The following is a 72,089-nucleotide window of genomic DNA, read 5'->3' as shown; positions in this document are numbered from 1 at the left end:
AAGTGTAGAGGGAGAAGGGGGATTAAGGAGAGCTGGAAGTTGGAGAGGTAGATAATCTCAGATAATGGAAGGCCTTATAAGTTATTTCAAGGAATTAGGGAAGGGACTACGTCAAAAAAATTATGGAAGCATTCTTGCCTTGAAGCTAATCGAAAGCAGCTGAAGGGTTTTAAGTGGAACTGGGGATGGCCTGATCATGTTTTGCCTTTTAGGAACATCACTCTGTATACAATGTGGAGAACAGGCTGATGGGGAGGCTGTTGGATCACTGAGACCACAGTGATAGGCAGTAGTGGGAGGATGGAAGACAGAGGGGACTCATGGGGTTCAGTGGCAGAGCATATGTGGGAGACTGGGGCAGCCAGAGGAGTTAACGATATCTCATAGGTTTCTAGCTTCACCAAATATGAGTTTACAGGTTTATTAAATGGTCTTTATCTCCATTTAATCAATGGGGACGTTTAAGACTAGCCCAGGGCTACTCAGGTTTGAGTGTTGGAAACAAAACCCATTCTATCTTTTTAGTTCCATTGGTGTTATTGATAGTGATATATTTTTTCTTATTCCCTTCTAAACAATTTATTATTGAAAATTTAATACACAATTGAGAGCCAGTACTGTTTCATCTATACCCTTTCCTACACCCCCATGGCTCCTACTGCGTTATTGTGAAGCAAATCCTAGATATACAATTATTTCATTTGTAAGTATTTCAGTATATCTCTAAAAGATATGAGTCCAGAAAAATCATAACCCCACACAGCATTATCTCACCTGTAAAAATGAACATCATCAAATAAGCAGAAAAATTCAAATTTTCCCAAGTTGGTTTTTTTTTTTTTCCTTTTTTTAAGTAAGCTGTGTACCCAATGTGGTGCTTGAACTCATGACCCCAAGATCAAGAGTCGCATTCTCTAGGGACTGGGCCAGCCAGGTGTCCCCCTAAATTGTTTTTAAATAAGTGGGTTGTTTGGTTTGGGATCCAAACACAATCAGACATTACATTTGGTTGGTATGTATTTTAATCTGCAGTTTTCCCCCTTTCTCATTTTCCTTCTAATTTATTTGCTAAAGGAACCAGGTTATTCTTCTTGAAGTTTTCTTCATTCTGGATTTAGGTGAACCTGTCTCTCTGGAATAGTTAAAAACAATTTTTTTTATTTTTTATTTTTAATGTTTATTTATTTTTGAGAGAGAGAGAGAGTGCCAGCAGGGGAGGAGCAGAGAGAGGGAGACACAGAATCTAAAGCAGGCTCTAGGCTCTGAGCTGTCAGCGTGAAGCCCAATGCAAGGCTTGAACTCAAGGACTACGAGATCATGACCTGAGCTGAAGTTGGATGCTTAACCAGCTGAGCCACCCAGGTGCCCCTGAAATAGTTTTAATATGTTCTAGTTCAACATGTCTCTTGATTCACTGTATTACCTGTAAGTTGGTAGCTAGATTGAAGACTTTGAGCATGGTTAAATATGTTCAGGTTTGATGTCGTTTTTTTTCTTTAAATTTTTAATATTTGTTTATTTTTGAGAGAGACAGAGACAGAGGGTGAGTGGGGGAGGGACAGAAAAAGAGGAAGACAGAATCTGAAGCAGGCTCCAGGCTCTGAGGTGTCAGCACAGAGCCCAGCGCAGGGCTTGAACTCAGCGAACCAGGAGATCCTGACCTGAGCCAAAGTCAGATGCTTAATCACTTAATCAACTGAGCCACCCAGATGCCCCTGTTGATGTTTGATTTCTGAGAGTAGGGACAGTGTGGGGGAGAGGGCAGGTATAATCTGTAGATGATGATGTATGTTTCCATCAGGAGGTCTGTGTTTGGTTGTCACCGGTTCTGCTATATTAATAGCATGGTTCCATTATTTCATTAGAGATTTGCAAGTGCCCTCTAATTCTAACATTCCTTCTCGATCAACTAGAATACCTCTATAAAGAGAAGTAGGGCTTCCCCTCCCTTCCCCCCAGTTTTAGTGGGATATAATTGACATACATCATTGTATAAGTTTAAGGTGTACAATATAATAGCTTGACTAACATATATTGTGAAGTGATTACCACAGTAAGTTCAGTTAGCATCCATCGGCTCATTAGATACAATAAAAAAAAAGCAAAAAAAATTTTTTTTGTCCTAGAGAGAATTCAGAATTTATTCTCTTATCATTCGTATGTATATTAGTGTTATAACTGGAAATTTGTACCTTTTGACCATCTTCCTCCAAGTGGTTTTTGAATGGTAAGGGTAAGTTAAAGTTTGTGTTTTAATACAATATTCTATATGAATGAGACACTATCTTTTTGGAGAGGTGTATTTAAATGTATCAAGGTACATCCTCTTTAAAAGCCAGTATCTTCGGGGCGCCTGGGTGGCTCAGTCAGTTAAGCGTCCGACTTTGGCTCAGGTCATGATCTCATGGTTCGTGGGTTCGAGCCCTGCATCGGGCTCTGTGTTGACAGCTAGCTCAGAGCCTGGTGCCTGCTTCTGATTCTGTGTCTCCCTCTCCCTTTGACCCTCCCCTGCTCACACTGTCTCTCTCTCTCTCTCTCTCTCTCTCTCTCAGAAATAAATAAATATTTAAAATTTTTTGAAAAGAACAATAGTATGAACTGTGATTAGCAACAAAGTAGTGTGGACAAACAACACAGCTGGACCCTATTACTTCTGTCACGTATTGCTCAGTGGTACTCCTAAATAGCTCAGCCCTTTTGCAGGCAGTCTCACTGATGGTAGATGTGAACTCATGCTGTCACTGTGTGTGCTGTGACCTCAGAAGAGAAATCACCATTTCCTTTTGGTCGTTATTGCTGTTTTATCACTTCTTTACAGGACACAAGGGTTCAAATATATCACCTATACTGATCTTGGCATAATGATCCATTATAAAATGGATCCCATGACCAGGGAAAGAGAAAACAAAATTACAGGGGAAAAAAGCATGGAGAAAAATTTCAGTTTGTTAGTGCAAGTTAAAGGATGAGTAACACACAACTAAGAAGGGTAGTTTGGAGTTATATATTATAGAAGACTTAAATCTCTATAGGCAAATACTAATTTGGTAGGCACTAGAAAGCCATGAGAAGGTTTTAATTAGAGAGATGACATGATCAGAACTGGCAGCACACTATAGAGTAGATGAGAGAAGGGGGATAGCAATGATAGAAGGTAGACAGCCATGCTTCGAATCATGGCAGCAGCCTTAACTAGGGAGCAGTAATAAAAATGAAAAGTACGTTGGCGGAAGAGAATGGGTACAAGAGGTAACAAAGGAAAGAAGGTTTGGCATTTAATTGCACTTGGTAGGGCAGGGGATCTACTAGAGAAGTATTAAGATGACTCAGAGGTTTTAAGCCTGACTACCTGAAAGAATGGTAATCAGAAGAAAACACTAGCTTGGAAGGGGGGGGGGGGCCTGCGGAATGATGGGATGTTAAGAATAGGCAGAGATAATGAACTTTAAGCAACATTTTAAGTTTGAAATGCCCAAGAATTAGAAAAGCAGATCATTGATAAGAGTAATCAATCTCTGTCCTCAAGGAATTTAAAATCTAATGTGATTACAGTTAGAGATTTAGATTTGGTAGTGATACCAGAAATACTCAAAAGCTATGGGAACAGATAAGCTCTTCAAAGAAATAGCAGAGAAGACCAAAAGAAACCCTATCAATTTAAGAACAGAAATTCTAAATATTCCAAATACTAAAAACCATTTGAAATATTAACATCAAGTGCTAAAAACATGTTAGTAAAATACTGGCTTTTATCTTTTTTTTAATTTTTCTTATTTATTTCTGAGAGAGAAAGAGAGAGAGACAGGGTGAGCAGGGAAGGGTCAGAGGGAGAGGGAGATACAGAATCTGAAACAAGGCTCCAGGCTCTGAGCTGGCTGTCAGCACAGAGCCCAACACAGAGCCAAAAGTCAGACGCTCAACCGACTGAGCCACCCAGGTGCCCCCATAATATTGTTAAATCTAATCTGATTTGATTACAATGACTTAGCCTTCATGTAAAGGAGAAATTCCTCAAAACGTACAAGCATTGTAAACTGCATATTTGATCATTGGTTGAAAAGTACTTTTTCTTGGGGCTCTTCGGTTAGGCATCCAACTCTTTTTTTCTTTTTTTAAATTTTTAAAAAAAATTTTTTTTTTTTTTTGAGAGTCAGAGCACATGCAGGGGAAGGTCAGAGAGAGAAGGAGACATAGAATCCGAAGACAGGCTCCAGGCTCTGAGCTAGCTGTCAGCACAGAGTCTGACGTGGGGCTCGAACCCACAAACCAAGAGATCATGACCTGAGCCAAAGTCAGATGCTTAACCTACTGAGCCACCCAGCCACCCCCGGCATCCAAGTCCTGATATCTGTTCAGGTCATGATCTCACAGGTCGTGAGATCTAGCCCCTCATTGGGCTCTTATGCTGACACCATGGAACCTGCTTGGGATATTATCTCTCTCTCTCTCTCTCTCTCTCCTCTCTCTCTCTCTCTCTCTCTCCTCCCCTCCCCTGTGCTCTCTCTTTCTCAAAATAAATAAACACTTAAAAAGAAAACAAAGGGGCATCTGGGTGGCTCAGTCGGTTTAGCAGTTTAGCGTCTGACTGGTCAGGTCATGATCTCGCAGTTACTGAGTTCAAGCCCTGCATTGAGCTCGGTGCTGACAGTGTGGAGCCTGGAGCCTGCTTCAGATTCTGTTACTCCCTCCCTCTGCCCTTCTGCTCCCTGCTCTCAAAAATATACTATAAAAATTTTTTAAAGAAAAGAAAAATACTTTTTTCTCTTTGATTTTGCTCTTCCTATATAAATCACCAAAGATTATTGAGTAAATGAAAGCCTGATGATACTGCTCTAGTATGTTACTATTTTGGATAGTAATAAGACTTTTTTTTAATTAAATTTTTTATTTTAATGCAAATATAGTTAATATACAGTGTTATGTCAGTTTCAGGTGTGCAATATGGTATCTCTTTTTTTTTTAATTTTGAGAGGGAGAGAGTGCACACGGGGATGAGAGAGAGGGAGAGAAATTCCCAAGCAGGCTCCGTGCTCTCAGCACGGATCCTGAACCTGGGCTTGATCTCACAAACTGTGAGATCATGACCTGAGCCGAAATCAAGAGTCAAACACCCAACCCAATTGAGCTACCCAGGCGCCCTGGAAGTGATAATTATCTTAAAGACAATATAGTCTAAGATTTATGATATGAGCAATTAAAAAGGCTATTTCAGTTTAATTATAGTACATTTTGAGGTAATAATGCTGACTGTTTGCTACATCCTTAGTGTCTATGAATGTCTCCTAAAAAAGCTTTACAAATACACACTTGAGAATGGTAATGATTTAATTCCAAACAAACAATACTCAATTTTAATACTCTTCTGTAGTTTGTCTGTTATTGGTAAAACAAACAAGAAAAGAAAACAACTTAGTTTTTTGAGATAATGAGGGTCAAATGTAGCATAATAATGAAGTTCAAACTCATTCAAGGCCTGTTTATTAAATAATCACTATGTGTACAAGAAATTACTAGAAAGAGATGAAAGAATATCTATTTTAAAATGTGGTTTGAGGAGCCAGTCAGTTGAGCGTCCATCTCTTGGTTTTGGCTCAGGCCATGACCTCCCGGTTTTGTGGATTGAGGCCCCAGGCTGGTCTCTGGGCTGGTAGCCCTCTTTCTCTCTGCCCCTCCCCCACTCGTGCTATCTCTCTCAAAATAAATAGATAAAATTTTAAAAAGTAAGATAAAATGTGGTTTGAGAACATTTAGAATGAAAATAAAGCTTTGAAATGAAATGTTAGTATACTACTATGTTGTTTCTAGTCCTCAAAACTTAAGATATTTTTATGTGAAAATAAGTATAGTGTTAATTATTTCTGCCAGTGAGTAGTTCAAATCTGCTTTTTGCAGGAAAAGGAAAAGATTTCTTTGTTTATCTTTTAATGAATTGTAATCTGCTTATATTCCCTATTAGGCTTCAGAATACTGGAAGTGAAATAGGTTCTAGCAGAAATGTCACCTATTATATTCAAATACTCATTTATATTCAAAGTGATAGAAATGACAACTCTGACAACATATCTGTATGTAATTTTTTTTTTTCAATTTCAGAAACAAGGTAGGTCTTATATTAAGAAATTGAAATCCCACTTAGATCTTGATTTGGTGAATATGTTTTTGGATTGCTGAAGAAAAACAACATATACAGGTGTTCCAGAATATAATGTGCCAAGGATATAGCCTCCAACTTCCCCTTCTTTGCTACTACTCACATTCTTTGTTTTATATAATGTGAAATGGGTCTATATTTGGAAACTTTTGCCAAAGCAAGAAATAAATTAGCATGTGAAAGGGAACAGGACTTGGCCTCAACATGGAAAATAACCAATTTTTCAGTCTGAGAACCAGGCAAAAATGAAGCATTAAAGAAGGCAAGATCTGCTGGTGTAATAATTAAGAAAGTGAGACTGATTAGATAAATTATTTTTTGTTGTTGTCATTAAGTTTATTTATTTTGAAAGAGTGTGAACAGGGAAGGGTTAGAGAGAAAGAGAGAGAATCTCAAGCAGGCCGTGCACTGTCAGTGGGGACCCGACACGGGGCTCGAACCCACAAACTGTGAGATCATGACCTGGGCTGAAATCAAGAGTTGGATGCTTAACTGACTGAGCCATCCAGGTACCCCTGATCAGCCATCCAGGTGCCCCTGCCAAAAGTTGTATTCAGTAAATTTTTTCTCTTTATTTAAAAACAAACAAAAACCTTTTCTGCCTCTTTGTAGAGGGCACTGCTCCAGAAAGCATACATCACATCACTGGAGGGTTTTTCCTCATTTCATATTTTTCTCTACTTCTCAAAAACAGGAGAAGTCAGAGTCCTTGAAGTCCACCTAATGCTAACTTATGGGGGAGGAGGTTAAATTTTTTAAAGTAGGAAGAATGGCCTCTGTTCTTAATTCATGATCTAAAAGCACACATCTAAACTCATGAGGGAAATAATTATTTATATAGAAAGAAATAGATATATAACTTAGTATCTTAGAGTTTTCAGAGTGCTATCCAAGAAGCACTAAGATATCATGGAGGAAATTCACTTCATGTGGCATGGTGTATTCTGAAAAATAGTAAGGATATTGGTGGGCCAGAGTAGATTTTTAGTATTAGGTAAAATTAGAATTATGGAAATTGTAAGTGAAAATTAATTTCATTTTTACAAGTTACTAAATGTTTTTATCACCTCAATATGTGAATATGGAATAAAGTGATACTATCTTTTTGCCTTTGTTTCAGATTTGGTCTTTAAGACTAAGGTGTCCTGAAGCAGTGGTACCTCTTGATGGCCTGTTGTCCTTTTCTCCCTGGAGAATCATATGGTTGATTTTCTTTCTTTCTTTCTTTTTAACGTTTATTTTTGAGAGAGCACAAGTAGGGGAGGAGCAGAGAGAGAGGAGCAGAGGATCTGAAGCAGGCTCTACACTGGTAGGCTGACAGCAGCGAGTCTGATGTGGGGCTTGAACTCACTAACCCAACGGTGAGATCGTGACCTGAGCTCAAGTTGGACGCTCAGTCGATAGAGCCAGCCAGGTGCCGCTAGCTGATTTTCTTTTTCCTTCTTTTCTCTTTCACAACTGAGATTGCTTGAAGCATGATTCCATCATGAATTGTAAATACATACTTTAAGAGTCCCTTACCTTTCCTTCCTCTGCTTCCAACTTTTATACAGTAGCATTACCAGAATATCTCTTCATTTTCCCTTTCCTTCTTTCCTCTCTGGTTTATGAGACAAAAAGCCTCAATCTTTGTCAATGAGTGTGAGAAGTACTAATGATATAACAGTATCAAGGAAAAGGAAACTTCTAAGTATACATTTTAATCATGGCTGATGTAATAAAGAATTGGTTCTACTAACTTCTCTTAAAGCTTTGAAATATCCATAGAAATTATTTACCAGTTTCTGGACACCCTTATGTGCCTCCTTATCCCCACAAGTGAACCCCAATATTAAAATACCTTGATCTCATGGGTTTTGTCTTAGTTAGTTATACTATTGTTTTCTAATATATGTTACAGACTTACTATATAACTTCAGCTTCTCTGAATGTGACTTTCTCTGTGGTGTGACTTTGAGAGGTAGCCTAGGTGGCTAACCACAGTGAAGTTGGGAAGGTTCTCTAAAGTTAGGGGTTTGCAGTGAAAAGTAAAAATGAGTTTGCCGCTTTGTTTAACTAGGTGTCCAACTTTGGCTCAGGAATCTTAATTAATGCTGAGCCCTAAATAACTACCCCAGGCCCGTTATATTGAAGAGTTACCTATTTTTTTTAATTCATCTGATGTTAAATAATCCATGAACTTTAAATATAGAAAAAATGAAGATGGTGGTTATTGTCTTAAAATAAATCTTACCATAAAATAGAATACCACTATTCAGAAATAATACCATTGATCTGGGTACATATCCAAAGATGTTTCTGATATTGAACGGGAAAAAGCAGACTATAAAGCAGCATAAAACACAATCCCATGTTTATATGACATTTATGCTTATGCATGCTATCCTAGAAAGAAATTTAAGAGAATTTTCATTAATATGTAGAATAACTGATATAAGGATGATAGCAAGGATATTTTATTTTCAATTTATATATGTATATCCTAGGGATGCCTGGGTGGCTCATTTGGTTAAGCATGTGACTTCCGCTCAGATCATGGTCTCATGGCTTGTGAGTTCAAGCCTCATGTCAGGCTCTATGCTGATAACCCAGAGCCTGGAGCCTGCTTCAGGTTCTGTGTCTCCCTCTCTTTCTGCCCTTCCCCAGCTTGTGCTCTGTCTCTCTCTGTCTCTCAAAAATAAATATTAAAAAATTTACATATGTATATCCTTTAATTTTTCTATAATGAGTATAACTTGTCATCTTTGAAAACTTTGCTACTTTGTGTTTTTCATTATAAGGTAAAATATGTTCACTGTAACAAGTCAAAACAACACAGGCATATGAAAAGAGGATTATTATATACTCCTCACAACCTCCAACCAGTGTAAAGTTTCAGATACATTTATCAGAGCATATTTATTGAGTTCACTTAATTTACATTTTTTCCCCTTTCTTCCCTGTAATCTAAACTCCATGAAGGCAGGGACCATGTCTGTTTAGTTTATAGCTTTTGCTGTAAGCACTCAAATTTTATTCAATGAGTGGCAAAAAAGTTTGGTGTATCTCTTGATATAATTTTTAAAAATGATTATATAGTTCTATCCTGTGTAGCTTTAAAAATCTGAATTACAGGGGCACCTGGGTGGGTCAGTTGGTTGAGCATACAACTCTTGATTTCGATTTTGGCTCAGATTGTTATCTCACAGTTGATGGGTTTGAGCCCCCCTTCAGGCTCTGTACTTACAGTGTGGAGCCTGCTTGGGATTCTCTCTCTCCCTCTCTCTCCCTCTCTCTGTTCCTCCTCCACGAGAGCTCTCCCCTCCCGCTCAAAATAAATAAACTTTAAAAATTTTTAAAAATCTGAATTGCAAAAACATTAATGAAATTTAGGACATTTATCATTGATCTCATGACTATAAAATCCTGCCTTTATATGAATCTTTATTGTTAACAAGGTATGCCCCTTTCTTGATTGCACAAATAAAAACTAACCCTTGTTCTTTGGGGTCTTAGTGTTCGTAAAGAAAGTCACACAGCAGTTTGTGTTTGGGTAGTAAGTAGGAAGGGTGAAATAGCCAAGGGATGCAGTGCGTCACTTAGGAGGTGATTCTGTACAAGAATAAAAGAATCTGCTACTGTAAGACTATTACCTTTTTTCAGTTTTTTTTAAAGTTTATTTATTTTTCAGAGAGAAAGTGTGTGAGGAAGGCAGGGCAAGAGAAGGAGAAAAAGGGAGAGAGAGAGAAAACACTTTCATACATCACTGTATGCTCATCACCATAAGTGCATTTCTCAGTTCCCAGCACCTGTTTAACCCATCCTCACACCTGACTCCCCTCTGGTAACCATCCGTTTTTTCTCTCTGTTCTCTTGATTTGTCTCTCTCTCTCTTAACTTTTTAACCCTTGTTTGTTTTGTTAAACAAACATACAAGTGAAATCATATGCTATTTGTTTTTCTCTGACTTCTTTCACTAAGCATTATACTCTCTAGCTCCAAACGTGTCATTGCAAACAGGATAATTTCATTCTTTTTTATGGCTGAATAATATTCCTGTGTGTGTGTGTGTGTGTGTGTGTGTGTGTGTGTGTGTGTCTCTGCCACTTCTTTATCCATCCATCAATTGATAGGACACTTGGGCTGATTCTGTATCTTGGCTGTTGTAAATAATGCTGTAGTGAACAAAGGGGTACATGTATCCCTTTGAATTAAGGTTCTTGTAATTTTTGGGTAAATACCTAGTAGTGCATTTGCTGGATCAAAAGGTTTTTTTAACTTTTTGAGGGACCTCCATACTGTTTTCCACAGTAGCTGCACCAGTTTCCATTCCTACCAACAGTGCCAAGAGAGTTCCTTTTTCTCCACATTCTTACCAACACCTGTTGTTTCTGGTGTTGTTGATTTTAGCCATTCTGCCAGGTATGAGCATTTTCCTGATGATGAGTGATGTTGAACATCTTTGCATGTGTCTGTTAGCTACTGGATGTCTTCTTTGGAGAAATGTCTGTTCATGTCTTCTACCGATTTTTAATTGTATTGTTTTTGGATGTTGAGTTTTATAAGTTTTTTGTATATTTTGGATGCTAACCCTTTATTGGTTATGTCATTTTTAAATATCTTCTCCCATTCTGTAGATTGCCTTTTAGTTTTGTTGATTGTTTCTTTCATTATGCAGAAGCTTTTTATTTTGATGTAGTCCCAGTAGTTTATTTTGGCTTTTGTTTCCCTTACATCAGAGACCTACCTAGAAAGAAGTTACGGCTAATGTTAAAGAAGTTACTGCCTGTTTCCTCGGTTTTATGGTTTTAGGTCTTTAATTCATTTTTAATTTATTTTTGTGTATAATGTAAGAAAGTGGTCCAGGTTCATTCTTTTGCAAGTAAGTGTCCAGTTTTCCCAACACTGTTTGTTGGAGAGACTGTGTTTTTGCCATTGGATATTCTTTCCTGCTTTGTTGAAGATTATTTGGCCATGTAATTGCGGGTTTATTTCTGGGCTTTCTATTCTGTTCCATTCATCTATATTTGTGCCAATACCGTACTATTTTGATTTCTACAGCTTTGTGATATAACTTGAAATCTGGAATGCTGATGCCTTCAGCTTTGCTTTGCTTTTTCAAAATTGCTTTGGCTATTAGTGGATTCATACAGATTTTCGGATTGTTCTAGTTCTGTGAAAAATGCTATTGGTATTTTGATAGGAATTCTTCCAATCCATGAGCATGGGCTATCTTTCCTTTTTTTTTTTAAGTTTATTTTGAGAGAGAGAGGGAGGGAGAACACATGTGCATGCGTGTAGAGGGAGAAGCAGAGAAAGAGGGAGAGAGAGCATCCCAAATAGTCTGTGCATTGACAGCACTCATCTTCCCATTTCTTTTGTTGTAAGATTATTACTTTTCATCCTGGATAGTATTTAATAGCTAACAGCTTCACTTTTTTTTTTTTTCCTTTTTGAAATACTAATTCACTAGGAGCAATGTTAAACTAGAGATTTATGTTTTTCATGCTATGTCCCCTTAGAAGAAGTCTACTTAGTTTTAGAATTGGGAGCCATAACACTAGTAGTACAAGATCCTAAGTTGGGTCTTAACTGTTTTATTCTCTTGTCATATTTTGCTGTTATCAGCTAGAGTGGAAATAGTTGCTAGTTTCTGGATAACTTTTTATAATTTTTAAATTTCACAATTTTTCATGAAGTCTTGAGTTTAACATTAAATTATTAAAGGGAGAGGGGCACCTAGGTGGCGCTTGTCAGTGAAGCATCTGACTCTTGATCTTGGCTCAGGTCATTACCTCACAGTGAGTTTGAGCTCCACATCAGGCTCTGCACTGATGGCATGGAGCCTACATGGGATTCTGTCTCTCCTTCTCTCTGCCCCTCCCCTGCTTGTGCTCTCTCGCTCTCGCTCTCGCTCTCTCTCTCTCTCTCTCACACACACACACACACACACAAAATAAATAAACTTACATTTTTTTTAATTGCTAAAGGGAGAAATATTTTTATTGGCATTAGTTTGATTATGCCAATAGTTGGCAAAACAGACTTTAAAAGTAAGTAGAAGTTTCTCTTTTTTATTTTGAAAACTTTTGTTCTCAGTTTAAATTGCATGTTAATTGGGGTGCCTGGGTGGCTAGTCATTTGAGTGTCTGACTCTTGATTTCAGCTTAAGTCATGATCTCACAGTTTTGTGAGCCTGAGCCCAGTATCAAGCTCTGCGCTGACAGTGAGGAGCCTGCTTGAGATTCTGCCTCTCTCTTTGCCACCCTCTCACAGTCTCTTAGTCTCTAAATAAATAAATAAATAAACTTTNTGATGGACACTTAGGCTCTTTCCATGTTTTAGCTATTGTGGAGAGTGCTGCTATGAACCAGGTAGATTACTTTTGAAAGAAATTGCACTGATATGGAGAGAAGAGAGTAATAAAATATTAAAATTAACCAGAACCCAGGTTAAGGGTGTCTACACATTACAGAGACAATACTTCCTCCCCCATCCACTTGCATAAAATTATGCTTATTTGGTTGAATAGATGCCAGAAATCATTGTCTTACAAGGAGAATTGAGAGTGGTATAGATTCAGATTAATTGTGTAAGACATTAGCTGAGATTAACAAAAGTGGATTAAATAAGTAGATATGAATACATACACGTATACACAGATATACATGTATGTATATTCACTACCTTTAAGTTTGCATATTTGTTCATTTTCAGATATGATCAGCTGCATCAATTCCTTGTGGTACTTATAAAACTTTAATCCTCTTTTTTAAAACAGCTACAACAAATTAGGATTGACATTTTAAAAATTCAAGTTGCTATAACAACATCATAGGGCTGTTGTAGAGCATTAAACAAAGTCAAGATAAATTAATTTGATTAATATTAAGTCATGGGCACTCTGTAGTTTCTTATGGAATTTAGTTGAAGTTGCAGATAGCCAAAATATACCATGTTTGTCATTCATTGAATTGCTTACCTGGCTTTGTTCACGGAACAGTGAACAGTAAAGTAGCTCTAACTGTTGCTTTAGATACATTGATATATTGATTGCCAGGAAGCCTTGTAGGGAAACTTAAACCCACTTCACAAAACAAGCCAGGAGTATCTACAATGCCTGTCATTCAGTAATGGCACAAAATTCCATTCTCTGGAAACCTTTCTCAGTGATAAGTCTTTATGTCCACATATCTCTATGTTATTGTCAAATTTGTATTGTTCTTCCTTTTCAAAAAATTTTAATCTTGTGGCTTTGCTCAGCTGAGCATATGGTAGTTGACTAATATTTAAAGAAGATGCCTCATGAAAAGCTGTCATTCATAAGATAGAAAAGTGTTAATGCTTGAAAACTCTGTACATACAGCTCCAGTGGACAGGGAGGTGGCAGAAAAGCTGGGACTTAAGGGTACTGCTTGTTTACATTGGAAAAACCCTTGTCCCTTGACCTCTGATAGATCCCCCCTTTCAGTCTTATTTTAGGTGGTGAAAGAGCTCTCAGATCTAATACCCTCCATTTCATTACATGTCTTTTGGCACATCATACATTTACTTGAAACAGCAGCCCTTTTCTAGATGACAGTAGAAATGAAGACAGTTACAAATGTTAGTTTTCATCTGTTTCATGGTGCTCTGCCTCCTGACAAGTGTGTACTGTGAGCTTTCTGTTGGGAAAAACTTAGAACGAATTTCCCAGTTTGGGTAGAAAATACTCTCCAAGACTGCATATGGTATTTGGGACTAAAAATTGTGAGGGGGTTGACAGGGAATACCTAATAAGCCAAAGAACTCTTAAAGGAACTCTTAAATTATTATTTTGTTTTATAATAGAATCATTACATTATTTTCTTTTGACTGACTAAAAAATAGCAAAAATTTGGCATATTTATTCATTTATTTATTTATTTTGGGAGAGAGAGGGAGTGAGAGTGCACTAAAGGCAGGAGCAGAGAGAGAGAATCCCAAGCAGGCTCCGAGCTGTCAGTGCAGACCCCAGCGTGGGGCTTGAGAACATAACCTGAGCCAAAATCAGGAGTTGGATGCTTAACCAACTGAGCTACCCAGGCATGCCCCCAGTTATTTTAATAAGTGAGAGGTTATTGGGGCGCCTGGGTGGCTTAGTCGGTTAAGTGTCCGACTTTCGCTTAGGTCATGATCTCACGGTTCGTGGGTTCGAGCCCCACGTCGGGCTCTGTGCTGACTGCCAGCTCAGCCTGGAGCCTGTTTCAGATTCTGTGTCTCCCTCTCCCTCTGACCCTCCCCTGCTCATGCTGTCTCTCTCTCTCTCCTAGAAATAAATAAAAATATTTTAAAAAATAATAAGTGAGAGGTTATATACATATAATTTTATCATAGTATAAAATACATGTATATAGTTTAAATAGACTTACAACTTAGAATGAAAAATAGTAGTCCATTCGTACGATCTCCTACCATTCTCTCTTATATACGTTGCATCAGCTTTTTTCTGTAATTAATACACTCATTATTTGTTACTTCATTACTTACTTTAGCACTTAGAAAATGCTACCCAACCTATAGATATTATGATTCAGTTGAATACACCAAGATGGTATACAATCTGAATAAACCAAAAACCAATAGGTATCAATTTAGTTACTTGTGCGATCAAGTAAACAGTTTAAAACAACAGCAGTTCTCAAAGTGTGGTTTATAGCCCCCTGACCAAGGACCTCAAGATTCAGGGTTGGAATCCTTAGTTTTCACATTGGCACATTGTAACTAATCATTAAAAAATCATAAATGATAATTTATCCAGTTTTGGTGTAGTATCAATATAGAACATCCACAGTTATCTGAAAAGGCTATTAAAGTACTTCCTTGTCCAACTACGTACCTGCTTAAGGTAGCTTTAGACCAAAAACTTTGAGATCTGTGGTATTAAAAAAATATATTTATTGGTATGATAGTTTGAGCATGTAAATAATAAAACAAATCTGGAAGTGATTAGTAATTAAAATATTGATATTTTTAGAGATTATTAATATGAGCTAAATAAAAGCAAAATCTAGAATTAGTTTTCATATATTATGAAGGACAGACCCCAAATTTTTAAGCAGCTGTTAATTTCTCTTCAAGGATAGTGTATTTAGGGGTGCCTGAGTGGCTCAGTTGGTTGAGTGTCTGACTCAGTCTTGGCTCAGGTCATGATCTTATGCTGGTGCGATCCTGCCCGGCATTGGGCTCTATGCTGACACTATGGAATCTCCTTGGGATTCTTTCTTTCCCTCTCTCTCTCTCTCAAAATAACTAAACTTAAGGAAAAAAGGGGTGGTGTATTTAACTTCCTGTAATGCAAGTTGGATTTACCTTCAGTGATAAGGGAGATACAAACAGTTGGAAGTTTGCAAAGCCAGATTTATATTTTTCTGGGTTCTTTATATTAAGTTTGATCAAAATCATGCATTTCATAACTGTTGAGTATTTGGCTAGCCAACAATAGTATAGTTATGGTTCTCCTTTCACTGGTGCTTTGTGTTTGTTTTTTTACTGTTTTGCTTTCTTCAATCTTTTGTTTCTTTCTGTTCAGTTTTAAGTGGAAAAGAGGGTAAAAAGAAGATGAGGCTTCCTAGACCTTGAATCTTGGGATTTACCTTGGGGTGGGTGGTTCTGTAAGCTATGAAGCTGGACTAGTGCCAGTAGTAATGAGTAGTAGTACCTTAGTTACTTTAACAGTAATAGCTTTAATAAATCAGCCTTCTGGATTTTCCATGTGAGTGTGTCTATGTAAATTTGAAACCTGAAACTAGCCTACAGTTAGTAACAATTTATTTTAAAAGTACTGATTTTAGATACTTTCTTCCTCTTTTAAGTTCACAAGTTGGTCATTGTCATTGTAGAAAAATGGCTTTGTTTTAAACATTGATCATGAAAGTGTAGGGAACATAACGAGTAGTACTATTTGCAAGGGCTTTTGTTAACTCTTATCTTCTGGAGTGGCAGCAGAGCATGGGGGTATGGAGAAAAACTTCAGCTTTCCGGATGAATTTACGTGCACAATTCCTTACAGTCATGAAGAAAGGAAAGAAATGAGAAGGTGATTAGAAGAGAACTTAGGCAATTTTTGCACTACAGTCATTGCTAAGAAGTTAAGGTTGTTTCCCTTTGTCCTTTACAAGGCAAAGGGATGAAGAACTTTCTTGTCATCATATCACTGTTTTTCAATCTCCCCATCATTTTCAGGGAACTACTAGAGAGTAATAAAATAATAGCCAGCTAATATGAAGGCTACTGCACACACTGTAAGGATTAAAATCTTAAACTTTAATCCCTTTTAACCTCTATACTTGGGCACTCTTTCTCTGTGGGGCTCTGAATACTGTGCAAGGGGCCCTGTTCTCATAATTTATTTTTTGTATGAACCCTTTTGTTTATAGCTGAGATATGAGCTGAGATATGGTCGGTTTAAAAGGAAATAATATATTTTTATAAGGAAGTAATATATTTAGATAATGATACTACACAATTATTTTTTACTACTTGCCATCAGAATTTTTAAGTTAATAAAGAGCCAGATAATAGCAGAATTGTGTTGAATCCATATCTGGGTGTTTTTTTTTTTTAAGTGTTTTTATAATGTGTATAGTCTTATACTTCTTAACTTTTGAACCTTTTTTTTTAAAGCTTCTTGAAGCTTTAAATTTAATTTTGACACTATGGAATAAGGTATTTTTAACTTGATGAGGCAAGTCTTAGTGACTAAAAATTGTAACTGCTTTAAGTAACCGGGACAAATCATAGCTGGCAGCTAAGCTCAAAGTTTAATCACGTCCAGCACGTATTAGCTTTTCGAGTCAGAGCTTGATGCATTAAATAGCTCTGCCGTCTGCGTGGCTGTCTTTCTATGTGTGTAAACAATCTGGGGTGAATTAATCTTTTTAGTGATTCTTTGAAAGATTTCATGTGCTTTATTTTTTCATACTTAAGTGAAGGAAAGACTCATAAAATTAATGTCTGGAGCAGTTCTGTTTAACGTAATTTTAGAATCGAGACTGTTTCCCCTAGCAGAACTGAACTGATAAATAACTTTTTATTTATTCCAATAGAAATTTTAGGAAGCTTCAATTTGTGAATATTTTTATCCCACCTGAATCATGGGTAAGTGAAATGCCCTAGGACAAGCATCTGTAATCTTCAAACTTGGGTTCTATTTTTAAGGGAATTATTCTTCAGATTTTCAGATTCAGATGTATCTCTTGAAAATGGGTGCCTGAAGTTTTCTCCTTTGCTTTTTCAGTTTGTTTTACCTAAAAGCCCTTAATCCCGCTATGAAAGAAAGGTATATCTTTCACTTATCCTAATTCTTACTGTGGCTCATTGCCCCAGACTATCAGAATCTCTGGGATCCCCAAACAAGAGAAAATTGCAGAATGCATTGTTCCAGAGAGAGTCTCATGACAGAAATCCAAAGAGGGATTAGGTGAGAAACATTGGAGGAAGCAGGACTTTATTCCATCTGGACAACAAACTCCTTTCCACTCTGTTTTTCAAGTTAGATTTTAAAAAATGAGACAGCACAGGCTATGGATCAATACATTTATTTCAATTAAAATGAGGTATGACTTTGACAGAAATCTATTTGATTGGCTTTATTATTTTTTCAAATTTTTTAATGTTTTATTTATTTTTGAGAGAGATGGCATGAGCAGGGGAGGGTCAAAGAGAGAGGGAGACACAGAATCTGAAGCAGGCTCCAGGCTCTGAGCTAGCCCTCAGCACAGAGCCGGACACGAGGCTCTAACCCATGAACTGTGAGATCATGACCTGAGCCGAAGTCAGACACTTAACCAACTGAGCCACTCAGGCACCCCTGTTTGATTGGTTTTAAAATGGGCTGAGCAGGGGCGCCTGGGTGGCTCAGTTGGTTAGACCTCTGACTTCGGCTCAGGTCATGATCTCACGGTTAGTGGGTTCGAGCCCCACGTCGGGCTCTGTGCTGACGGCTAGCCCAGAGCCTGGAGCCTGCTTCAGATTCTGTGTCTCCCTCTCTCTTTGACCCTCCCCTGCTCACGCTGTTTCTCTCTCTCTCTTAGAAATAAAATAAAAATAAAATAAAATGGAGTGGCCAGTTAGATTATATGGTATTTTCTATAAATTGGGCTAAATATTTAGTGCCAAAGTTTTGAAATCTATTTGAAGTGCGTAGAATATAACATATAATATGCCAGAAATTATGTTCTATATGATCTAAGCTTAATAATAAATTTTAGATGTAAAATTAATATACAAGGCAGTATGGGTTTTCTGTCTACACAAAACCTGCACGTGGAAGTTATACAGCTTTATCCATAACTGCCAAAACTTGGAACCAAGACTCTGTCAGTAGGTGAACAGACAAGTAAACTGTGGTACATGCAGACAATGGAATATTATTACATAGCACTAAAAAGAAATATGCTATGAAAAGACCTAGAGGAAACTTAAATGTTTATTACTAAGTGAAAGAAGCCAGTCCGAAAAGACTACATACTATGTGATTCCTACCATATGGCATCCTGGAAAAGGCAAAACTATGGAGACAATAAAAAAGATCAAGGGTTGCCAGGGGTTAAAGAGGAGGGAGGGATGAAGAGAGGGAGCACAAAGGATTTTTAGAGCCATGAAACTACTTATTATGATACTATAATGGTGGATACATATTATTATAAATTTGTCCGGACATAGAATGTACAACACCAAGAGTGAACCTTAAGGCAAACTATAGAGTCAGGTAATGATGTGTCATATATTGATGTGCACACTGAGTGAAACTAAAGACTACAGTTCCAAGGAAAAGAATATTATTTTAGGGGGGCGCCTGGGTGGCTTAGTCGGTTAAGCGTCCAACTTTCGCTTAGGTCATGATCTCGCGGTTCATGGGTTCGAGCCCCGCGTCGGGCTCTGTGCTGACTGCCAGCTCAGAGCCTGGAGCCTGTTTCAGTCTATGACTCCCTCTCTCTCTGACCCTCCCCTGCTCACGCTGTCTCTCTCTCTCTCCTAGAAATAAATAAAACATTTAAAAAAAAAAAGAATATTATTTTAGGATGTTGACACTATTCTCACATAGCAAACAGCTAGGGTTCTTCAGATAGGCGAAGTACCTGAAATCCAGAAAAGCCAGCAATTCTTGCTGTGCAAACAATATTCTTCGACAAGGGAGAATTCTGCATCAGGAGATTAAGACCTATCTGCAACTCTAGTGAGGCTGTGAATAACTCTTGGAGATGTCCTCTCGTACTGTCTAAACCTCTTCTATAAGGAAAATTGGACAGTATGTTCTTTATTTCCCTGGGCACTTCACCTTTTCATTAGCCGTATTTGCTCTACCAGTGAACAAGAATAGATTGGGAATTGTATTGTGGCATAATTTCACCCATCCTGATGAATTAACCAGGGGAAACTCCTGATAGGAATAAATTTATAATTGTTGTGTGTGGCTTGCAGTCAATATCTGATCCCATCAGTCTTGGCTTGTTCCAATGCCAGGAGGCTATGGAGGAGATGCCCTTGCCTAGCATTCTTGAATCACTTCTCCCAGATAATTTTGAAGGAGCACTACTAAGTATGGCCTACACATCAGTGCTGGTCTGTTGTGTATTGCCAGTCCATGATGAGATAAATACAAACATTGACAGTAAGGAAGCATCTAGAAACTTTTATAACAATTTCATTTCTTATATACCATTTTGTACATGTCTGTATGTGATGGTATCAGTGTACGCTTTTTATAAAGACATTGGTATAGATATATGTGTGTATCCATATATAGTTTTGCCTAATTAAAATTTTCCATAAATCATACTGTATGTGTCCAAAGCACCATTTTGGATATGGTGTTTAGCATCCATTTCATCCTCTTTTCTAGTGCACATTAATATATCGCAGAAGCTTTAAAGCTAAACTACATTTCTCAGGTTCCCTTTCAACTGTATTTCTGAATTTGTTTTAATTTCTGCCAGTCAGATATATTCATGTGAAATTTGTAAGGCAAAATTAGAACAGAGGTCTCAGTGTCTACTCACTGGCTTTGAGATTTTGAGAAGCAGAGCACATGAGATCCAATTTGACGATGTCATAGGAGGTACATATTGTTCTCCAGCTCACGGCAGATATTAACAGCCTTCGTGCCGACTTCCTGATTTCGATGATAACGTGATAGCAGCTTCTTATTTTGCTGGCTTCCTAATTGTGGTAGTAGTGATAAGATTATGGAGTCAGCAGTCTTCTGGTTATAGAAGGAGGAGTAACTAACTCTCTTGGGAGCCTGAGTAGTGCTTTGGAAATCTTCATGGATCCAAAGGAACAAATTTTGGAGTCTAGGGCTCACCAAGAGTAAGAGCTCAGGTAAATCCTGTTCTTTTTGGTTGGGGTCATAAAGGGCTATGCCGTACGAGTAAGGGTGCGCTGGAGGTAAACCAGTCCTCAAAGGAACTGCAACCTGATGTCAAGTCATCTGGATGAACGAAACATCTTGGTCCTTGAAATATTCTTAAAGAGTCTAGGTTTATATAGCCCTAGGTAAATGAAAATCATCTCTGGAGGAAGATAACATCCAAGCCTCAAATTCTCAGTACAAATGGCACTGTACTAAGGATGGAAAACACAGAAGAGAAAGAGAGTAGATACCTTGAGAAGGTTCAGCCCACATCCAATTGGAGTCTCATCGAAGTGGAAGGAGGGGAAAAGTGAAGAACAAATATTTGAAGACATAGTGGCTGAGGGTTTTTTAAAATCAGAATTCTGTTTTGCCAGTGTGATTGTCTCTGGGTTGTGTAATCTGTATTTTCTCAGTGTTTTGTTTTTTTTTTTAAGGTATTTTTTTCTTTATCTGGTTGAGTTTCCTCAAACTGTACATTCATATTCATTGAAGCTGGAATAGCTACAGGCATTAACCCTTGAAAATTGCCTCTTTCCCATTCTCTCCATTGTCTTCTTCCAGAGCCCCATTAGATGTATGCCATATTCTCCCATTCTAAATTCCATTTCTCTAAATCTTTTACAGCTCCAGAAGAAAACTCTCCCCTGAATTATGACTTTTCTTCAGACCTGTCCTTCAGGTTCATGGTCTCTCTTTCCATCTATGTTCAGTCTGCTGGTTAACCCATTATGAATGTCATTGATTACACTTTTTATTTCTAGAAGTTCTGTTTCAAGTCAACTAGTCTTTTAATAGCCTTTAATGTGTTGTTTTTATTTAGTGTTCATAATTTCTTATTTTGTGCTTTTAATCATTTCAGATATTCATATCCATTGTCTTTAGTTCTTGTGTCTAATCCAGCTATATTGAATTGGCTTTACTTCACTCATGGTTAATTGAAACGTGAGTGTTTTGAAATTTTAGATCGTGAGCTGATGTTTGGCAGGGCTTTGTCTGTGGGAAATCTTAGCAAAGTCAAACATATCTCTGGAAGAACAGAAGTTTCCCATAGACATTGCGCTGCCAGCCATAAGCTCACCCAGGCCTATAGTTGTAAATTCTCGGAGAGCACTATCTCTTCTTCCTCGTCTTCTTCCTTTTCCTCTTATTACTTTTAACCACCAGATGGCCAAGAGAGAAAGTTTGTGTGTCATCACCTTTTGCTTCTGTATTGTCTCTGTGTGCTCCTTGACACTGCCTTTGAACTATTTGTCCAATCAATTTTATTTACATACAATAAAATTAGCCAGTTTTAAATATACAATTTGATGGATAATTTCTGCCAAATCATAATAGACCATTTCCCATATGCTCAAAAAATTCTCTCATGCCCCTTTGCAATCAGTCTCTTTTCTTTACTCCCTGATATGCTTTATGTTACTCGAATTCGGCCTTTCTAGAACTCGGTATAAATGTGACTATAGAATATTAGGTCTAGTGTTTTTTCACTTAACAGAACGTTTTTACAATTCATCCATGTTGTTGCATGCATCAGTAGTTCTGTTTCTTGCAGAGTAGTATTCCATTATATGGCTATACCATGATTTGATTTTCCATTCACTTGTTGATGGACATTTGGGTTGTTTTCATTTTGGGGCTATTATAAACAAAGCTATTAGAGAATTCTCATAAAAGTCTTTGTGAAGATGTATGTTTTCATTTCTCCTGGATAATACCTAGGGATGCAACAGCTGGGTCATATATTTGTTTAACTTTTTAAGGAATTGCCAAAATGTTTTCCAACCTGGTTGTACCATTTTGCTTTACCATCAGCAGCAGAGAGTTCCATTTGCTTCATATCCTCACCAACTCTTGGTATTATTAGTCTTAATTTTCATCATTCTAATAGATATATATTAGCATCTCTTGGTTATAATTTGCATTTCACAAATGACTAATAATTTTGAGCATTTTTTTCATGTACTTCTTGGTCATCCATGTATCTTCTTGATAAATTATCCAAATCTTTTGTCGTTTTTAGTTGAGTTGTTTGTCTTTTACTACTGAGCCATAAAAGATCTTTTTATGGTTTGGACATGTATTTTGTTGGATATATTTTGTATATATTTTCTCCCAATCTGTAGCTTGAGATCTACTTCATATACTTTTTAATAAATGTGTTGTCATGTGCCTTTACATATGTTTGCCTAATTAAAATACTGAGTCTTTCAAACCATGGAGGATGGATTATGTTTTGTATTTTTAATATTTTTTGTTTTTTTTAATTTCTTAGTAATATCTCATAGTTTTCAGTGTGTACGTCTTATACATTGTTAGATGTGTCCCTTTTCAGTAGTTTTTTGATGCTGTTGTAAATGGTATTTATTATACTTGCAAATTCTAATTGCTGGTTTATAAAAAGATGATTTCTGGGTTTTTTAAATGTTTTATTTATTTCTGAGAGAGAGACAGAGACAGCTTGAGCAGGGGAGGATCAGAGCGAGAGGGAGTCACAGAATCCGAAGACAGGCTCCAGGCTCTGAGGTAGCTGTCAGCACAGAGCCCGACGCAGGGCTTGAACCCATGAACCATGAGATGATGACCTGATGACCTGAGCCGAAGTTGGATGACCTGAGCCGAAGTCAGACACTTAACTGACTAAGCCACCCAGTGCCCCGATTTCTGTTTATTAATCTTGTATCCTGAAACCTAAATTTATTTTTAGTTCTAGTACCTTTTTTAAAAATAATCTTTAGCATTGCCTATGTGGACAACTATGTCATCTGTGAATAAAGACAACTTCTTCCTTTCTAGTCTTTATGCATGCCTTTTATTTTTCTTGCTTGCATACACTAGAGACTAGAACTCTAGTACACTGTTGAGTAGAAGTGATGAAACCTGTGTCCTTGCTTTTAGGGAAGCCTCCACTCTGGACTACTTTTTTCCTACCCCTGCAGCATTCATTGTCTTAAATCCTATTTGAAGTGTTCACATGGGTTGGAAGAAACAGTAGTTTTCTACTGTTTTCTACAGTCCATACTGTTTTCCAGAGTGGCTGCACCAGTTTTCATTCCCACCTACAGTGCAAGAGGGTTCCCTTTTCTCTGCATCCTCACCAACACCTGTTGTTTCTTGTGTTATTAATTTTAGCCATTCTGACTGGTGTGAGGTGGTATCTCATCATGGTTTTGATTTGTATTTCCCTGATGGTGAGTGATCTTGAGCATCTTTTCATGTGTCTGTTAGCCATCTGGATGAGTCCTTTGGAAAAGTGTTTATTCATATCTGCTGTTCATTTCTTAACTGAGTTCTTTCTTTTTGGGGTGTTGAATTTGATAAGTTCTTTATAGATTTTGGATACTATCCCTTAGTCAGATAAGTCCTTTGCAAATATCTTCTCCATTCCGTAGGCTTCCTTTTAGTTTTGTTGCTTCCTTTTACTCGTATCTTCTTATTCATAATTAAACAGGAAGTTGCATTTTCTTGTTTTTTAATGTTTATTTACTTTGAGAGAGAGCATGTGGGCAAGCGAGGGGCAGATGAGGGCTGGGGGGAGAGGGAAGAATCCCAAGCAGGTTCCATGCTGTCAACAAGGAGCCCAGCGCATGACTTGATCCCATGAACCATGAGATGATGATCTAAGTGAAACCAAGAGTCATATGCTTAACCAACTGAGTCACCCAGGTTCCTGAGAAGTTGTATTTTCTAACCATGCTATTCATTAGTACTAGCTCACTTCAAGAAAAGGGAACCGTTTTTTATTTTTAAGACTAATGGTTTAATATTTTCCAAAGTTAATGGAAAAAAGTACTGATTTTTAAGAATCAGTACTAAGAAAATAAACACAAATGGTTTATGCCTTATGCTGAGGCACAGTATAGTGAAACTGCTGAAAGCTAAGACCATACATTGAGAGCAGCAAAAGCAAACAACAAATAAGCAGAACTAATATAAGCAAGTAAACAAACACAAATCCCCAAGGATCCTGCATGAAGGAGACCAATGAGTCAACTAATGCCTGATTCCATCAGAAGCTATGGAAGCCAGGAGGGAGTGCAACATCGTTGAAGCACTTTGAATATGTCAGCCCACTGATTTCTGGCATTCAAAGGTTCAGATGAGAAATCTGCTTATCTTGTTAAGGATCCCTTTTATGTGTGTGACAAGTGCCTTCTCTGTTCCTGCTTTCAAGATTCATCCTTTGTCTTTCCAAAATTTGATTATAATGTGTTTTGGTGTAGGTCTCTGAGTTCATTTTTAGAGTTTGTTGAGTTTCTTGAATGCTCATGCCTTTCATCATATTGGGGGAATTTTCAGTCATTATTTCTCTGAATAGTCTCTCTGTTCCTTCCCCCCTCTCTTCTCCTTCTGGGGCTATCACAATGTGTATGTTGATGTGCCTGAGGGTGTTGCACTGGTCCCTTCAGCTCTGTTAACATTTCTTCGTTATTTTTTGTTTCTGTTCCTCAGCCATGATGATTTCCACTGCTCTGTCTTTCAGTTCATTGATTCTTTATTCTGCTTGGTCTAATCTGCCTTTTAGTTTCTCTAGTGAAAATTTTTGTTTCAGTTATTGTTTTTTTCCTTTCCAGAATATCATTTTGGTTTCTTCTTATATTTTCTACCTCTTCACTGATAGTTCCATTTAGGAACTTTTTAGGTTCCATTTTAGGTCTTTTTCAGGAATAATTCCTGTACATTTATTTTTTCTCTTTTAATTGGCTCTCTATATTTTTTTCTTTGTATTGCTTGTGACTTTTTTTGTTAAAAGCTAGGCATTTGAATCTAATAAATTATGTGTTTATGGAGATAATATTCTACCCCTTCACCAGGGTTTGCCATTTTGGGGAGATATTTTTGGTTTATTGTTTGTTCTTCCTTCCTTCCTTCCTTCCTTCTTTCCTTCCTTCCTTCCTTCTCTTCTTTACTCCCTTCCTCCCTTCACTCCTTATTGTTGTGGACTGTCTATAAGCCAAGGAAAAGTATGAGGTATAAATTTAACGTTTTCTTAAGTCTTCTGTGAGCCTGCACCTATCTATGGGCATGCATGGTGGCTTTCCAAATTGAAAAGGGAACAGTTTTTAATTTGAAGTACCATCTTTTGACATCATAGATCAATTTTTTAATTTAACTATACTTGATTGAGCTATTGTTTAGGGGCTTTTCTTGTCATATAATGTAAGAAAATACCTTGAGTCAAAGCAGTTAGATAGATAAAAGGTAAACTTTTCTAAGATAATTTTCCAACCCATTAAATGAAATTCTTGTGTGTTCAGAATGATGTATTTTGCAAATTGCTACATATCTAGTGACTTGGGTACCCACTTCCTAATATTCTGTCAGCACATAAGAGAAAGTAAAAAGAAAGTAGTATTGAAGAACACATTTTGGGAAAGGGGAAAACTTTAAAAAAGCCTGTATTAAAACTTATATATGGCGTGTGTTATGTGGATTTTGCATGCAGATAAATCAAATGAGGCATTTAGTTATTCACAGTAATTTCAGGAAGTACATTAACTGTTAAAACAAGTAGCCTTATTTGAAATACAAAAGCTATATTTATTGAACAGGATTTATTTCAGTTATGGTTCCTTAAATGGTAAGAAGCTGTTTTCCTACTAAAAACTATGGGCAATAACATGGCTCTAAGACTCTTTTTCTGATAATGCCCTTAGAAGATAATTTCTGTTGGAAAAGTAGTCTTGAAAAATAATTCAGTTACTTGAGAGCTGACTGTGCAAGTGCCTTGCTGGTGGGAGTGCTTTATTGTTGACATGGTATTTTAATTTTATATCCTTCAGATATCTGGATTTGAACTGCATTTTGGAATTCATCTACACTTAAAATGCCACCAGCAGTTGGAGGTCCAGTTGGATATACTCCCCCAGATGGAGGCTGGGGATGGGCGGTAGTAGTCGGAGCCTTCATTTCCATCGGCTTCTCTTATGCATTTCCCAAATCCATTACTGTGTTCTTCAAAGAAATTGAAGGCATCTTCAGTGCCACCACGAGTGAAGTGTCCTGGATATCCTCAATCATGTTGGCTGTCATGTATGGTGGAGGTAAGCACCCCCAGGGCCTCCTGGTTTAGTCCTGTGTTTCATTCCTATTAATCACAACAGTCTTGCTCTGTCTCTTCCCTGTAGCATTCTGAAACAGAAATGAGAAACTGTGAGGAGCTGTGATTTGGTCTAACTCTGAATCATTGAGCTTTAAAAGCTCTCAGAAAAAATGACATATGCACAGCTGGTTCTTCTTACTGCTCTCTGCTGGACTCCTGAGATGTAAACATAAAGGTTTTTCTTAAATTGATGTTGGGCAAATTGAAATAAATCAGGTCACCTTAATAGCATAGTTCAAAGTCTCCTGTTTTCCTTGACATGTTGTAAAAGGAAATATGGAGAGTAAGTTGCTTACTTAACATCATTTAATTCGGTTTGTTTCACCTTGGAACATCAAATCACAGTGTAACATGTAAAAGTCTAAAACCTTCCATAATACCTAAAATGTATAGTTGCTTAGTGAGAGATTCTAAAGCCAAGTATATTTAATTACTGAGATTGACCGTGTCTCATCTTGCTTATTTAGCCAAGCTTTCACCTCTGTTAATACTATTGTTTTGCTGGCAGTTTAGTACCTCAGATTATTTTTACATGTAGCTCCTATCTAATAGCCAGCCAGTATAAAGAGTCTATATTTCAAATGTAAAACTTTAGCCTTAGACTTCTAACCTGGTGGCAGGTTCAACCAATATTAAGCCCTATGTACTCTAGGCTAGGTCTTGTGAGTTATAGAGAACACTTGATCTCGATCCCTGCCCTGGGGGAAGTTCATAATCCAGTTGAGACAATAACATAAACTTCTGAAACAGTAAATAATTGAAGTCACAATTTAATTAAATACATGGTGTCATTGCACAGGAAAAAAACGTCACCTGGTGGCCTTAGAGAGAGGTGAATTGGGTGACTGGGAATAGGAGTAAGAAGACTTTTTTTTCCTACTGGGTAGCTTTTTATGCCCTTTGAATTTTGAAGGTATGCCTGTTTTGTCTGTTAAGTACTTTTAAGAGAACCTAAGTGCTATATTGTAGTAGTTATTTTCTTTTTGTAAGTTCAAAGGAATCAAAAGGGACTTTAGACATTATTTAGCTTGTAAGAACCAGTAGTTTTTGGAGGCTTTGAACTCCATGTGCCCGGATTTTCGAACTATGATAGCTTGAGGAAATTGGTATAAGTATTATCCAGAAGTACTCCAGGTGCGTGCTCCGTGTATGTTAAGCTGAGGATAAATCAGAGGTTCACATGTTGCAACTTGGAGCTGTCACAGAGCTTGAGAGCCACTTGGATTTTGCATCAAAAGTAAGTGATGTCAGTTGTGCTAATTGCACATGACATTTTCTTCTGGGAAAACAGTTCCTTCTTTGTCCTCATCTAGAGATAACTAGCACATTTTCTCTGAATTTGTATTATAATAGGCCTACAAACTGTATCCCTCTCTATTTTTAATGATAGCTAATTGGGGCCATCCTTCCTGAAATAACTCTGAAAGACAAATTGCCTATTGAGAGCCTGTGGCGGAATTTTTCCTAAATGGGTTATTTTGTTTTGATTGGCTCCTAGTGGTATATCCCCTAAGAATTATCATCAGTTTTTAAACTGCCATAATTCTTTAACCTCTATATTTGGGCCACACCCTCAACACTAATATGTTTTGAGCTATGAATGGTTTAGTGGGGTTTTTTAGTGCTTTGGTTCAGAGATACATACTGATGCTTGTTAGAGCATAAGTGTATTTTTAGGGGAGGAGATCTTAGTTGCCTACTCTTGATTTATTTACTTGAGATTTTTCCGTGTTTTTTAACATGAAAGTGTAAATTTGCATATTTTCAGTTTCACACTAACATCATTTTGACATTCCTGCTTTAATACCGTGGACTTACAGTATTAACTTCTATTTCACAGAGTCAGCAATGTGGCAGTTACTTTGATCTTTGTACTTCTGACTATACAAAATCTATATGGAAATATTTCATGAATATTCTTCCAGTATTTAATAATTTTATCTTTTTTTTTTAGGTTTATTTTTTGACAGAGAGAGAGAGAAAGCAAGCTGGGGAGGGGCAGAGAGAGAGCGTGAGAGAGAGAATCCAAGGAAGGCTCTGCACTGTCAGCACAGAGCCCAATGCGGGGCCCAGTGTCACAAACTGTGAGACCATGACCTGAGCTGAAATCAGGAGTCAGATGTTTAACCGACTGAGCCACCCAGGCACCCCTTTAATTATTTCATCTTACACAAGCTATAAATTCAAATTATTTCCAAACCAGCCATGGTCTAATATTTTCATGAAGCGACTTAGAAGGTCAATGAAAACTTTTTTATACATATTCAAGCTGAGCCTGAAGTCTCTCCTGGCAGCCAGTTCTGGAATTAGCCCCTTAGACAGACTTAGTTCTCTGAAACACTAGGGTATCAGAAGGTTTGATTCTTTCTTGCATGCATACCATAATTTGAATTTGGGTTCCCTGGGGTCAGAGCCTGACCTTTTAATTGTATCATCCTGCAATTTTGAGTGTAGTACTCGAGTATAAGTAACTCCAGAATTTTCCATAGTGTTTATGGAAATAGAATATGCCAATATATAACCAGTAGTATATTCTGAGTATGTACATTCTATATTTGTTTTAAAAAATAGACTGTCTTCTAGGGAACTAATTATAGAAGGAACAGAAGAAAAACTAATAGAAGAAAAACATGATTTGTATGGCTTCTGCTTTATAGCTTAGTTCCAAAAACATAGAGTATATGTAATGGGGAGAAATGGGCTGGAGTTGAAACTTGGTTTTCAGTAGCTTTGTGACTTTGCAGTGTTCAAACAGCACTTCATTTCCCTGTGTCCCCTTCCCTACTGATGCACTGCAGTGACCCTGTCTGTTTGCAGTCATCTACCTTTTCCAGGCAAATGAGGTATGGTGTCATGTAAATAAAGGTGTCAGTCCCACAAGTCCATATCCATGAAGTAGAGACATAAGTATTCTTACACATAAATGAAATTCAATGAATGTCATCCAACATAATCAAAAATATTGTTAGTCTACTTAAGAATTGTGTTACAGCTTTTAAGATATTGGTTTGGATAAGACTTTCTTATAATTAACATTTAAAAGTTTGGTAAAAGGACCTACCTATTTACCTACCTATAAGGTAAAGAATTATACCGATTTATAGCAAGTAAGGAGAGGTCATTTGATATTCATAGTTGAAAACTGATAAATGCAACAAATCTTTTTCTTCCTGATCCTTATAATACTTCACATTTTATTTGGTTCCTTCTATCATGTCGAAGAAAAACTGATATTTTGGTATTCATCTGTTTAGCAGAGGAAATTTAATCAGATTTTCTTTTGTTTTTAATCTGATTTTCTCAGATAACACTCTATTTCCTATTTTCTTGAGTTGTTAGACCCAAGATATTTTGACCATTATTTGACTTAATCTCCCACAAGCTTCCCCCCACCTACACAGTATTGTTACCGTGAAACAGTAATACAGGCATGGAGCCAAGTTAACTCTGAAAGAAATACTCGGTTCAATACCTGAGCCATCTAGGTATAACTGGGAATAGTTTTTGTGTGTTTTTGTGTTTTAAAGGTAGATTTCCTAATTGCAAAATTACTTAAACTTGGAAAAAATACTGGTCTTTAACTTTTTTCTTTTTTAAAAATATGACACAAACTGCATTTATGATAATGTGTAAATAATACTCTAAAATCATCTCCTCAGATTGCCTGTCCAAAAATGAAAACAGAGCAAGCTTATTAAATGCATTGATCATATCCTAGTTATGACAACAAGCCTATGAACATTCATTACCAAGGTGTTTTTAGCCAGTTCTGCCTTATAAGAGGAAGATTGAGGAGAGACCAGAGCCCTTTTATATTTTAGTAAAATTCTGTACAATATTTATAGATGTAAAAGGTACACAATGATGTTTTTTAGCATCTTTATTTTCTAATACACGTTGACTATGAAATAATTATAGAAAGCAATATTCTTACCATTGTCTTTTGTTGTTTTCTGTTTATTTTTAAGAACTTGTCATTTAGTGTCATTAATGCCTTGTATAGATGTGAAGGGGTTGGTCCCTTTCCTCCATGCTACTAAACTTCTGGTTCTCCCCTAGGTCCTATCAGCAGTATCCTGGTGAATAAATATGGGAGTCGTCCAATCATGATTGCTGGGGGCTGTTTGTCAGGCTGTGGTTTGATTGCAGCTTCTTTCTGTAATACCGTACAGGAACTTTACTTGTGTGTTGGAGTCATTGGAGGTGAGTTGCTGTTGGTTCATTTTCCAGCATTAATTTGCTGCTGGAAATTTGACCATTATTTGACTTAATCTCCCACAAGCTTCACTTACATTCATCTTTCAGATCTTCTGAGTGAAATTCCTTCCTTATGGGAATTACTTGATTATCATTTTGAAGAGCTATATAAATACATTAAAGGGTACTAGAAAAGCAAACTTTTAAAGAAATTGCTGGGGCGCCTGGGTGGCTCAGTGGGTTCAGTGTCCAACTTCAGCTCAGGTCATGATCTCACGGTCCGTGGGTTCGAGCCCTGCGTCGGGCTCTGTGCTGACAGCTCAGAGCCTGGAGCCTGCTTCAGATTCTGTCTCCCTCTCTCTCTGACCCTCCCCTGCTCATGCTGTCTCTTTCTCTCTCGCTCTCTCAGAAATAAATATAAACATTTTTAAAAAAATTTTTTTAAAGAAATTGCTATCATACAGTATAATGGTAGCATCTCTTTTTCTAAGATAAATGGTGGTAGATAAAATGTGTCCACCAACTTCTTGCAGTTTTGATCACTAGTTATTACTCTTCCTCATTACTTCTTTCTCACACAGGGAATAGCTTTATGTGGGAGCAGGAGAGCATAAAACATAAAACTGGAATTACCTGGCAGAATATCCAGATACATTTCTGAAGGATAAAAGATCCACTTACTAACTCACTCCCTCCGTTTTTGATAGCCAGATTAAAATAATGAACTGTTGAGGAGTATAATAAAGATACTTACAACTTCACAATCCAGAGGATGTGACTATTAACATTTTAATGTATGTCTTTCCATACTTTTTTCTGTGTACAAACATATCTTTTAATACAAAAAATAATCAGATTATGTTTTGTAATCATTTTTTTTCACTTACCAAGACATCATGAACAATCTTTCCATGTCATTAAATATTCTGATAACATATTTAATCTTTATTACTCCATTGAATAGATACATACTATAATTTTCTTTTATTGAGCTCTGTGCCAAGATCTCACGACCCTGAGATCAAGAGTCACATGCTCTACCGACTGAGCCAGACAGGCTCCCTAATATATATCATAATTTTATTTGACCAGTTTCTTAGTTAACTGTTCAATATTTAGGGTTTCATTTTTGTTTTTTTACATTTTCTTACTGTTAATAAACAGTATTGCATTGATAGTCCTTTATAAACATGAATGTTTTCTCAAGATAACTTTGTAAAAGTGGAACTGCTATGTTTTTGAAAAATACATGTAAGCTAAATGACCCTCCAGAAAATCGTGCTCTGCATGTAAATACATGTAAGCTAAATGCCCCTCCAGAAAGGTAATAGCTCTACTATAATGTGAGAAGGGATACAGCCTTGACAAAAATAGGATATTATCTTTTTTTTTATCATTGCCAGTTCGGGGTGCCTGGGTGGCTCAGTCGGTTAAGCATCTGACCTCGGCTCAGGTCATGATCTCGTGGTTTGTGGGTTCGAGCCCCACGTCAGGCTTTGTGCTGACAGCTCAGAGCCTGGAGCCTGTTTCAGATTCTGTGTCTCCCTCTCTCTCTACCCCTCCCTCACTCATCCTCTGTCTCTCTTTGTCTCAAAAATAAATAAACTATTAAAAAAATTTTTAATCATTGCCAGTTCATCAAGTGAATGGTATCTCCTGGTTTTAATTTAAATCTCTTTGATTATTGGGAGAGTAAATATTTTTAATATGTTTGTTGCTGTGTATTTGGGGGGTTTTTTGTTGTCTTTGTACAAAAGTTTATTAATGGCTTTTGTGTCCTTGTTTAAGAATAACGTGTAGTAAATTTACATGTTAAATTATTGTCCCTTTGCATAAAACACAGTTATTTTTACAATTGTTTTTTACATTTAATTGTGACAATATAACATAAAATTACTTTCCTAACCATCTTTTAAGTGCATGGGTTAGTGGCATTAACTGTGTTTACATTGCTGTGCTGGACTGTTTTTATCATTGCAGAACTGAAACTCTGACCCCATTAAACAGTAACTTCCCAGTCCCCCTCCCTCCAAATATCTGTTGCCATTTTTTTCTGTTGAATTTTCTTTGAAAGAAAAATTTTGGGAGGAGGCACCTGAGTCGCTTAGTCAGTCGAGTGTCCAACTTTGGCTTAGATCATGATCTCACAGTATATGAGTTCAAGCTCTGCATCCGGCTCTGTGCTGACATCTCAGAGCTTGGAACCTGCTTTGGATTCTGTGTCTCCCTACTTCTCTGCCCCTCCCCCAATCGCACTCTGTTTCTCTTAAAAATAAACGTTAAAAAAAAAGAAGAAAGGGGTGGCACCTGGGTGGTTCAGTTGGTTAAGCATCTAACTTTGCTCAGGTCATGATGTCATGTGAGTTCAAGCCCCGCATCAGGCTCTGTGCTAACAGCCCAGAGCCTGGACCCTGCTTTGGATTCTGTGTCTCCCTCTCTCTTTGCCCCTCCCCTGCATGTGTTCTCTCTCTCTCTCGAAAATAAACATTAAAAACATTTTTTTAAGTTTTTTTTTTATAAGTTTTATTTATCTATCTATCTATTTAGTGAGGGAGAGAGTGCGCACATGAGCCTGCATGCACAGGCAAGCGAGGAGTGGCAGGGAGAGAGACTCCCAAGCAGGGTCCCCACTGCCAGTGTGGAGCCTGACACACACGGGGCTTGAACTCACCAACCCATGAGGTCATGACGTGAGCCAAAATCAAGAGTCAGATGTTTAACCGACTGAGCCACCTCAGGAGCCCCCATTTGCCTATTTTTAAACATCTGGTGCCCTTCCCTCCCCCTGCCATGTTTTACATTTAAAACTTCTGAATAGAAGAAAACATTTTACATAAAATGAGAAGAAATCTAAAAGTCTATTTGTTCCCTTGGTTAGTCAGTTTGTTTTCTTATTCATTTCTCAAATATTTTTTTAAAAGGTTTTTTTTTTTTTTACTTTTTACATTTACTTATTTTTGAGAGACAGAGTGTGAGCAGGGGAGGGGCAGAGAGAGAAGGAGACACAGAATCTGAAACAGGCTCTGAGCTATCAGCACAGAGCCCGACGTGGGGCTTGAACCCACGAACCTGTGAGATCATGACCTGAGCTGAAGTCTGGTGCTTAACCGACTGAGCCACCCAGGTGCCCCCATTTCTCAAATATTTATTAACAACCATGTGTATGTCAAGCACTGTTCTAGATATTGTTGGGGATAGAGCAACTAAATTGGGCTAAGTCATACTCTTTAATGGGACAGGGCAGACAGTACTACTCACAAATACATCAATAAATAGGAAAAAACATCAGATAGTAGTAAGACTATACAAAGCCTCAAAACGAAGTATTCTGACAGAGAAAGACTAGGTAGTCTATGCACGTAGGGAGCTCTGGAGACATGTCCTTAACTAAGATCTACGTAACCAGGGAACTAGCTTTGTGGAAATCTAGGGGGACCTAAGCCCCAGGTCAATAGTGTACTTCTTGGCACAGGTGAGGATGGTCTGGTATGAGATGAGGAAAGGAGGTAAGGGCCAAGGTGAAGGTTATGGTTGGGAAGCCGCTATCAGGCATGAAACAGGGGAGTGATCTGCTCTTATGTATTGGTTTAATGCTCTGTGAATGGCTTAAACATAAATGGTTAGGTAACAATCAGGGGCCGGGGAAAGCATCTAGAAGTTATTTGAATATTCACTTTTACTAGCACTGTTTATTGAGTAATTCTTTCTACAGGAATTAAAAATTTCACTTTTTGGGGCACCTGGGTGGCTCAGTCAGTTAAGCGTCCAACTTCAGCTCAGGTCATGATCCCATGGTTCATGGGTTTGAGGCCCATGTCAGGCTGTATGCTGACAGCTCAGAGCCTGGAGCCTCCCTCTCTCTCAAAAATAAGTAAAAATAAAAAACTTTTTTTTAATTTGACTTTTACATTAAGTATGTATATATAATGTAATGTTTACATTAAGATATATTTATTATATATATATACACACATTATTTTTGACATAAAATGTTCATGGACTTTTTGTCCACTTTCACAGATCAGTGTTTACCTATGCCTGAGTCAGAGCCATGCTGTTGTAATGACTGTAGCTTTTGGAAGTCCAGCTGAATATCTGTTAATGTTTGTCCCACTCCTCCTGTACCACAAGAGGACTTTCTGATTGACTCCTATGCATTCTCTAAGTATGGTTTAGAGTCATTTTGCCTTATTTCAAAATGAAATGCACTGACATTTTCATTGGAATCACATTAAATTCATGTATTCATTTAGAGAGCATTGACATCTTGATGATGTTGTGTTTTATTGTCCAAAAACTGTGTTGTGTGTGTGTGTGTGTGTAGTTACACAATTGCAGTGTTCGTAAATTGCACATTTTTTACTTTTTGGTGCTATTGTAAAGTCATTTTTAAAATGTTTATTTACTTTTGAGAGAGATTGAGAGCACAAGCAGGGGAGGTGCAGAGAGAAGGAGCCACCTCTGTGCTGACAGAGAGCCTGATGTGGGGCTTGAACTCACGAGCTGTGAGATCATGATGTGAGCTGAAGTCGGATGCTTCTCCAACTGAGCCACCCAGGCACCCCTTTGGTGCTGTTGTAGAAGGAACAATTTTCTATTGCACTTTCTGTTGTAAAACTTTTGTCTGTACTTGATAACTACGCACTTAATGATCTTTCTATCATTACAGTGATTCCTTGGGTGTTTTGCGAGATTAAACAAATAGTTATTCACCCTCAAATACTATAAACAATAATAAAAATAATTAACATGTATTGAGTGCTTACCGCAGTGCCAGGCACTGTTCTGACCAACAGCACTGTGCGCCTGTTTTACATATTAGGAGATACACACAGGCCTCACATGACCTGCAAGTCATAATGCTGAGATTTGAACCCACGTATGTGTGGTTTTATTTTTTTTTATTTTTTTTTTCAATGTTTTATTTATTTCTAGGAGAGAGAGAGAGAGAGCGTGAGCAGGGGAGGGTCAGAGAGAGAGGGAGTCACAGACTGAAACAGGCTCCAGGCTCTGAGCTGGCAGTCAGCACAGAGCCCAACACAGGCCTCGAACCCACGAACCGCGAGATCATGACCTAAGCGAAAGTCAGACGCTTAACCGACTAAGCCACCCAGGCGCCCCTATGTGTGGTTTTAGATACCACACTTTAAACCATTATACAGTATATCCTGTAATGGTGAGGATTTTTGTCTCATTTGCATTATTTATATCTCTTAATTTCTTTGGTTAATTAATTCCAGATATGTTGCTGACATTTATTCTGGTATGTGGTTCTTTTCCTCCCTCCCCAGGTCTTGGGCTTGCCTTCAACTTGAATCCAGCTCTGACCATGATCGGCAAGTATTTCTACAAGAGGCGACCGTTGGCAAATGGACTGGCCATGGCAGGCAGCCCTGTGTTCCTCTCCACTCTGGCCCCCCTCAATCAGGCTTTCTTCGGTATCTTTGGCTGGAGAGGAAGCTTCCTAATTCTTGGGGGCCTCCTACTAAACTGTTGTGTAGCTGGAGCCCTGATGCGACCGATAGGGCCCCCGCCAACCAAGGCAGGGAACGACAGGTCTAAAGAATCCCTTCAGGATACTGGAAAATCTGACGGAAAAAAGGGTGTAGGTGATGCAAATACAGATCTTATTGGAGGAAACCCCAAAGAAAAGAAACGATCAGTCTTCCAAACAATTAATAAATTCCTGGACTTATCTCTGTTCACACACAGAGGCTTTTTGCTATACCTCTCCGGAAATGTGCTCATGTTTTTTGGACTATTTACTCCTTTGGTCTTTCTTAGCAATTATGGCAAGAGTAAACATTACTCTAGTGAGAAGGCTGCCTTCCTTCTTTCCATTCTGGCTTTTGTTGATATGGTAGCCAGACCTTCCATGGGACTTGTAGCCAACACAAAGTGGATAAGACCTCGAGTTCAGTACTTTTTTGCTGCTTCTATTATTGCAAATGGAGTATGTCATCTGCTAGCACCTTTATCCTCCAGCTACATTGAGTTCTGTGTCTATGCGGGATTCTTTGGATTTGCATTTGGGTGGCTCAGCTCCGTATTATTTGAAACACTGATGGACCTCGTTGGACCCCAGAGGTTCTCCAGCGCTGTGGGATTGGTGACCATTGTGGAATGCTGTCCTGTCCTCCTGGGGCCGCCACTTTTAGGTATAGTGTGCTTTACTACCTCTTTGGTCTTGTTAACATAAATCAGGCATAGAAGATTGGGAAGGTGATACAAAGCAGAGATTAGTGAGCCTCTAGGTGGCAGAGAGCATTTCTCATTTCTGTAGCCTCAATGCTGACACAGTGCTTGGCATAGCATAGTTGCCCAGATTCTTAGAGAATCAAATTGAATTGAACCATCAAGTTGAAAGGGGAGGCAAATATTTTTATAAATGGCATTCTTTTTTGAAGTGTTTTATCTTCATAAAACTTAGGTGCTTATTATAGAAAACACCTACACCTGTAAAATACAACACCTCTGATAATAGCTACCATGTGAGCTCATGGTTTACCAGGGACTGTCCTAAATATTTTCTGCATCCTCTTATGTCTCATGAGCCTATGAAATAGTACTGTCATAGTTCTTACTTCATAAGAAACAGAAGCTTTGAAAGGTTGTATCATTTGCCTTACATTACATGGCCAGTAAGTGAGTATATAATTTGGGAACTGTTTCCTAAGGCTATCTTTTAAAAGCTCAATAGGTAACATATTAGTGAAAATATAATTTTGCCCTCCTTTTAGATGTATACTTTTTAGAAGTATGATTTGGGGATTGGGTGAGGATACATAAAAGAAGACCTATAGCTCTCCTTTTGATATTGCTCTCTTCCTCCTCATAATCCGTGATTCTAGTCGGCCCACTGTTCCCGTCACAACACCAGCCCATCCACAGCTCCTGCCCCTCTTTGGGTCACTCCAGCAGCCTCCAGGCTGGTCTGCCCATATTCCCTCTAGCCAGCCTACAATCTGTTTTCTACTCTGCAGGCTAATGCAAACCCAGTATCCCAGCTGACGAGATCTTTCCAGTTGCTTCCCATTGTTCTTAGGGTGGAGCTCAGATTCCCTAGCGGGGCCTACAAGGCGCCCCCCAGCCTGGCCACCAATCTCTCCAGCCTCATTTCCTGTCACTCACCTTTTGTTCTCTCTGCTCCAGCAGCCCCCGCCCTTCCTCCTTCCCCTCTCCCACCCTGGCTTCCTACCACCTGCCTTTGCACTTGCTGTGCTCTGGCCTCACCCTTCTCCTGTCCCCTCCTCCTGGATGGGTCCCATCTCCCTCTAGGTCTCTGCTTCATTTACACTGTAAGAGAAGCCTTCCTGACCCTGCTTGCTGCTCCCAACCCCCTATTTTCTGCTTTCAAAGGCTCCTTGTCACAGCTTGTAGAATTATTTCATTAACATTTCTCTTCTCCACTGAACTGTAGACGTTCTCTCCTCTGCTCTCCCTTATCCTCAGGGCCAGCAGCCCAGCACAGGGTGTATGTGTCAGCCTGATAAGTATTACTGAATGAATGATGCTCTGAGTTAGAAAAGCATAAGGAATCGTATTTGAATTGGTTGTATTAAGTCCTCTTAGGTGTAGAGTAGGGTTTTCTATAGTTTGTTCCTTAACTTACCAATTGGGCAAGATGCTAATAAATTTTACTATAACAAGGATTTCACGGCCAAAAATTTTTTGGAAAGTCCAAGTTTGATAGATTACCAGAGGACCTTGCAAAGCCTATATAATATGCTAATGCATGTTGTGAATCTTTAACAGGAAAGAATATGCTATTCCAGTTCCTAAGTTTGACTTTGGAGACACTCGGGGGCTTACAGGTGCAGGTTCAGTGTCAGACTTCCTGGGTTAAAAGCCATGTTATCTCACTTATGAGCTCTGTGACCTCGGACAAGTTACTTAAGGCGTCTGTACTCAGTTTGTCCATTATACAGGGGGATGATGACTGATTCTGCCTGTCGTGAGGATTACGCACTTAGAATGGTGGGACGGTGTTGCTGTTCACTTTATAGCATAGGACCAGGGTCCTCAGGGACCACCCTTTGGCAAATGCTGCTGTCAGCCGAAGAGCTCTGGCCTGGAGACTGCAGTTAGCTCTGTGCCTGGGGCAAGACTCCGAAGCCTCTCTTGAGCAACAGATTTTTCCACTGTGAACCCAGAGGATTGATTCTAGGTGAACTCAGTCTTTCCCGATTCAAATTTGGAAGGATTTAATTGATTCTAGGTGATCCCAGTTCAAATTTGGAAAGATTTAATTATTTTCAAGTTGCTCAAAATAACAAAATATGCAAGGCCATCTAAAACCCGTGTGTGACATCATCAAAGATGAGATCATTTTTAACAGTCCTTGTTTAGACTCATTTGTCATTTTGAGGACTGGTTGACGTCTTTCTGAGTAGGAAATGTATACTGTTCACTTGTGCCCACGTAACTGTGCTTTGGGTATCTTAGGTCGTCTGAACGACATCTACGGAGACTACAAGTACACATACTGGGCATGCGGTATGATCCTCATCATCGCAGGCATCTACCTCTTCATTGGCATGGGCATCAATTATCGACTCGTGGCAAAAGAACAGAAAGCAGAGAAGCAGCAGAAAAAGGAAAATAAAGAGGAGGAGACCAGTGTAGATACTGCTGAGAAGCCAAAAGAATACACAGCAGAATCTGCAGAGCAGAAAGACACAGAAGAAAGTCCCAAAGAGGAGGAGAGTCCAGTCTAAACGCGTGGGGCCCAACGGTCAGTAGAGCAGCTTGTGATCCAAGATACCTGAAAATACTCTACTGGCCTGTAATCCAGCAGTGGTGCTCAATGCAAATAGTGGACATTTGTGGGGGAGATCAGACCAGGTGTTCAGTGATGGCATTTTTGTTTCACTTCTTACCGGTAGCCTGAATTAAAAATGCCATACCTTCAGGGAGGGAGTGGTTGGCAAAGAATGAGAGAAGGAAGTAGTGTGGGGTTTTTTTGTTTTTTTCTTTGATTTTTTAAATCTTAGCTTTTAACAGTGTCCAGAAGATTATAATATGTGCCTTACGTTTTAGTCTTTAGAACTCTTTAGGGAGCCTTAACTTTTTAAACCATTCTGCTGAATTCATCTATTTTAAGTATTACATTATAAGGAAAAATAACAACTAACTTGTTTGAGACCAATCTAAAATTTAAAATTAACCTTCGTTTCAGTGTTACTCATATTATAGTGTCAGACATCATCACTGGAAGATTTATAAATAAAAATATTGTTTGAAAGTTGGGATTTTATAAAATCCTGACCAAAGTATTTTCCTGGCATCAGCAGTTGCCTGGCACTGGGCCCGCTTGCTGTATATTTAGGAAATTTAAGGCATAAACCTTTGGAACCTTCTTGGCCATTCTAAACACACTGTACTCATCAGCACCTCACTGGAGTCTTTTCTTGGGATGCTAATATGATTAGTGTTTGAGTATTGATTTCATTCAATTACTATTTTCCCTTTTCAAAGACACATTTTGAGTAGTTATAGGCCATTGCCCCCTTTGAGATCACTTAGTATTTTTCAGTGTGAAAGTTAATTTTAAAATCTGCAAAACTATGTATTTGTGCCTCAGTAAAGACAACACATCTAACGAAATGTAGACAGATCTTTCAAACAGCAGCTGAATTCAGCTTCGGTTTTACCAAAACCTCAGTTAAGCTATGAGACTTGGAATCTTTTTGTTACTGATTTTCCTGGAATTCTCACCCATTGATTCATAGTGGTTCCATTTATATCTGCATCTAGCTTAGAGCCGTGTGTGAGATAGTCAATCTTCGTATTTTTTTTTTTTAATGTTTGTTAATTAAAGAAAGCCGGAACAATTTGGCCCCAGGGAAACCAATAAGGATAAGATTTGGAGAGAAGTTGCTCCTTTCCTTTTTCTGAGAAGGCCTGACAGAAAATTATGTTTTGCTTATAATTATTGGACACATTATTAATCTCCATGCAAACCTTAAAATATATTGTGACCCTTTTTACTTACATGAAAAGTAGAGAAATGGGTTTAATATAAGGATAGGGAGGATGGACCAGAATGAAAACTGTAAATATTTTTTAACCTAATAATCTTCTAAAATGCACAAGAAGATAATGATAGACACTCGATAAATTATATTCAGTGAATTTTAAAATATCATTGTAATTGACACAGTGAAAGTATAGGTACAAAAACTTTTGTGTAACAGACTGGCTTTTCCAAATAAACTTTTTTTTTCTTTTTTTTAAGAAATGTTTCTCCCTCCAAATGTTTACTTTCTTGAGAAAATATTACTGTGTCTTTATTTTCATTATCAAAATCCAGTTTGGCCCTTGCTAATATTAAATCATTTAGCTTATGTGCTCTGGGAATTGTGTATATTGCTAATTTTATTTTTATTTTTCTTTCATCTTTAAAGCAAAGAAGAGGGGAATTTCAAAATCCCCTCTCTGAAAGCATCCAAAGCAGTTAGACTTCAGGGCACAATGAAAACTCCCTTTCTGTGCCTGAGCGTCATGGCAGATGGAGGAGGAATTTTAGGGGAGAAGCCTGCTGTGATTGTTGGCAGGCTTGGCTCCAGTTGGGACTCAGCTATTTTCTGTGGCCCCGAGTCCATAACCTCTATGTGCTTTTCTCCCTTCCATAAAAGTGAGGATCACTGTCCATGAGGTAATATAAGTAAAGGAAATGGGAAGGGGAGGTAAGGGTGGAGGAAAAGGACAAGATTATTTTCCTCAATAGGGGAGGAAGACTTTTCCCTTTTTCCTTTCTAGGTTCTTTGGCTGGCCTAATAACTATATTGACATAAGACAGTAACAGGAGAAAAATTTAATTTCATACATACGGGAACTTCACATAGACATGGCAGCATCATAAATAATTAGGCAGCTGAGGCTTACAAGCCATCCTGAACTAAGGAGAAGGGGACTAGGGATCTGCAGCTTCAAAAGGAATAAAAACAGTTTACAGGAAGATGGGAAGAACAAATGTTCAGTAAAACCATGCCATGTGAAGTCTTACATTTAAAAAAGAGTTACCTTTGGTAACAGTTCTCTTCCCTGGTACAGACTCCCTGTCTAAATTATTTCAGGCAGTAACAGGGAAGGTAAAAGTTCTCCTTGAGTCTATTAGGCATTGGCTGCCTTCAGCTCAAATAATCCACATGCTAACATGGCACATTTAGGGGCAGCCCTGCCCTGGACCCTGTCACCCCCATCACAGTTGTTGAGCTACATCCATACCTAAGACCCTGCTTAGTCTTTGTTCAGTAGCTGAATCTTTTTAGTGAAGTGAGGGGTTTGTGGTGCAGATTGACCACTACTCATTAGCAGCAAGGATTGAAAACTGACTCAAAGATGGAATTAACAAACCTTTTATTGCCAGTCCAACCCTGACTTTCTCCCGCTAAAGAGGGAGGATTTAAACTGTTTATTCAAGATCAACTTTGATAACAGCCAACATTAAAACCTAATAGGGGCCTCCTCTGTGCTGTGTCTTCTTGCTAACAGTCCGTGGATTTTCTCTGTGTTGTAGGTTGTGTTTATCCTTTACTCTGTGTGAGGATTAAGTTTTATTCCAGGTTTCACTGGCTGCTTTGGGAAAATACATGTATGCACAAAGTACCTGCCTATTCTTGCTTGTTCTCTGTCCCACACTGTCTGTAAGTCACAGAGAGAACTTATCAGCTCTGAGGTAGCTGTATGTATGTGCTTGGCTCTGTTCAAGAGTCTGCTCTGTAACAGGCCCCCAAGCCAAAGCTGGGAAATTACTTAAGATGATAGGTTGGACAATCGCAGATTATCATGGTGACAAGACTGTATTCTCATGTTATACGCAAGTTTGTTGAGAATTTAAATTGTCTGAACTAGTCATAAGTGAATAATTTCTACAAAAAGTATTCGGGAAAACATGATGGTAAAACAAATTATGGAAAACTTTAGAGGTGTTTTATCCCTCATTTAATCACACTGGTGACTAGTCCTGAATTCTTGGATTATCTGAATTTAGTTTATATGTGTACTATAGATAACTTATGTCAATATTAATCCTGTATTTAAAAATTTTTTTTGTCAAAAACCACTTAATATTTTTGTATGAGCCAATGTTTTGCTGTATTCAATTTCAGACTGATAAATCGGGTATTGGTTAGTGTGAAAAACCTAAATGTCTGGGTTTTACCTTCCATAGCGAATGGTTCACAGTATAATAAACTTAATAATCAGGTACCCGCATGCCCCTTCTACCATTTTGTTTGGAAAGATGAGGAAAGGTGAAAGCAAATTTCCACCTTTACAACATGGCTTGTTTTAATAATCAGGTCAGGCATTTGCCTGGAAGACATGAAGAAAGAGGTTAATGACATACTTGTGTCAATATGAAAATTCTTTCAGTTCTTGACAGGAAGCGACCACCCAAGCTTGCCTGGCTTCCCAGATGTGAGCAATGAAGCCAGGTTGCTTCAGAGTTCAGAAGCATCTAAGGGGGTTTCAGGTATATCACTTCTGAAGTGTGTTCTAGCTTTAGCATTTTAGATTCGGTTTCCCCTTTTTCCCCCCTTTCCGTCTGGGCCATAGTACAAAATCTTTCAAATAAGAGTGATTGGAAAGAGTACCATGTGTATGTGTAGATTATTTTTCTCCTCAACTGAACAGCATTGATTTACTTCATTTTGCTGACCTTTACCCTGACTTGCCAAGAGGAGACTGGGATAGCTAGCAACTATTGTAGCCTGCTGGTTGCTTAACAGTATAGGCCACCTGGGTTCAAGTTGAGGCTGTGTGACCTCAAACAAATTAGCCTCAATAAGGGTCAAGTTTTTTTCTTCTGTAAGGTGTTAAGAATAATTGGTACCAACCCCACCCCCCACGCCCAGAGTTGTTGGGAAGGTTAGTTGATAGCTGACAGCTGGTGTTAAGTAGGGGCTTAATAAGCATAAATACCTGACTGTTTAAAAAAAAAAAAAGAGTCAATACTTGGGGAGAAAATTGAGCTCTTCTAATTCCCAAGATGGATCCTTACTTGGAGAGGATAGTTTGGAAGTGACTCTTAAGGATAAGAATATTAGCGGGGCGCCTGGGTGGCTTAGTCNAAAAAAAAAGGATAAGAATATTAGCTAAATTATCAAATTCTCCTTTTTGATCAGATTCCTCTTTTACTCTTATAAATGTAATGGTCTTTCTTTGGTAAATGAATGGATAAAATGAACAGTTTACAAGGTTGGTACATAAATGTCTAGCTCTGTGAGCAAAAGAGCTGTGAATCAGAGCTCTCCTGATACTCTGACAATAGACGGTTTCCAAGGGAGATGCCCGACTAGCAGCACATCAGGCTTCCCTCTTGATACTTGGGATCATTCTGAAAGAAGAAATATAACTCAACCATAATTAGTCGTGATTAAAATTGTCTGTCCCTAGCAATGTTCTTAAATGCAAATTGAAAATTTGGTGAGGTTTTAATTTTTACCTGCTATATAGATAACACAATTTAAGTTCTAAATTATCATCAGTTGCTGGCTGAATAAATTGATGTAACGTATTGACAGGGCACATGAGGCATATTTCATGATGTGTGTCAAGGGCCATGAGTTCACAATCACATTCCAGATTTGGAGTTTATTTAAGAAAAACTAGGTGTGCCTTTGAAAGCGTCAGTTTCTTTGAAAAATCCTAAAGTGTATATCGGTAACTAAATGGATGGTTACGATGTCCTTGTGGTATAAATGTGGCACAACGTTAAACAAAAAAGCAGAACACAAACTACCCTTATACATGTCCGTATATACGCATGATGTCTCTACACACACATGCACACTGGGGAAAGAACATACACAAATAGGCTAATCATTTTGTGACCGTAATTAGAGATTACTTTTTCTATATTTTTTCCATATTCTTTTTATTTGAAAAAAATTTTTTAATGTTTTTATTTATTTCTGAGAGACAGTGTGAGCAGGGGAGGGGCAGAGGGAGAGGGAGACACAGAATCTGAAACAGGCTCCAGGCTCTGAGCTAGCTGTCAGCACAGAGCCGGACACGGGGCTTGAACCCACGAACCGTGAGATCATGACCTGAGCCGAAGTCGGACGCTTAACCAACTGAGCCACCCAGGTGCCCCTGTTTTTTCCATATTCTAAGTTTTCTTGATGTGATGGTGACTTTTATACTAAAAGAAAATATTTAACATAGCAGATACTACTACTGGTTTAGAGGGAAAAAAATAGTACAGTTGATCTAGAAGGGTTCTGACAAGCACTTGACTCCTAAGAAAATGAAGCTTATGATTATTACAAGCAGGTTATTTTTTTGTTTGTTCAATAGTTACATCTGGTAATAGGGAGTTAAGACCTGGACCTCAAAAGCACAGTGGTCTGAAGTCATGATCTTGCTGGTGCTGGACCAGAGCTGTGGAGCATAGAGTCCACGGGCCACCCTGCCAGCCTCCAGTGCCGTCTTCCTGGAGCCAGTGCTCTTGGGGACAGCATTCCTGTGGTCCCCCTCTGATCATCATTTAGCTTCACGTGAATGTTTAACTCAGAAGCCAGAGCATTCGGCACTTATCCACATCCCAGTGTTGCAGTCTTATACGTTGTCTTACCAAAATCAGCATCAAAAAAAATTTTGTGTGATGTCACACAAAAAAGGAGAATTTGCCTGTCTGCACAGCTGTTATTTATTTACCATCAGGTGTTTATTGGACTCTTCCTATGTCACAGGCATTGTTCTAGGCTTTGAGGATCCAACCATGAACACAACACAGTAGGTCTTCCCAAGCATCTTATATTCTGGTGGCAGAAGAAGGACCGTGAACAGTAAGTTCTAAGGAAAGAAGCAGTATTGTTTTTCACCGTCTTCTGTGTGCCTATTTGCTGGATAGAGGCGATAACAACAGTGAACAAAATTTGATTCCTGGCACCCGCAGCTTCTAGTCGAGTGGGGAGGACTGTGTAGTCAGTGTCGTAGGGCAGCACATGGGGAATTCTTGAACCCAACCTCAAGAGGGCCCTAATGTATATTCCTCTGCAAGTTAACTTCTCTGAACCTCTTTGGTAAAATAAACATAGTAAAACTGTGAAGATTAAGTGTGAAAGTACTCGGCATGCTGTTGGGTGCATAGTAGCATTACATCGAGCTCATAGTGTTAAAAATTAGATAGCAAGTGTCAAGTCATCAACCAGAACAAGTAATAAAGAACACCTAGTAACATTCTACAGCTCATCAGTTGTCAAAGGCCTTTCAAGTATAATCTATCATCTGAGGCACACAAAATCCTGGGGAGGTGGGTGTAATGGAAAATTGAGTTGGGTCTTCATCCCAGCTGGGCATCTCCCCTCCTGTCAGAAGAGTGCGAAGCACGACTGCAGACAGCTCAGTGGCTAGAGCTGAAGGTACTGATGGAAGAAGCCGAATCCTGGGCAATCTTGGAACAGTGACCAAACCAGTCACTTGGGTCTTGCACCAAAAGGAGCAAAATGGTCCTGTCCCCAGTGTATTCACAGTCTAATTCAGAACCCCTCTCCTCGGCTTTGGAATTCATAATATGATTTCTTCACTTGTGGATTTCCTTTCCTAATATGCTTTACTAATTCCAGAATTAAAAGTTTGCATTTCCTGAGCTTACCCTGGCCAGGTCCCAAGAGGAAGTGGCCAACAGCCACTAAGAAGCCAAGAGAACTGGGCTGGGATTAAAAAAATCACCTGGTGTGCTAAAAATCTGCTGATCAATGATTATTAAGAGAAGGTTTCTAGTGGTTCCTGTCGTTGTGATTCATCTCTCTTTTTTCCTTCCTCATTGCTTGTTTTATCCCCTTTGAGACCCAAAAAGTAGGGCCTGGGTGCTTTTCTGTCAGGCCCTATTTATTTATATACTCTTCTCAGAAGGGGAACTTTACTTTTGATTAACAACCCTTCTGCTTTTATTTATTTTTTAATGTTTCATTTATTTCTGAGAGAAAGAGACAGCATGAGCAGGGGAGGGTCAAAGAGAGAGGGAGACACAGAATCTGAAACAGGATCCAGGCTCTGAGCTGGCTGTCAGCACAGAGCCCGAGGCGGGGCTCAAACCCACAAACCATGAGATCATGACCTGAGGCAGAGTCGGAGGCTTAACCGACTGAGCCACCCAGGCACCCCTTAACCCTTCTGCTTTTAAATTCCGGGTGCCATCTTGTTCCTCAAATGCTGAGAATGAGCAAGATCAGGTCCGCAGTAGGGGGTCAAATGAGCTGGTCACTTGGAGAGGGTCCCTAAACTTCTGCCTGTCCTCTACTCCCTCCCCTTCCCCATTCCTCCCCCCATGTGCTTTCTCAGCTGCCTGAATGGGTAGACTGAACAGCTTCCCATTTCTCCTTCCATCCCCTCTTCTGTTTCCCCTGCCATAGGCTTGGCTTTTAACAGCCTCTCTATCTCCGTTCTCACGGAGAACAACCAATCTAACCTCAACACTGCTGCCAAAATGATTTTTTGGCAGTCTCTCAGCTGCTTTTATAACTTCACATAAAAGCAATAAAGATAAATGTCATAAAACTCATCCAATCATGTCACTCCTCTGCCTAAAATGCTGTAGTTTGAGGGTAAAGTCCAGTCTCCGTGTGACCCCCGCCCAGAGCCCTTCTCAGCTATCAGCAGCTGTATACTGTTTCAGTCTTATCTACCTGCTGCCAGTCCTCGGCCGCACCCAGCTGAACTTCTTAGTACTGCTGGCCCTAGTTTCAGACCTCCCTGCCTTCCTCCACGCCGACTTGTGCTTGGAAACCCCTCCTTCCTGTCTCTGCACCAACTCCTATTCATCCTTTGAAATTTGGTTCATGTCTCCTTTTAAGGAGGCCATGCTGATTCTGCAGTTTGTTTTCAATTGCTCTTAGGTATACAGCTCAGTTAGAGTATGATTCTGTGTCGAGTTCCAAGTCTCTGGGTACAAATTCCAGGTAGGCCACTTACTCATTCTGAGTCCTTAAGCAAGTTACTTAACCTCTAGGCCACACTTGGTATATATGTACATATGTGTACTAATAGACTAAGGACTAATAGAATTTCTCTTACAGCGTTCCCGTGAGGATTAAATATAGCCATGTCTATAAGACTCTTATCATAGCACCTCACAATAAATGCTCAGTAAGAATTACTGCCACCTCTGTTCTAGATAGTTCTTCCTACTGCCAAAGAATCATTTTCAAAATGGTTAAATGGCTCTCATATAGATATAAAGTGTACATGTGTATATAACTCATTAGGGAGGGAACCAGTAAGGTTTTACAGCTGTTTCAACTGAAAATTGGGTTTACGGAGATTTATTCCCTACTGGACAAAATGCGTTTGCACTGCCATCAACCGGAAACAATTTGTATCATACACAGACGGGGAGCACCTGCCCACCGCCAGCCCTTCGCAGGCTAGCTTCCGTCTCCGCAGAGCTAAAATGTGGTCCAGCAGAGGACAAGGACAGTCAGATGTGGACGTCTCAATAGACTCAGATGGCCTGGGACCCTCAACAGCTCTCAGCATTCCATCAAGAGGACACCCAGGAACCCTTTGCCCATTTGTAAAACCTTGCAATTTTTCCTAGCACAATAGTGCATTGCACTATTTTTTTGCCTTTCTAAATCCCCAAACCCCACCAGCTATGAGCCGCTTGAGATGAGAGGGAGCAGCATGCAAACTCCTTGATCCTTTTTGATTTTAGGGGCTGGAGAAGCTTCTGCGGGATATGACATGTGAGCTGGGTAGAGAATGGGAAGGCTACATATCTCCTGGAGAAGAGCGTCCAGAGAGCCGTGTGGGGCCATGGTAGATGTGGCTGGCAAGCGGGTGTTAGTCTGTATGCCAGGCCCTGGGCTTGGCTAGGAAGGTAGGAATGTGGCCTGATCTCTGTCTTCATGAAGTGCTCCACTGCAGGCAGTAAAAGGAGATCAAGGCTTGCAACATAGTGTGAGGAGGGCCCTGAAACCCAGAAGCCAAACTTCAGAAACTCAGGTGAATCACTGGGCCCAGGTTTGATGAAGAGCTAAAGACAGGAAATCCCTGGGAGCCTCTGGGCAGCCTCGGAGAAATCAGTGAAGTAACTGTTCCATACCCTTGTCAGACCTCCTGCTCGTCTTCAGACTTGTTGCTAGACAGACGGCAGTGGAGTAGTGTCTGAGTTTCCTCAGACCCTGGGAATGGGGTCCTCACCATGGACAGGGGCAGCCCAGAAGCGTCCCAGAGTCTTCGGGAACTAGCACAGTTCCCGACCATTTTGCGCAGAAAATGGTCCTCGCCAGCTGATAGGCAGTATGTTGAAACGGCGGGCTAATCAACAAGGACACTCAGGACAATGTGTTCTTCCCTGGAATTTATGGTCTGTGAGGCAGGGAGGGTCTGGATTTGCTTATTATCTGAGAGGATTCATTTGTTGAATATGTAAAAAGAAAGAATGAATGAATGACTGGGAACTCCAGAGAAGGATTTATTTGTGCAGGGAAAGGAAACGGGCCGACTGGCCCCCTGCACTGCCCTTAGAGGAGGTCAGCCGAAGGCTGGCAGCCGTGAAAGAGTTGCAGCACCAACCAACTCCTTTGATTTACTCTTCTCCTCACTTGGCCTCCACTGTATTTTTAGTTGCCTGACAGGAAATGATACACTCGGCATGTCAACCCCAGGATACCAAGACCAAACCACTGTAAGTTCACCAAGACAGTGCCACCACGTTAGCCTCCTGACCCATGGTGACACCTCCACCAGCCGTCTGCCTCTGTTGATGTTGCACCCATCACTGAAGTGTTTCTCCGAACACTGCCCATCTGTACCCTGGCGGGGGGTTGGGGGGAGGCCTGATTGGGGCCTGAGGAGGCAGCACGAGTGGGGCGGATTCCTGGGGACCATCCCAGAGGCTGGGGCTGACCCAGATGGGATGTGTGGGGCAGGGAGGCTGCCAACAGAGCCAAGCTGTGTGGGCACCACGTTTGATCACGTCAGGCACCTGGCACACCTCAATGCGTTTCCACTGAGGCAAGGGGGTGTGGTGGCCCCAGGCTTGGAGACACCTACCTGGCTTCAGAGCCTGGCTCTACCACTCTCTGACTGTGCAGCTCTGGGAAGATCACGTCACTCCTCTGTGCCTCAGTTCCCTCAACTGTAAAATAAGGGTAATAATAATGGTTGTATCAGCTTGACTTCCAGGCAGGAAATTGGAACCCTCAAGTTATTTTGAGAAGAAAGTGACTAACACAGGGGCTTGGGTGCTTCTCGGATGGCTGGAGTGGCTGGGTGGGGGAGGGGAGGAGGGGAGGCTGAGGTCTGAAAGGATCTGCTCCCCTGGCCTGAGCAGGAAAGGCAGCTGGGTTTCTTGCCTCCGACACTCTGTGTCAGGGGACACGCCGACAGGGTCCTGATTCGGGGAGCAGGCAGGGCCTCCCTGCCAGGGTGACTGCACCCTGGACACCGGTGCAGGAAAGGATGCATGTCTGCATGACCCTGCCTGTCAGAAGGGAGCAGCCAATGCACAGGAAGGCGGCCTGTAGCTCCCTTCCACCTTTAAGTCCCAGGTGAGGGTCTCAGCGCTGGCTCACGATAGGCACCCCCCACTCTGGAAGGGGGCAGTCTGGGAAATGGAGCTTTCTTTAGCTTTCTACCTGCAAAGGACAGGATACAGGTGGGAACAGGTCCTGGGTGCTCCTCAGCCCCCTGCGGGTCAAGCACATTTAAGCCTGGAGAGTGCCCATCACTGCAGTCACATGGCATTTGCTGGCTGGAGGCGGCTCTGGTGAGGCTTGTGGTGGTGACAGCTACGTGACTACTGGGGGGCAGCTCAGGGCTCTAGGCCCCAGGATATACCCCGCGAACAAGACAGGGCCCTACCCTGAAGATGTGATGCCCTCCAGGTGCAGCAGAGACTAGATTCATCAAGGGAAGTGGTCAGTGTAACCGTGTGTTCTAAAAGCCTGGGGTCACAGGGAACTGAGAGCACAGGGGTGCCCTTGGGCCAGTCTGGGTAGGGGGGCGCGAAATGGTAAAAGCCAGCGTTCCAGTAGTAGTAGAGTCTAATACTTTTCTTTTCTTCTAATACTTCTTCCCTTTTCTTAAAGGGAAAACTACAAATTAACCAAATCCAAAGCAAGCAGGAGGGAACAAAAGGTCTGTGTGTGTGTGTGAGAGAGAGAGAGAGAGAGAGAGACAACGCTAATTTCCACCTTAAGGGAGCCTAGACATATCTACAAACCCCTGGAAGATGGAGGGTACTCGGCGTTTTCCACGAGTGGACAGTTCAGTCTGACCAGTACACAGAGTGATGAGTGAGGGAAGTGAGTAAGAAACCAAACTGGAAAGGAAAGCTGGGGACTGGAGATCTCAAGGGCCTTCCACATCATTTTGAAGAATTTGAGCTTTATCCTGTGGGCAATGGGGAGCCGCAGCAGGCATTTAAGCAGGGAGAAGAATCACCATTCTGGTTTCCAAAATATCACTACGTGCAGTTTGTGCTGCAGGCTGGAGAGGGCAGGACTGTGGGCAAAGATTTCAATGACGATACTGCAGCCGTCTGGGCTGGAGATGATCGCTGCTGAGAGGAGGACTAGGGAAGACAAGGCAGGCTGCTGGGAGTTTAGGGAGACACAGCGACCAGGAGGGGGTGGGAGGGCAAGCAGAGAGAAACCAGGGCTGGCTGCCAGGTTTCAACACCCAGTACACCGGGAAGGGTGGGCCCCCACCAACTCCTGGCACTTGATCTTGGGGTAGTGCCCACCTACAGGTTCCCTGCCTCTGAAATGAGTTCACAAAAAGTCTCTTCCCTCCCATGAACCTTATGGCCTGCATGCAATTCAATGCCACCAACATTTATTAAGCAGCTATTATGTGCCAGGAAGCAGGGAGGCTTCTCCCTGTCTCCTAAGGGGGTTTAACCTGAGAGACTCCGGAGCAGGAATGGAATTAAATGTAGGCAGGGAGAAGCTGTGGACACAGAGCCCACATTCAGGCCTTCCCTCCTCCCCTTGTGTAGGAGGGGTCTTGACCCATGACCTGTGCTCACCCTCAAGGTAGAAGAGTACAAGGGGCATGAGCAGAGCCTTTGACAAAGGCCCTGGGCCCCAATCTCTCCTGGAACAGGCAGCCACCCCTGGTCTCTTTCTGCTCGGAGGGTTCTGCGTTCGATCTACCATGAGTCCCAGATGAAAAGAAAGGAGAGGTCCACCTCCATGGTCACCCAGAGGACTTGCTGTCTGCCATTCACTGGATTCGCTCCTTGGAACCAAGGCGTTTTCCCAGAGGCTGTTAACAGGAAGATATTAGCCCATTATTGTCTGGGTAATATATTAACTTCTTGCCAACGCACTAGTGCAGGCAGGCAAGTTATAGAATTGCTTTTGTCTGAGCCTAGAATGGAGGCCTGCTTTTTAGAACGGTGAGTGGCCTGGAGTCACCCTCTGGGGGTCCGGGCACTGTAAAACAATGACGGTAACAACATTTACTATTGATGGAGCAAACGAACACACTACGTTTCTAATTTCTACATCTCCATAATTCTATAAGGTGATTATTGTTCCCATTTTGCAGACAGGAAACTAAGGTTCAGTTAGGTTCTGAAATTTGCTCAGTTAGGGTCACATGGCTACTAGGGTGGCTGAACTAGAATTTTAACCAACCCAGACCTGATACCAATGCCTTTTTCTAAATGACTACACGGTGACTAAGCCTTGCTCCTGGGACCCTCTGTGGGTAGCTGCTACTCCCTAGAGTAGTCACATCCCAGGAGGAGGTTCTTCTCTGATGTCTTTCTCATGGCTCTTTGGCTTGGCCGGGGAACCCAAGCTCCTTGAAAAGAGGAAGTGTACAGAACCAAGGCCAGTCTTCAGAGGGTAAGGTCTGAAGCCTGAACCAGGACAGCAGCGATTGACAGATGGGAGCCCCAGGAGGCTCTGTCCTTATTCACCCCTCCCCCGCAGGGGGTCTCCTGGGCCCTGCAAAGGCCTGCTTTTATCCCCAACCTGCTTCAGGACCCTAGGAACAGTCCTCCTACTTTGGCTCTGAGAAGTTCAGGACTTCCTCATCCTGCTCTGGGACACTGTCCAGGGCCTCAGCCTACTAGCCTGGGGCTCCCACCCTGGGGTTAATTTCCAGCAACCCTAATGCTCTCCAATCCCCCGCTGAGACGCCAGGCCAGGGTACAGAACGCAAGGCTTATTCACGTGTTATAGCTGCCCAGTGACCGTGGGGGAGGGGGCGGGGAAGCCTCTAGGCCCCTGGTAGCTGTCTTCCACGCAGGGGAGGAAAAATCACTTTTCCTCTACGCTTCTGAGTTCGTGACTGAGAGCCCTGTAATAAAAGGCAGTTTAACAAGAAAAAAAAACACAAGTTTATTCACGTGTATACCTCATGTATATATTTGAGATAAGAGAAAAATAGGTTAACCACCCCAGGTGGCCTAAACCAGCGGCTTAATTAAATACCATCTTCAGCCAAAGACAAAAGAACAAAAAGGTGAGAGGGGGGAGGTCTGTATGGGAGATTAGCGGGGAAAGCAGGGTAAACAAGGATAAAGCTTGTTAGGCAGATTTAAATACTGCTCCCTCCATTGGTTAAGCTTCTCTGGAGACTTAAGAGTCATTATGAGTTGTCTTCTCTTCCCAGTGAGGAGAGGGAGACACACTCAGAGATTTCCTTTACGACTGTAAATTTCCTGTTCCAAAGAGTAAGTTCCACGGCTTTCGGAGTCTCTCCGGTGTCTGTTCTTCGTCACAACAATCAGCTCAAAATAATCCTTATGACAAGAGACATATTTTGGGGTGGCATATTTTGCTACCCTTCACATCCCCCCCCACCCCCGCCCCCCCCCCTTTCCAAACCCGGGCTCCCTGCCATGGCCCCAGGCAGCTTTCGGAAGAAAAAAAGGTTCTGTTCAGAGTGAGACTAGTGGTGTTTCTTAGGTCACAAGACCTCTGCTGGACTGTGCCCCTGGACACGTCTTGGTCACGCCAGGTCCCGGAGCAGCACAGCTGGGTGGGCTTCGGCGCCTGGCAGCCGTGGGACAGCCCAGCCTTTGATGGGTGACTGGAAGGCTTGGGTAGTTGCAAGCCCACGGAGAAGCTCTCAAGACACCCTGCTGGGCCGGGCTGAGAGAGGCGCCCTCCACCTCCAACCCGCCTGGTGTGGAAAGCACGAGCTGATCTCTCCCGCTCGGTCCCGGGACTCCGGCGGGGAGGGAGCACCGGGTCCACCACTTGGGCTAGTTCTTGCTTCAGGTTCCCGTCCTTGTTACAGCCCTCGGCAGCCAGGAACTGCTCCTCCCCACGCCCCCTCCCACTCGCCACTACATCCCCGGGGAAACCTCCACACCCACACCCCTACTTACGGCACACACCCCAATAAACAAACATTCCCCTCCCCCACTAGGCAGCCACGACACATGCGCACGAACCCCTCAGGCCTGAAGGCAGGCTGTGCGTCCCGTTGACAGGGGGACCTCACACTGACCTTCCTCGAGGGTGACCACACGAAGAACCCGGAGAGGGGGCCGGTCGCGGAGCAAACAGGACCTCCACTCCCTACTCATACCCTACCCCCACTTCCTGAAGGCTCCCTCCCCGGCTTCCCTCCGGTCCTGAACCCTAGGCTGGATGTGGCAGCGCGGGGCGCCCTCGTGTGGGAAGATGCGGCGCTGCACTCCTCCTGGGCCTGCTGCTCTCGCCGCTCTAGGCCGAGCCCTGCGCCCCTGGGGCCATGCTCACTGCCCCCGCGGGCCTGGGCCCAGACCACCATCTGTCCTCTTACCGCTGGAAATTTGCTCCTTCTATTTTCTAATTCAATATGCATGCATACGAAACAAAATGTTAGTTTTAAAACATAATATAGTTAATATCCGTGAGCCTCCACCTGACAAGAGAGCTGAATAATCACTTTGTAAGTTACATTTCCTTTGTGTTCCTCTTCACCTTCCCTAATTTCATGTTTTCTCTTGCTTTTTGTTTCAGTTATGTTCGTTGTGGTAAAGTACATATAAACTAAAATGTACAGTTGTGTAGTATTAAATACATTCAGAATGCTGTGCAACCACCAGCACCATCCATCTCCATAACCCTTTTCATCTTGTCAAACTGAAACTCTACCCATTAAATAATAACTCCCCATTCTCTGCCTCCTAGCCTGGCAACCACCATTCTATTTTCTGTCTCTGAGTTTCACTAATCTAAATATCTTATACAGATGGAAGCATGCAGGTTTTGTCTTTGTGACCGTCATATATCACTTAGCATAATGTGCTTAAAATTCATCCATGTTGGGATGCCTGGGTGGCTCAGTCGGTTAAGTGTCCGACTTTGGCTCAGGTCATGATCTCACTGTCCATGGGTTAGAGCCCCTTGTTGGGCTCTGTGCTCAGAGCCTGGAGCCTGCTTCAGATTCTGTGTCTCCCTTTCTCTCTGCTCTCCCCTCCCACTCATGCTCTGTCTCTCTCCTTCAAAAATAAACATTTAAAAAAATTGTTTAAGTGTATTCTTTAATTTTCATAATTCTGTCAATTTTCCAGTTTTCCTTCTGTTATTGATTTCTAACTTCATCCCACTGTGGTTGGAGAAGATCATTTCATAGATCTATCTTTTAAAATCTATGGAGACTATGTAGTCTAACATATGGTCTGTTCTAGAAAATGTCCAATGTCCACGAGAGGGATGTGTGTGTTGTTGTTTGATAGAGTGTTCTCTACACGTCTGTTAGTCTTAGTCGTTCTGTTATGTTGTTCAAGCCCTCTGTTTCCTTATCTTCTCTTTGGGTACTGTATCCGTAATTGAAAGTGAGGTATCGAAGTCTCCGACTATTATTGCAGAACCTTCTAGGTCTCTTTTCAATCCCATCTGTTTTTGTTTCATATATTTTCCTGGTCTGTTATTAATTATGTGAAGGTTTATAATTATTATATCTTCTTGCCATATTGAAACTTTTAGAAATATATAATGGCATTCTTTGTCTCTTATGAACTCTTTTAAAGTCTATTTTCTATGATATTCCATGGCTACTCCAGATCTCTTTGGTTACTATTTTCGTGGATTATCTTTCTTCATTCTTTCAATATGTTTGTGTCTTTGGCTCTAAGGTTACTCTCTTGGTAGGTAGCATATAGACAGGTGTTTTTCTCCATTCTGCCAATCTAGGTCTTTGGAGAATTTAATCTATTTACATTTAAAGTAATTACTGATAAGGAAAAACTTCTGTCATTGTGCTATTTGTTTTCCATATGCTTTATATCTTTTTTTGTCCCTCATTTCCTGCATTACTGTCTTCTTTTGTATTTAATTGACTTTTTTTTTTCTAGTGAATGTTTAAATTTCTTTCTCATATCATTTTGTGTATATTCTATAGTTATTTTCTTTGTGGTTTTGAATCTAATTTGAATTATTACCAGCTTAACTTCAGTAACCTAAAACTCTGCTGCCTTTTTTTTTTTTTAAGTTTATTTATTTTGAGAGAGAGTGGGTGTGTGTGCACGCAGGGTAGGGGCAGAGAGAGAATCCCAAGCAGACTCCTCACTGTCAGTGCAGAGTCTGATGTGGGGCTCAAACCCATAAATCGTGAGATCATGACCTGAGCCGAAATTAAGAATTGGATGCTTAACCAACTGAGCCACCTGTGCACCCCTCTGCTTCTTTATAATAGCTACATTTCTACTCCTTTTAGTTGTTGATGTCCAAAAATTACATCTTTGTACATTGTGTGCCCCAAAACCTAAGCTAATACTTTTCATTGCATTAGGCTGTTAGATTATGTAGAAAACAATATTTGGAGTTACAAACCAGTTACAACAATACCAACTTTTACACTAATAATTACTTGTTTTCTTTATATAGTCTCTTAAATCATATAGAAACAAAAAGTGCAGTCATAAACTATTGTTACAATAAAACTTATTTTTGTGATTGCCCGTATATCTACCTTTATTGAAATCTTTACTTCTCCTCGTGGCTTCAAGTTACTGCCTAGTATCCTTTCGTTTTACCTTACAGCATTTCTCAAGCATTTCTTGAAGGGCAAGTTTAGTGGTAATGAACTTCTTCAGCTTTAGTTTAGGGAGTGTCTTAATTTCTCCCTCACTTTTGAAGGACAGTTTGGCCAGATATAGGATTCCTGGTTGACAGGGTTTTGTTGTTTTTTTGTTGTTTGTTTTTTTTTTTTTACTTTTAACTCTTTTTATATTTTAGCCCACTGCCTCTGACCCCCAAAGTTTCTGATTAGAAATCTGCTTTATTAAGGAAAACTTGTATGTGCTAATATGCTTCTCTCTTGCTGCTTTCAAGATTCCTTGTCTTTGTCTTTGAAAATTTGATTACAATATGTCTCAGTGTGGGTCTCTGAGTTCATCTTGCTTGGAGTTCACTGAACCTCTCGGATGTATTCATGTTCTTTATTAAGTTTGGGAAGTCTTCTGCCATTATTTCTTCAAATAGTCCCTCAGCCATTTTCTGTTCTCCTTCTGGAACTCCCACCATGTGTATGTGGATCCACTTGATGTTCTCCACAGGTATCTTAAGTTCTTCACTTTTCTTCAATATTTTTTCTTTCTGTTCCTCAGACTCCATAATTTCCATGATCCTGTCTTCAAGTTAATAATTCTTTCTTCTTCCTGCTAAAATCTGTCTTTGAACCTCTCTAGTGAATTTTTCATTTCAGTTATACTGTTTGTTTTTGGTTTTTTTTAAGATTTTATTTTTAAGTAATCTCCATACCCAACGTAGGGCTCAAACTCACGACTCTCAGATTGAGAGTTGCACGCTCCACTGACTGAGCCTATCAGGCACCCCATTCTTGTACTTGTACTCAGTTGTACTTTTAAGCTCCAGAGATTCTTTTTGCTTTCTTTTTAGGGCCTCTAACTCTTTATTGATATTTCCATTTTGCTAAGACACTACTGTCTTGACTTTCTTCACATCTTTATTGAGTTCTTTGAGACAGTTGTTTTAAAGTCATTGTCTAGCATATCTACCATCAGGTCTTTTTCAGGGACAGTTACTGTCATTTTGTTTTCCTTTGAGTGGGTCATACTTCCTTGTTTCTTTGTATGCCTTGTGATGTTTTGTAGAAAAATGGACATTTTAATTTAATAATGTAGTAACTCTGGAAATCAGATTCTTCCTTTTCCTCAGGTTTGTTACTTATTACTAGTAGTATTCATATTTGGACTTTTTAAATTTTTATTTGTTTTGAGAGAGAGAGATTGAGAGAGAGAATGAGCAGGGGAGGGACAGAGAGAGAGGGAAAGAGGGATCTCCAGCAGGTTCAATTGTGGGGCTCAAATTCACTAACTGTGAGGTCATGACCTAAGCTAAAATCAAAAGTCAGATGCTTAACTGACTGAGCCACCCATATGCCCCAGTATTTGGACTGTTGTAGGCTGTCTTGTGCCAAGGATTAACTTGAGGTGTAAATTTAAGGTCTTCTTAGAGGTCTTTTCTGGACCCACATAGTCACTTTCTAATTTTCCCCTATATTTATTTCCCCCATGCTATTGCTTCTGAATGTCCTAGTCTTTAATGTCTGGCTCCCAAAAAGGGGAAAAGAGAAAAATTAAAGAGAAAAAGAGTTCTTGCATTTTAATTCCCCTGGAAGTTACTTTAGCCAGAGAGGTAGGGGCTTGCAACATGGGGTGGGAGCTAGAACAACGAGTGCCCATCTCTGTCTGCACCTCTGTGATCAGAAGTAGTAATCAGCAAACAGAGCACAGACCCCAGACACTTGGAGGACAGGGTTGTTATTGTCCACCCTGGCTCCATAATTTGTATGCACACTATTCCAGAAACACATGCACAGCTGCCTGCCACGTGGCTGAGGGTGGGGAGATGGGTAGCCGTCACTGTGCTAACCGCTGAAGTTGACCAAAATGGACCACAACTTATAGCAAGCCTTCAATAACCTTCAGAGTTTAAGCAAAGTTAACGTTAGATGGAGTCTACCAATGCAATTGCAGTCTGAATGGGATTCCCAGTGCTTCCTACTCACCTTCTTCCTAGAATCCTATCTTCCCTTGTTTTCTTTATAAAATTATTGCTTTCATCAAATAACTAAATATGCCTAAATTATATATTTATATAGATTTGGTTATTTTTGAGCTTTTAGAAATATGTTTGTTACAGTCTTCTGGTTTGTTCAGAAATATTTACATTTGTCCTGTTTCAGACCTAACAAGATATTTGAAAGGATTTAATAACTCTGTGTTCAGAAATTTGGCCATATTCAGAGCCTAATAGGAATTTTTTTTAGATCTCCTCCCCTAAGCTAAATGTATCCAGAGGGAAAAGCTCTTGTAAAAGGATTTATAGGTAGATTAAACTATGATGTCACTTAAATTACAACCCAATTCCTTAAGGAATTGAAAACAATTGTCCTTATAGGAAGCCAATCTAGCCTCTTGGAGGGTGAGAGGTGGCGGGACCCACTGGGACTCCCCAGAGTTGGTAAGGGGAAAGTTTTGACTGATAGAAGATAGAGAAAGGGAAATATCTTAATTTCCCTTATCTGCTTAGCTTCCTGAAACCATTAGCTCCTCCTCCAAGGGAGTTTCCTGTGAATTCAGCTGCCATGGAGACTGACCATTTCCATTAGCCCAACAGAAACTTCCAAATTTCCCACTGAAGCCCTAATAACCCTCCCCCTTTTTTTAATGTTTATTTACTTTGAGAGAGAGAGAAAGAGAGCACGTGAACAAGCATGAGCAGGGGAGGGGCAGAGAGAGAGGGAGAGAGAGAATCACAAGCAAGCGCCAAGCTGTCAGTGCAGAGCCAGTCACGGGGATCAAACTAATGAACATTGAGATTATGACCTGAGCCGAAATCAAAAGTCAGACGTGTAACTGACTGAGCCACCCGGATGTCCTGATAGATTCTTACATTGGGTGCTTAGAAGAGGAATTTTTGAGGAGGTGACATTTAAACTGAAATCCAAAAGTCAAAGAAGTGCCCAGATAGATGCATGTTTGGAGTAAGAGCATTTCAAGCAAAGTGAACAGCTAGAGCACTGGACCAAAAAGAAGTAAGGGGAATCCAATACCTTAAATTTACACAATGTTATATTTCAAATATGTTTCAATTTAAAATAAGGGGGGATTCTGGAAGAAGAAGGAGTTGATCCTAAAGCTAATAAAGAGTAAACTTCCAGGGGCGCCTGGGTGGCTTAGTCGGTTGAGCGTCCGACTTTTGCTTAGGTCATGATCTCGCGGTTTGTGGGTTCGCACCCCACGTCGGGCTCTGTCCTGACTGCCAGCTCAGAGCCTGGAGCCTGTTTCAGAGTCTGTATCTCCCTCTCTCTGTGACCCTCCCCTGCTCACGCTGTCTCTCTCTCTCTCTCTCCTAGAAATAAATAAAAATATTATAAAAAAAAAAAAAAAACTTCCAGGGGCAGCTGGTAAATAAAAATATTATAAAAAAAAAAAAAAACTTCCAGGGGCAGCTGGATGGCTCAGTCAGTTAAGCATCTGACTCTTGATCTTAGCTCAGGTCATGATCTCACAGCTCGTAAGTTCAAGCCCCCACATCAGGCTGTACACTGACAGTATGGAGCCTTCTTGGGATTTCTCTCTCTCTCTTTCTCTGCCCCTGCCTGGCTCTGTCTCTCTCTCTCTAAACAAACAAACAAACAAACAAACAAACATTTAAAAAAAAAGTGTAAGCTTCCAGGAACCCTCATAGAGGCCTCCAAAGTTCTGTATTGATTTGTTATTTTATCTTATTTTTCTAATCTATTTCCCCATTGCCCACAGCTTGTATAAACTTCTGGTCCCCTCAAACCTGGGTCTGTCCTGGGCTGGAGCATAGAGAAGGATAGAGCTAGTAGACGATGGTACAGAGAATAATGGGACCAGTCCTAGTACTTGGTGAGCAACGAAGCTGAAAGAGTTTGGATTTTATTCTAAGTGTAATTGGAATGCATTAAAGAGCTTATAACTGAAGTGAGATACAATTGAGTAAAATTTTCCAAATTTGGCTGTTCTGCAGAGAATGGGTTGTGGGGAAGCAAGAGGCAAGCAAGGAGAACTGTGGAGGCTACTGAGAGGTGATGGTGGCTTAGACTAGTGTGGAAGCATTGAAAATAATGAAAAGTGGTCAGAAGCAATGTCCACACAAAACTTTTGACATTAAGGTGTATAAAGGACCTTATTTGTATTTGTCCAAACTGGAAACAATCCAAATGTCCCTTAGCTGGGAAATGGATAAACAAATTGTGGTATATCCATTCAATGCAATACTACTCAGCAATAAAAAGGAACAAATTAATTTACAATAACATGGTTGACTCTCAAATACATTATGTGAAGTAGCCAAACTAAACGGCTTTATTTGTATTTTATGACTCCATTTATATGATATCCTTGCAAAGCAAAACTATAGCGACAGAAAATGGATCAGTCATTTTCTGAGGCAGAGATGAGCAAAGGGGTGACTGAAAGGGGCATGAAGGACGTTTTTGGATTTGGACGACTGTTCTCTATCTTGACTGTGGTGTTGGTCACGTAGCTTCATGTACATATTTGTCAAAAAAGGGTAAATTTTTTGTGTATAAATTATGCCTTAATAAATAAAATGGGAAAGTATGGTCAAGTTTGAGATATATTTTGAACCTAGGGCAATAGGACCTGCTGATGGAATGAACTAGGATGGGGGCTGGGGGGGTGACAGTGACTCACCCCACTGTTTGAACAAAATATGTCCACAAATTTTTTGATACTTCAAAAAGTGAAGCCTAGGTCTCTTCCCTTTATGTTGTGTGCTGAATGCCATAACAGCTTCTGTAGAATAGAACGTAGCAGAAATGATGGTGTGTAACTTTAGGACAGAAAAAGCATCGGAGCGTCCTTTGTGCTCTCTCTAGGATCCCTCACTCTGGGAGAAGGCAGCTGCCATGTCAAGAGGCCATTCAATTCAGGCCTAGCCCTCTTCAGAGGTTTCCACAACAAGGGGCTGGGCTTTCTTGTCAGCACCCAGCACTGGCTTGGCTGACAAAGAGGTGAGAAGCTAAGGGAAGAGGGTGGAAAGTACAAGAAGGTGAGCAGGAAACTAAAGAAAGCTCTGTGCAAAACTGTAACCTGTACATTAGGAACACCCAAGTTGACCTTTAGAAGCTTCTTGACACAGGGTATCCAAGATCTCAAACTGTCTACCAAAATCTATCTCCATTCCTTTTATTCTCTTGGCAGCTGATTTAGAGCTGAGAGGTGGCTGGGAAAAGCAAAGATTAAGGAAAGAAGGCAGCAGCTGAGAGAGCTACCATATTAGAGAAAGTGGATCCACTTCCTAGCTGGGAGATCAGAGTGGATCTAGCTGTGAGCTGGTGGTGATGGGAACCCACAGTGAAAGCACTTGACTGGCCTGAGCTGATGGAAGAGGAAGAGGCAGGGGAAGTCCACATTCCCTAGGAATTAGAGTGAGAAAAAATTTCGGCATTCAGCTAGACTTGGACTCAGGGAGGTAAGGTAGATGTGCCGTCCTAAAATCACTCTCCCCATTATCCATCTTTGGTCCAGGCAGGGGAGAATATAGGGAGGCCTTGATGGAACTAACACTGACCTTCCTTTCAAATCTTTTTTTTTTTTACGTTTACTTTCAGAGAGAGAGAGAGTGAGTGAGTGTGAGTGTGGGGGGGGAGTGGAGGAGGGGCAGAGAGAGGGAGACACAGAATCTGAAGCAGGCTCCAGGCCCTGAGCTGTCAGCACAGAGCCCAATGCAGGGCTCAAACTCACAAACCTTGAGATCATGACCTGAGCCAAAGTCAGATGCCTAACCAGCTGAGCCACCCAGGCACCCTGCCCTTTCAAATCTAACCTAGGATTAGATTCTCATGGTACCGTGTCTGGAGTAGGCAGTGAGGGAAACTCCAGAGATCTGGGAAACAGGAGAAGAGGATTTGGGGACAGGAGCAATGGGGGAGATTGAGCAATTCAGTTGTCTGGAGAGCTCCCTACCAGGACCAGTACTACCTTGAGGCAAGGAAGCACAAAATTTAAGGAGATGTTCCCTCAAGATCATACACATGCAGAGTTGGTCCCTACGGGTGAGTGGCTCCTAACATTTTGTGCCCAGGGTAGCTCACTTGCATTCCTGATCCTGATCCCTACACCAGCTCCCTTTTGACTCTAATCATGTCCTACAAATGAACAAAGGAAGACAGGCTGGACTATAGTGTTGGACTGCTGCTTTCATTGTGCTGAGTCCCTGACCCTGCTCCCTTTGGCCTGCGCTTTCAAACACATTCATCTGTTGGGGTCCGCCCAAGAAACAAACCTCTCTCCGCACTCCAGGCACTGAAGGCTCAGATTCACTCAGTCCTGCCAATTCACCCTTCAAACTTCCCACGCTCACCCCCTGACAGTCAAGACTGCAGCTCCTCAGACATGATTTATAGACATGTCAGCCAGCTCTATATTGACAGGGTATCTGAGCTGAGCCTTTCCAAATCTCCAGTTGTCTAGAGTTGGTTGGGTGGGACTGAATGCTTGATAATTTGAGCCCCTCTCCCAGCTATGTCCCTATAGGTTCCTGTACTCCCATGTCTCCTTTTATGGCCTCAAAAGACTGGGAACTTCTTAAATGCTGGCAACCAAGGACTGGGGAAGACATCCTAAAATGCCTTGATCTGGCTTCCCATGAGCATGTGTCTCTCAACAGAGCCATGTCAGGCTAGGGACAGGACCCAGAAGTCCTAGATCTGTAAGGAGGGCTCTGGCCATTTCTTCCTGTGACATCTTCCCATACCATATAGACCCCCCACCTCCAGGATGGGGTGACACCTCCATTTGGTGCCTCTCTTGGAACTCTCAGTCTGTGCTCCACATCTAGCCTGTACAAAAATATGATGAAACCTGAGCCCACCACTGAACTGGATGAAAGCCCTGGCAATCATTTAAACCGAAATGCATTTTCAGCTCTGAATATTTCATGACAGGTGATCAGAGTAGAACTGGCATGGTTGGTTACCCATCATGGTCATTAATATATCTGCCTGCCAGAAGGATATTAGCTTCACAGACAAGTCTAACGTGGCCAAGGGATATCACCCAACCACACTTTGACTTTTGATGAAACTTATCCCAGGGACTCATCACAAGAGCCTTTCAATCACAATCTGGTGAGGAAGGGAGGGCCCTGGTCATGCTCCAGGCACAACCAGGCTGGGCTAAGACACAGCTTTCCCTAGCAGAGATGTTAATGTCTGATGTCTAAACTGGAGCTCAACATGTGTAGCTGTTCAAGTGGGGATTGAAAAGAAGTAAATAGTTTTACTTGTCTTAGGAGGGATTTAGGTTGCCAGAAGAGATGCTCACAATAATCGGCAGGCTGATCTCTCTTGCTGGAATGCTGTTTCCATCCCACCCGGTCTCTGATGCTGCTGCTGGGGCTGATGCTGTCAGACCCAGCCGGTAGTTAGGGTTCTGTGCAAAAGGCCCAGACCCCTCTAGCTGTCCTAGGTGTTCTAAGTAGAAAGGAATTTGATCCAGGGCATTCAAGATTGCTGGAAGGGCTGGAGCAGTGGGATAACTCCCTAGACTCCACAGAACTGACTACCTTCAAGACCATCAGACCAACCTTGACCCTTTTAGACTTTGTTGTCATGTACAATAGCAAGCTACTGCTATGGAAATTAAGAAACTATTGAACATATATTCTGAGAGTAATATAATACAAAACCTATTCCATTTTGTATTATTGTTTTCATTAATTTCTGGCTTTCCAGGCCTATTTTGTATCAACTTGAACTACTGTAGCCTTAGATGAGTCTACATACCTCACCCCAATTTAATAAGCATTGGGTACTTTCATTAAACATTTTTCCTAAGGTTTTTATAATTAAGAGACATTTTATTTTATGGGGCACCTGGGTGGCTCAGTTGGTTAAGCATCTGACCTCAGCCCAGGTCATGATCTCACAGTTCATGAGTTCAAGCCCTACAGCGGCCTCTCTGCTCTCAGTGCAGAGTCTCCTTCAGATCCTCTGTCCCCACCTCTCTCTGCCCCTCCCCCACTTGCTCTGTATCTCTCAAAATAAACTTTTTTAAAAATGCTATCACGCTTGAAAAAAATTCTTTTTTTAATTTAATTTTAATTTTTATTCTTATTTTTTAATTTCAGGGAGGGTGAGTGGGGGAGAGAAGGGCAGATAGAGAGAGAAGGCCAGAGAGAGAGAGAATCCCAAGCAGGCTCCAAGCTCAGCATGGAGCCCCATACAGGGCTCAATCTCACAACCCTGGGATCATGACCTGAGCTGAAATCAAGAGTTGGATAATTAACTGACTGATCCACCCAGACACCCCCTGAAAAAAATTCTTGAAGATTTCCATTTTTGCTTCTGTGTGTGATTAGTCTACTTTCCCATTTTCTATTTGTGAGTGTGTCTTCCTATTCACTGCCTATTTATTGAGGGCCTGTTTATTTTATTTATTTTCTTTTTAAAAATTTTTTTAACGTTTTTTTATTTATTTCTGAGAGAGAGAGAGAGAGGCAGCATGAGAAGGGGAGGGTAGGAGAGAGAGGGAGACAGTATCTGAAACAGGCTCCAGGCTCTGAGCTAGCTGTCAGCACAGAGCCCGATGCAGGGCTCGAACCCACGAACTGTGAGATCATGACCTGAGCTGAAGTTGGTCACCCAACTGACTGAGCCACCCAGGCACCCCTATTTAATTATTTTCAAGTAGGCTCCATGCCCCATGCAGATCAACTCATGACCCTGAGATCAAGAGTCACATGCTCTATTGACCGAGCCAGCCAAGGTACCCCAAAGCCCATTTTAATCATAACTTTATTTATTTATTTATTTTTTAAGTAGGCTCTATGTCCAGTGTGGAGCCCAAAGTGGGGCTTGAGCTCACATTCCTGAGATCAAGATCTGAGCTAAGATCAAGAGTCTAAAGCTTAACTGACTAAGCCACCCAGGTGCCCCAATCGTAACTTTAAATAAGGTATTTATTTAGTACAGATTTTAAGCCTTTGGACCTCTTAATGAGACAAGTATTATTTCATATGTTTTCTCAAATAGGGTCCACCTGTTTTATGTCTTCCACTAGTACAGGACTCCAAGTCCATATATATGTAAATAGTATTTATAATATATATATCCTATGTGAATAACATGTTGGTAATAACAGCTATCAACTGAACCCTTACTCTGTGCTAGACAACAGGTTGTTGATACACAACATCTTCTTAAATCTTCTAAGCAATTCATTTTACAAAATAAGAAACAGTCTCTGAAAACTTCAATTCATTGAGGATATTCTAATACTCCTTTAATTACTTTTTTTGTCAATATTTTTTTCTGCATTTAAGCCGGTTGTATGATTTCTCCCCTATATTCTGTTTATGTGGTAAGTCACGTTGATTTTGAAGGCAATTTGATTTTTCATATTAGTGTTTTGAAAAGATTTATAGTGAATATAAATATAATAGAAAAAAAGAAATTTACAAACTTAGATTAAAAACATTCTAGTATAATTTAACCAGCATAAATGGGCTATGTTGCAGAAGAAAGTATGCAACAAACTTTTCATGACTTACAAAAAACAAAATTTAAATTCTCTGGTGTGGGTTAGTGGGGGCTCTTCTCCATCCAGTGATGGAGAAGTATTCTTTACTTCAATATGTTCCTATGACACTTTTCGTCTTTCTTTTGTTCTCTCTTCCTTCCTGATGTTCAAGATTCCTTATTTTAGCATTTTCTTTCTGTTTAGAGAATGCCCTTTAGCCATTCTTTTAGGGTATGTCTGCTGGACAAATTCACTTAATTTTCTTTCCTCTGGGAACGTCTTAATTTCTCATTCATTTCTGAAGTATATATATGCTGGATATTGAACACTGGCTTGACAATTCTTTTTTTTCCAACACTTAAAAGTACTGTATCACCTCCTCCTGGCCTCCATGGTTTTTGATGAGAAAACATGCTGTCATTCAGATTACGTATCCCCTATGGATGAAGTGTCTTTTCTGTTTTGCTGCTTTTAAGATATTTTTTGTTTTGTTTTTAGTTTTCAGAAGTTTGAGTATGATGTGTCTTGGCATGAATGTCTTTGGGTTTATACTATTGGAGATTCACTCAGTTTTCTTGAACTTGTAGGCTTATGTCTCTCGGACATATTTTCAGGGAATTTAGGAAAAGCTTCAGCCATTATTTCTTTGAATATTTTTTCATCTTTACCTTCCTTCTTGCTTTTTCCAAGACTCTGGTGACACAATTATTAGATCTTTTGTTCTAGTTCCACAAGTCCCTGATTCTATGTTCATTCCCCCCACCCCATTTTCTCTCTTTTGCTCAGACTGGGCAATTTCTGTTGTGTTATCTTCAAGCTAATGGATTCCTTCCTCTGTCCCCTCAATTCTGCTGCTGAGCTCATCCATTAAGTTTCTATTTTGGTTATTGTATTTTTAAGTTCTAAAATTTCCATTTGGTTCTTAATTGTCTTCAATTTATTTACTGAGGCTTTCTGTGTTTGAATTGGTTTCTGTGTTCATATTGCTCACTGAAACATTATGATGCCTGCTTAAAAACACTTTGTCAGATAATTCTAACATCTGTGTCATTTAGCTGTATCTGATTATTGTCTCTTCTCATTCATGTTGAGAGATTTTCCTAGTTCTTTGTCTGAGTGATTTTGATCAAAACATCAATATTTGGGGTATTATAAGACTTTGGGTTTTATTTAAATTTTCTGTTCAGATCTCCTCTGACACAGTTATGGTAGTTACTACCTTACTCTACAGAGAAGGCTTTTCATAGAATCTGGAATTTCCAATGTGGTTTTCAAAGCCTTTGGTGATTCTTCAAAGTATTATTTTATACAATAATAAAACCACTGGAAGGGGTGAGAAGCCCAGGAAAATCATCCCAGGTATGTCTACCTGGCTGACTCATTAAATTGGTTGATAGTCAGTGAGAACAGGCTTTTTTATAATCTGAATGTTCATGAATCCCCCAAACTCACAATGTTGAAATCCTAACCCCAAAGGTGATGGTATTAGAAGGTGGGGTCTTTTGGGGGTGCTTAAGTTACATGGCAGGGACTCTCATGAATGGAATCAATGCCTTATAAAGAGGCTCCAGCGAAATCCCTAGTATCTTCACCATGCAAGGACACCCTAAGGCATCTATAATCTAGAGGAGAGTCCTCACCTGACCATGCAGGCATCCTGGTCTCAGACCTCTAGCCTCCAAAGCTGTGAGAAATAAGTTTGTGTTTTGGTAATTTGTTATAGCAACTCAAAAGAACTAAAACAGGTTCCAGTGAGTAGGAGCCTAGGCCAGGACAATGGGGTGGAAAAAGGGAGCCATTTTGCAATTTTCCAGAGTTTAAATGGCTTTCAATTTTTAAATCAACATCAAATAAAGTTATTATAAACCTATGATAAGAGGCTGCAGTAAGCAGTAGGTCTCTAGTGATTTCTATGAAATTAAGTCTGGACAACAAGGGCCTATCCAGATTGCTAATGTACAAACAAACCCCAAAAAAGTGGTTTATATTAATTAGGTGGTTCCAGATTGAGGGAGCTGTTGAAGAGCTAAATTTATATCATACAATGCCTGCTCATGTTTAGGTTTTCAGAGAAGAGGTTGAGTTACTGAGGACTTCATTAAATAGCGATTTTAGAAAAGCTGGGAATCCATTGCTGCCAATAATTAGGAGTCGTAGCCAGAAATCTGACTGATTGACAGTGAGCATGGGGAATGAATGGCTTGCAGATAGTCTGTAAGCAAGGAGTTTACTTCCTTAGTATAAATCATGCCCTAGGCAATGCACTCTGGTTTTGACAAACGTGAAACTTTTCTTTGGAAACTTCTGAGCTAAAAATTAAATAAACTGATATCTGCCCTAAAACTAATTTCATCTTTAGAACACAAGATGTTAATTTTGTATTGGATAAACATAAAACCACAAAGTAATTTTAGGTCCTTAAAGTCCTAGTAAGAATTTGTGAAGAGTAGGAGGGAGTGTCAGTAAACCCCTGAGGCATAACTTGCCCCATATATGGGTAACCTTCTGAAAAAGGCAAATGAACATTGACTAACTTGAACCTCAGAAAACCTTATAGATGTAAAACCTGTAGCCTCAGGTGGCACTGCAGATAAAAGAGCCGTTGAGTGCAGTACTACAAGGAAACTTGTAATGAGTATTTTATTTACGGTTTGAACATCCTGAACACGTGTGTATCCTCTCCTATTACATTTCTGAACTGGCAGGATAGGAATCGTACAAAGAGTAGCATAAGGAATGATAAATCTTTATTAGAATTTTAAGTATTGGTTTTTTAGTTCCTACTTTTAGAGGGTAGTATGCAAGCTTAGACAGAGTCTTGAATGGATCCACCTGATCTTGAAAGGTTCAGCCTCGATGATTCTGACACTTTCAGTAGACTTTTTTTTTTTTTATCAAAATAAGCTTTATTAGAGAATGTTATGACCAACCAGGATCCTGATACCTCATGGAGATCTTTAATTTGGGTTTTCCTTAGACACAAGGATATAAATAAGTCTGGGTCCAAATGAACTCTAACTTCATAATGAATTGCAGAATCCTTATGAATTTCAAGGTAGAGGTGATCAGAAGAGTATTTATTCTGGCAATACCATATGCACTATTCAGTTACTGGATATGTCACAAAAGAGAAAGAATATTCCATGGTGTGAAGTCTGAGAATAACAATTATGGAGAGATATGGGAAATGTCTGAAGGTCATTAGAGAAATTCCTCACCTGAGTTCATTAACTCCGGGGGAGAGGTCATATAAAGGTGTTCCAGCTTAAGGATGATATTGTACCTCCTGCAGCAATAAAAAATTTACAAAGTTTTTCTTTAATATTTTAATTCTCTTTTAGTTTAAGGAAATTGTGTGCTTGCTTCCTCTTTCAGAGCATCTTATTGCTCATATGCCTTATTTCTTTCCATCAATTTCATAGCTAGGGTAGTGTAATTCTTCTAGTGTTCCCTTGGCTTATAATATTTACAAGTGTCTTTATCAAAAGTTTCCCTCCTTTAGTTCTTAATGATAAGGGTGAGAGTAATTAGTTTTATTTGTAAGAGCATCAGTTTATGCTGGGTCTTAATCTGATTTTTTTCTAAGGTTTTTTGAAAAAATATTCAGTGACACACTAAGATGGTTATAATAAAAAAATAGTTTTGAAGAGGATGTACAGAAATTGGAACCCTCATCCACTGCTAGTAAGATTATAAAATGGTACAGCTGCTCTGGAAGACACTTTGGAATTTCCTCAAAAAATTAAAACATAGTGTTACCATATGACCTAGCAATTTCATCCTTAAGTATAAGCCCGAGAAAACTGAAAATATATGTTTACCCAAAAGCTTGTTCATGGATGTTCACAACAGTACCATCATAATAGCCAAAAAACATAAACCCAACTAATGTTCATCAACTGATAATGGATAAACAAAATGTGGTATATCCATACAATGAAATATACTTAACAATAAAAAAGAATGAACAATTAATTATTAATTATTAATGTTGGGTGAATCTCAAAAGAATTATATTGATTGTCAGACAGGAAAGGCACACAGTGTATGACTCCACTTATGTAAAATATCCTGAATAGGCACATGCATAGAGACAGACAGTAGATTAGTAGTTTCCAGAGACTGGGGGCATGAGAATAAGAGTGGCTATAATAGGTACAGAGTTTCTTTTGGGGGGTAATGAAAACATTCTTGGATTAGATAGTGGTGGTGATGACTGTATATATAACCTTGTGAATATTCTAAAAATCACTGAACCACATACTTTATAAAGATGATTGTTACAGTATGTAAATTATATATTGATATTTTTTTAAATGTTTAGAGAGAAGCTGGAGCTCTGACCCATTCCAAGTTTTGCTTGCATCCTAAATCCTCTATTTCTAGCCTAAGGCCATTAACAAAAGCTGAGGTATATCTGACACAGCTAGAGCTGTACCTGCCTCCAACTTTGTTCCAGAGAGCTCTCTAAAGGTATTAAGGAGGCTATTCCTACCATCTTCTTTGGACTCACCTTTCCCTTGCTTGCAGTACTGAATTAGACTCCAGTCTGTTCTCATAGGAAAAACTTTGGGGATAGCTTCCAAACAATCTTGTGCAATATCTCCAGTTTTTTCAGACACTTCTGGTTTCCTATACAAGTTCTGGTCTCTTCGAGTCTACTCACTCTGACTTTCCCATCCAATAATTTTGCATGTGGTGTGCCTACTAACATATGAACTAATTGATGTAGATCTGGCATCTTGGATTATATGTTCCTGGAACTATTCTAAATTTGTTGCTAAATTTCTGTTTATTTTCTCTAAGCTTTGGAAAGTCCTTGGCAATGAATCACAGTTGTGTTTATACTTCATCCCTTCACTTTCATTTTGTAAGATTCTCCAGGAAAAGAGGCCAAGCAGAATCCAGGTAGAGTTGCTCCCAAAGTGTCTATGCAGCAAGTGGGTGTAAGAGGTCGAAAGGGTGGATAAAGAGATGAGCCTCCTCCTCCGAAACTGATGTGCTCCTTTGTCCAGCTGCCGAGAGAGTTAAAGGCAGACAGATATTGAGTAAGTCCCTCTCAGGGAAATGCCCTCAGCTGAAGAAATCTACAACTAACAACATGTCTTTCTCGGGGTGGGGGGCAGCCTGCACCACCACTGAAATAGTATAAACACCCCCTTGCCCCCCCCAGCCTGTTTCACTCCCACAGGCAGTGTTCCTGAATTTGAATCCTAACTCCACTGCTTCTTCTTGTTTTTTTTTTTTCTAATTAAAAAAAATGTATAGGAGCACTTCGGCTCAGGCCATGATCTCACGGTTCATGAGTTTGAACCCCGCGTTGGGCTCTGTGCTGACAGCTCAGAGCCTGCAGCCTGCTTTGGACTCTGTGGCTCCCTCTCTCTCTGCCCCTCTCCTTCTTTTGCTCTGTCTCTCTCTCTCTCTCTCAAAAACAAATAAATATTAAAAAAAGTTTTTAATTATGGTGAATTGCACATAACATTAAATTTGCCCTCTTAGTCATTTTTAAGTATACACTCAGTAGTGTTAAGTACATTTACAGTGTTGTACAACTTATCCCCAAAACTTTGTCTTGCAAAACTGAGACTCTATACCAATTAACAATTTCCCACTCCCTCCTCCCCACTACCCCAGCAGCTGCTATTCTACTTTCTCTCTATATAAAGGTGACTACTCTAGGTACCTCAGATAGCTAGTTACTGGCTTTTTTCACTTATTTCACTTAGCATAATCACCCATGTTGTAGCATATATCAGAATTTCATTCCAGGGTGCCTGACTTGTTCAGTCAGTAGAGCATGTGACCCTTGATCTCAGAGTCATGAGTTCAAGCCCCA

General features: G+C 40.2%; 1 protein-coding gene and 1 long non-coding RNA gene across 2 annotated transcripts; one reads left to right on the top strand and one right to left on the bottom strand.

Moving 5' to 3' along the window:
* The first annotated feature begins 26,287 nt into the window (after nucleotides 1–26,287).
* On the top strand, nucleotides 26,288–43,400 carry SLC16A1 (solute carrier family 16 member 1). Its single transcript, XM_077766733.1, has 4 exons — nucleotides 26,288–26,548; nucleotides 30,667–30,810; nucleotides 36,096–36,962; nucleotides 39,250–43,400. Exons 1-4 carry the CDS (start codon nucleotides 26,332–26,334, stop codon nucleotides 39,519–39,521), a joined length of 1,500 nt encoding a protein of 499 aa, XP_077622859.1. The 5' UTR covers nucleotides 26,288–26,331; the 3' UTR covers nucleotides 39,522–43,400.
* LOC144233736 (uncharacterized) lies at nucleotides 26,542–54,356 on the bottom strand. Its single transcript, XR_013335747.1, has 4 exons — nucleotides 54,232–54,356; nucleotides 51,791–52,029; nucleotides 49,813–49,897; nucleotides 26,542–26,636 (listed from the first exon to the last, which is right to left on the bottom strand). It is a non-coding gene; the product is annotated as an uncharacterized LOC144233736 (long non-coding RNA).
* Between the last annotated feature and the right edge of the window lie 17,733 nt (nucleotides 54,357–72,089).

Source organism: Crocuta crocuta, unplaced genomic scaffold (genome assembly GCF_008692635.1).
Source record: "Crocuta crocuta isolate KB4526 unplaced genomic scaffold, BGI_CrCroc_1.0 scaffold180, whole genome shotgun sequence".
Lineage (NCBI taxonomy): Eukaryota > Metazoa > Chordata > Mammalia > Carnivora > Hyaenidae > Crocuta > Crocuta crocuta.
The sequence above is the reverse complement of the archived record's forward strand: the minus strand, read 5'-3'. Positions and strand labels throughout refer to the sequence as shown.

Excerpts from the sequence above, each read along its gene's own strand:
- SLC16A1 (XM_077766733.1), top strand. The coding sequence starts at position 26,332 with ATGCCACCAGCAGTTGGAGGTCCAGTTGGATATACTCCCCCAGATGGA. Across the intron at positions 26,549-30,666 it reads GGCTGTCATGTATGGTGGAG|GTCCTATCAGCAGTATCCTG; the intron begins GTAAGCACCCCC and ends GTTCTCCCCTAG. Across the intron at positions 30,811-36,095 it reads GTGTGTTGGAGTCATTGGAG|GTCTTGGGCTTGCCTTCAAC; the intron begins GTGAGTTGCTGT and ends CTCCCTCCCCAG.